This window comes from Corvus kubaryi, unplaced genomic scaffold (assembly GCF_017639235.1).
Source record: "Corvus kubaryi isolate FWS band 111438036 unplaced genomic scaffold, C.kubaryi_AGA036_p1.0 split1-131, whole genome shotgun sequence".
In the NCBI taxonomy this organism is placed as follows: domain Eukaryota; kingdom Metazoa; phylum Chordata; class Aves; order Passeriformes; family Corvidae; genus Corvus; species Corvus kubaryi.
Genome location: NW_024582073.1, coordinates 13,387,933 through 13,458,345, shown reverse-complemented (window position 1 = coordinate 13,458,345; position 70,413 = coordinate 13,387,933). Strand labels below are relative to the sequence as shown.

The 70,413-nt window shown below is 37.0% G+C and overlaps 2 protein-coding genes and 1 long non-coding RNA gene across 7 annotated transcripts in view; 1 reads left to right on the top strand and 2 right to left on the bottom strand.

Moving 5' to 3' along the window:
* The window catches only part of CCKAR (cholecystokinin A receptor), a 10,357-nt gene extending 3,018 nt beyond the window's left edge, over nt 1–7,339 (bottom strand). Inside the window, exons 1-3 of one of the 2 annotated variants that reach the window (XM_042053646.1) lie at nt 3,494–7,339; nt 2,502–2,753; nt 189–450 (exon numbers count right to left, since the gene is read on the bottom strand). In XM_042053646.1, coding sequence (XP_041909580.1) covers nt 189–450; nt 2,502–2,753; nt 3,494–3,617 — 638 coding nt within the window. In that variant the 5' untranslated portion in view covers nt 3,618–7,339. The remainder of the gene's footprint in view (nt 1–188; nt 451–2,501; nt 2,754–3,493) is intronic. The other variant, XM_042053647.1, reaches the window with a different exon arrangement.
* A 14,802-nt stretch (nt 7,340–22,141) lies between these two features.
* TBC1D19 (TBC1 domain family member 19) lies at nt 22,142–68,893 on the top strand. 4 transcript variants are annotated; one of them, XM_042053598.1, is made up of 21 exons: nt 22,143–22,300; nt 31,722–31,794; nt 32,561–32,606; nt 34,364–34,439; nt 41,259–41,333; nt 42,269–42,332; nt 43,260–43,306; nt 44,866–44,976; nt 45,806–45,878; nt 46,722–46,760; nt 49,175–49,287; nt 53,255–53,329; nt 53,798–53,860; nt 58,201–58,285; nt 60,560–60,604; nt 61,821–61,853; nt 64,154–64,263; nt 65,533–65,624; nt 66,367–66,482; nt 67,309–67,379; nt 68,373–68,893. In XM_042053598.1, exons 1-21 carry the CDS (start codon nt 22,202–22,204, stop codon nt 68,445–68,447), a joined length of 1,581 nt encoding a protein of 526 aa, XP_041909532.1. In that variant the 5' UTR covers nt 22,143–22,201; the 3' UTR covers nt 68,448–68,893. The 4 variants fall into 4 exon arrangements, with proteins under 4 accessions (XP_041909535.1, XP_041909534.1, XP_041909532.1 ...); XM_042053601.1 differs by lacking the exon at nt 44,866–44,976 and having other exon boundaries at nt 22,142–22,300; XM_042053602.1 differs by lacking the exon at nt 22,143–22,300 and having other exon boundaries at nt 34,390–34,439.
* On the bottom strand, nt 25,474–30,529 carry LOC121676722. The gene is made up of 3 exons (XR_006020565.1): nt 30,405–30,529; nt 25,949–26,037; nt 25,474–25,813 (listed from the first exon to the last, which is right to left on the bottom strand). It is a non-coding gene; the product is annotated as an uncharacterized LOC121676722 (long non-coding RNA).
* Nucleotides 68,894–70,413: the final 1,520 nt, after the last annotated feature.

The following is a 70,413-nucleotide window of genomic DNA, read 5'->3' as shown; positions in this document are numbered from 1 at the left end:
GTCATGCAAATGTCGAAATGTAAGCGGCTCAAAACCATGTTGGTGTTTTTTTACATCTTAAATAAGCATGATGGAGTGTAAACATTTGCTGAAGGTTAACACTTCATTTTCCATAGGCTTATTGCTACCACGAAATCCCATTTTCCAGCAGATAATTATGCACTGGCTAACAGCCACTTATGTCTTACCAAGACTGTTGAATGACGTCGCTTGGCCAAAGGAGCCGGCACATATTTGCTGTGGTGTTGTTATACTTGGTGAAAGGTACCAGTTTGCTGTAGATTGGATATGGTGACATGATAGTAAAGGAGACACACCAGGTTGCAGCAATCACTCTCAAGGCGTGAGATTTTGTCTGCCAGACCCTGGACTGCAGAGGTTTGCAGATGGCACTGTACCTCTCCAAAGATATGGCAACCAAGTTGAATGTAGAGACACTTACAGACACACCTATATATATAAAATTAAGGAAAAGGTTATTCTCTTGTTTTAAAGGTTATGTTATGTTCAAATGGTCTTGCTAGCCTTCTGTATGCATACAAAAATTTGAAAAAATAGCAAACTATTTATAAGCAAAAATATTTATAAACACCATACTGTTTAAGCCAGTGAAGAATATGTGGGCAGTGGGTCTGGGTCTCCAGACTTCTCCAGACTGATATTCCTGCTCTGTGCTTCTCTTACTCCAAAAGTCCAAGAAAAATACACACTTTGTCAAACCATACAATTCTGGTAACAGGGAAAGAAGACAATTTTACTCCTAACTATTCTCTTTGCTACTGTGGTTTATTCACTCCACTATTCCACTGAAATTCAAACAAAGCATTTGAAATCAGTTAATTACTCTCTTAAAACAGATGTTCACAGTTCCTTTTCTACTGTTTTAATTTTTTTGAGTGTACTGCTTGACTCGTGATCTGATTTTCTCATTCAAGCGAATTAAATCTATTACAACTTTTTAATTAGATGTTAATGGAGATACAAACAAGGAGAAATTAAGTCATGATGCAGAATCTTTGTCCTTCAAGTATCCTTAATTTCTTCTGTTCGTATTTTATAAAATACAATGCGGTGGTCTGTGCTTCTGTCATTGAGGTGCCCCAGTTCATCACTGTAAAATTATAGCTATTTCTTCTTAACTTTGCCACAAATTTTTCTTTCAGTGAATGATTATTTGTCTTTGTGAATGTGGGTCAAACTATCAAATGCCAATATTGTTACAGTTTGCTTTACAGAAATCATCTGTAATTTAAAATTTGTCTTTCTACATCTTAAAATGAAAAATTGAGCATAGTTGATGCAATGGTTGTCAGTGTCTGTCAGATGAAGCCTCTGTTACCTGAACCTTTAATGAGAAATCTCTACATTCTGACTCTTAAAATAAAACAGCTTCATAATGAGGAACTTTACGTTTGGTCTATTTCACTGGATTTTTTAATAAAGTAATTTACACTGTGTGCAATAAGAGGAAGATGACAATGCTTCAGTAATACTTTATGGTATTTTTGCCAGCAATTCATTATAATTGTTTAAACATGGCCTTTAGTTTTATTGGTTTTATCTACAAAAAGGTGTTGATTTCCCATTCGCACACTTTAGGTGTGTACTTTCACATTACATCAAAGTTCTCAAGGGCATGGGTTGAAAGGGGACCTGAATTTTCTGTAACTAACTAAGGGTCTCCTAAAGAGGCAAAAACTTTACATAATGTTTTCATTTCTTCTTTTCCTTTTTCTCTTCTCTTTTTCTCTTTTTCTTTCTCTTTTTCTCTTTTTTTGTTTGGTTTGTTTGGTTTTGTTTGGCTGGGTTTTTTTTTTTTGTTGTTAAGAAACAAGCAAATGCAGAGGAAATATTCAAAGTGAGACAAAAATACACATCCACAACCTGGGCATTTTGAAACTCCTAGCTCCTGGCTCCACAACCAAAAAGAGTATGGCAAGGCATACAAAAGTGATGCTTCTTAAAGTCAGGCTCTAAAACCTGTATCTGTGTTTTATGGTCTCCTGGTGAGCTCTGATCACACCTGGTCTGTCCGCAGAGAATACTTGCTCCAACTTCCTAGCTCTGCAAATTACACCTACTTTGGCCTATTTCTTTTTTATGTATCACTGCTGCCAAAAATCTGTGGGCAAAACCTGCCCTTAGTGAGGGTGTACAAGCCCATCAGTTCTGGTGGGCGATCTGAACGCTGATAACCATCTTGTCAGTGATGGGTAAGCAAGTGCCTGTGCTGGGTTCCTCCTTAAAGTCTGATCGTGCAACATCTTCGCATCCAGCAAAACACTTTTGTGTGTCATTAAAGTTAAGCGTGCGCCTCTGTGTTTGCTGGATCAGACCAAGGACACCAGAACCATGACAATTTGCACTACAAAGCTGTTTCTTCATAGTATTGGTAACTTCAATGGTGGATGGAAACAACCAGCTTTTTATAGGTCTTTAAAAACCTTCTCACCTGTCTTATTAGTCAGTCTTCAAAATAGGTATAAACTTCCCAGACTTACCCATGAAATAAGTGGCAGTTTTGCAAACAGCACTTCCAAAAATAAAATCTTTTAGCAGGTTGGGAATGAGGGTGAAGGGCATGCAGAAAAGGCAGAGCATCAGGTCGCTGACTGCCAGTGACAGCAGAAATGTGTTGGTGACTGTTCTCATCCGCTTGTTTCTTATCAGCACCGTAATCACCAGAATGTTCCCCAAAATGCTGAGCAGAAATATCAAACAATACAGCAGAATCCGAATTATCTGATGCAAATCTGAAAATTGTCACAAGAAAAGATCAGTTACATAGTATTCAACTCAGATTAATTATTATATATTTCAACCTTTAATCAAAATGTAAAAGCCTTTCTGTATTCAATTTTATGAAGGTTATGTCTTTACACCAATGCAAAATAAGTGGAAGTGCTGCAATTCTTAAACATATTCTGATCTACCTAAATTGCATAGCATTAAACTACAATACAAGCAATACCATGTACATTTGGAGAGTCAAATACAACTTCTTAAAGCATGTGCTTCTCATGCTACTTACTGTGCACCACTTATTCACCATGGGACATCCTATTTTATGCAAAAGTAAGAGAAGATTAAGCAATCGGAAAATATTTTAATGCATGGATTTTTTTCTCGGCTTCAGAGTGCTGTAATTTCCTATTAAATCACTTTCATACATGGTATCAGATCTGATCACTCCATTGTTATTGAATTGAGTAAAAATCATGTTTCTCCAAGTCCTTAGCAGAGATGTTTACATTTTGTGCCCCAAAGTTTTAGTTTTCCACTGTATCCAAATTTTGTCCTAGTTGAATTTTGAACTTGGAAAACCAGCACATACTAATTTTTTTGCTGCCTGTTTCTCATACTAACTTAAAAGCAAGCAGTTGATTTTGCACTCTCTCAGAGAAAATGTTTTGCATAGCTCTTTCTTTCTATAGTATCTCTACATCCACCTAGAACTAAAACTGCCTGAAAAAAATCAATTTTCCATACATACCTTTAGAAGGATAAGGTGCATCATCCACACAGAAAAAAGTGTCATTTTCCAAGATGATATCGCAGAGGAAATCAGTAATATTGGTACCATTCCCAAGGAAGCTACTAGCATCAACTATTTCCATTCTTCAGTACCCACAGGTTAGCTTTGACGAAGAAGAAGGTGGGTTTGTAACTATCTGCCCATGCTTTCAGTAAACAAATGAACGTTTCTGAATGAAGTCTGCAGAAGAAATACAAGAGAGGCAGCTGTGCAAGGAAGCTGTTCTGACTCTCCCACAGGAGTACCCAGCACACAGAGTCCTGTTCTGGCTGCACAAGATTTTTTCCAGGGGCACACACAGCAATTCAGAAAAGCAAAGCATGTGTGCACATACACACTCACAAGTATGTGCACACACACACGCACACACATATCCCCTCCGGTACTTTTGAGATCCACCCTCCTCTGCTACAGCACTACTGTTGGGATTATAAACAGGCTTGGAAAAGATTACAGCATTAACCCCTTGTGAGATTGCTTCTACTCATGTCTCTGCAACATTTCTCAGAGTCAGCCCGTTATGTCACAGCCTGTAAATGAGACCCAGCGAGTGATGAGAGTGATAAATCTGTCTCTCAACTAACAACATTTAAAATGGTAAGAGTCACTTAATAAAAGGGCAGAGAAGAGAAAAACATAGTGAAGATTTTGCATTCCTTACATGGAAATGATTCTTGTCTTCGTATTTTTCAGAGTAAACTGAAGATAAGGTAGACTCAGAAAAATAAAAGCAGCTACATTTATCTCATTTGGTGGAGTGTTAGTTTCATAGGAAAGTGCTGTACATGCCTGATCCAAACTCCAGCAAGTTAACAGAAAAACTCACTGATTTCACATAGTGGATCAAACCTTATGAAAGTAAATTGGAATTGTCAGTTAATACAAGCAGAAGCTTATACATTTGCTCTGTGCAAGAATTTTTATATGACTTGAATACAAACTTGATAAAACTGATAAACTGTGGCATATTAGTTACACGCCAGTGGAAAACACAAAGATCTCAATGGTTTAAAAGTCCTGCTTTTTTAATACATAAACATCATCCTCACTGGAGTTTTCACAAAGTCATGGGCTTTTACTTCCCAGTATATAGCTTGTTTATAGCCAGAAATGCAAATTAATATTAGAAATTAATTTCTACTATAACTGAATGAAAAATTAATTTCACATTTAAAATCCCTTTTACTTAAAAGCAGAGCAGTAACAGGTTCTTTATAAGAGGTCCTGACCCCCAAAGCTGATATACACAGACTGGAAAGCCTGGGTTTCTTTTCCAGTCTTGCCAGCTTTGCTTTATAGTATGAGTAACGGGAATAGGTAGATAGGCATGTAGATCGAAAAGTTACATTGGAAGTTCTGATTTCTCAATTATCCTTTGTACCTCTGGGAGTCCTGGATGCAGCTAGCCATCAGTGGTCCACACCACTGCACAGTCCCACTGACCACCTTGCTGTCAGGGTGTGAGAGGCTGGCCAGGGCTGCAGGACAGTATGACTAACACTGTAAAGCCAGTGCAGGTCTCGTATCGGTTTCAAACATATGCGGGACAGGGTGAAGGACCAGCTTCCCCAGGACAGCAGGAGCTCCTCACTGAGCCCCAGCCCAAGGGATGGGCCCACTTCAGTGTCAAGAAATGCCTGCTAAGCACATGCAAGATGGATGAAGCCAACGAGGCCAGCAGCCATGGCCAGAGGCTCCATGGAGTTGGCAAAAAGGCAAACTGAACCAAGCTGCACTGGACACAGCTCTCTTTTGTGCTCTCTGCAGACAGCAAAGGAGCTGAGAACACAGTGGTAGGAGGCAGCACATGCAGCACAGGCTTGAGGAGTTGAGGGGTAAGTAACTAACTCCAGAAGGTACTAATTTCCACCAAAAGCAAGCGCAGAATGCATGAGGGAATGATATCCCGTGCAAATCCCAACAACTGTGGAGCTACTGTTTAAAACAAACAAGATCACCGTGTGCGCATGCTCAGGACTCTGAATTTGTAAGGCGCAAATTTTCTTTTTGCAAATTCCTCTACAAATTTGTCCAGACCATGCAACCAAAGATTTTTATCTGTTATTAGAGTCCTCACCAGTTTCCTTCTCTGAATGCCAGGCTTACAGACTGGCTTACCGAGGGTTTAGTCCCCCTGGAGTCCTTTTTAAACACTGGCATCACATTTACACAATTTTTTTTCCCTGGCAACAGCATAGTTCTAAACAATAGATTGCACATCATGGTTAATAATTTTACTATTTCCTTTAGAAGTTCTGGATTAATACCATCTGGTCCTGGGCTGAGCTCGATTCAGCATCTGCTGGTTAAATTGCCAGAGTAAATGAGGAAGAATTTGCTATGAACTCTTGACTCCCCTTTTGGAGTGGATTTCTGTATGAAACATATCAAGATCAAAGAGTTTTATTTTCCAGGCTTTTATTTTGCATAGATTTACTCAAATGTACAGCCAATAGTCCTCATGTTTGGACACTTCTGAGTTGCCTTTATAATATCATTTCTCTACACTACATTTAGCTAACTGCATGACAGATCACTCTCCATACAGATCAGTATCACCTCATCGTCTCCCTGCAAGTTTCAGGAGAGGAAAAAAAGGAGGTTTTAATGAAATGCTTGCTCATTGCAGACTTAATTTTATAATTTAGGAGAAACAAAAACCTGGGTGTCTGTCCCATTTGAACTTAATCATGCATTATTTGGGATGTTGAAAGTTTTAGGCAAGAACTTCCCTTGAGCTGGCAGCTTTATTAGCAACAGTGATTTATTAATAAAATTATTTTTTAATTAAGAAATACCTTAGGTACCTTAATATGACTGTGTAGGTAGTTTGGACAAAAGTGTACAAAAATACTTTTCCCTATATTTGAAGGAGGCTTGCTAATCCATGATAACAAAAGAATCTGCCTTTTTTTTTCCTTTTAATTCTAGTCTTTATCTTATTCTCCCCTGTAATGTCATATACCAAACTCACTGCCTTTGCAGCCAAAACAGTTGCTGTGCTCTGTAATTTCCTGCCATGTGTATCTTTTCTCATCCAAAACTAAACCACGTCAATTTAGTTACCTCATTCTTTTTTCCTGAAGAATAATGTGCTCCGTTTTTTCATTAATTTGACAAAGATCTTTACTTAATTTAAATAGAAAGTCCACTTGTAAAATGATGAATTTGGAAAAACATATCTTTATCTGGTGTCAAACTTACTAACAGTTTTAGATTTGCTCCCATATATTTTTTGTCCTGAAAAATGAAATAAAATAAACTAGTTAGAAAAAACATATATGGAAAGTCACGGTCTACTTCTGTTCTCACTTGCCAGGTTTATGCTGGCATTAGGTCTCCGATTCAGTGGAGTTACTCTCACAGGCACAAACTACAGGGAGATCAGGACCAGGCCACACTTTTGGAGAACACACAGAATTCTCAGGAACACATTTATCATAAACTTTTCAAGGTGATCTGAGCCTGAGTCCTATCAGTGTCTCACAGTATCTGCATTTAAACAATTTATTTCATACTGATCTGAACTCAATAACATAATAATGAAATTTACTTCAGCACACCTTGTTGTACCATCAGTAATTTCTGAAATACCATTCACCAACCATGGATGGGATCAAAGGCAAACAATTTGCTGCTCCTGCTGCCCCTGCAGTGCTTCTGCAAAGGTCATGTATTATGTGACAAGTTGCTTAATAAATCTCTGGAAGACTCCACAGGTCTTCAATGATGAAAGTCTATGTATTTAGGTCATGTTATTATTGAAACACATCTCAAGGTACCTTTAAAATTGTTTGGGCGTGACCACTTTTCATTCTTTTGATGTGCCAACTTATTACCGCAGGCCTGGTTCCTACGGTATATCACCGTGTCCCGCAGCTATAGGGAGGAGGAGGAGAAGAAGATCCAGCAGGCAGGAACTGTGCAGCAAGATTGATTGATTTAATTATTTTACAAACTCTTTTATAGACTTTTTTCTTCATAGTCTAATTGGACAAAGGACCAGCCACCCCTTGGGGGTGATTGGCCAAAATCCTAAAACATCCATTATCAGAATATTTTCTACTATACCATAAACAAGACTTTCCAAGGTTGCAGGTGGCTTGGTTGTTTACATTCCCTGCTACCTCTTCTGTGAGAGAGAAAAGTCTCTCACGGACTTAGAAAAATAACAAGAAGATTCTCACTAACAGCATTTTTGTACCTACACCAACTCATAGTGTTTCAACTTGCATGTTTGCAGTACCATCTACCTGACCTCCCTGTGAGATGCAATACAGCTGGTCCTTACGCCTTCAAGGGCATCCAGGCAGCCTGTCCTACCACCTTCCTCAGAAGAGAGGAAATGAGACCTCCCAGGTGATGGCTGTGAGTTCTGTACAGAGTTCAAGGCTCTCTGATGAACAGGATGAATAAAGCATATTGTCTCTGTAAATTCTCAGGTCCAATTTCATACTCACGGTAAAGTTTCTGTGGGCTTCCAGCGTGAAAGGGATTTCTGCTCCAGAGATTTCTATGCAAATTTGTATACAATTTAGGGAAACTGCTTCAAAGAAATATGTGTAAATCGTTTGTCCAGTGTAACATAAGATCTCATAAAAATCCTTCTGACACCCTGTGACATTACTGAAGTCTGGGATGATTCACTATCTACTCATTCCTCCCAAATGGTTTAGCATGTTGCTACTCATGTCAGCCCTTCTCAGCCTGTCACTGAGCTCAGATGCATCTCCTCGCCCAACACATCTGGTGCTCTAACTATTAAAAATTGAGGGGAGAAGTTACATTAATGCTCTCTGAACAACTGAGGGTGATCCTTTTTCTTTTTGTGTCTTATCAAATGGAGACATAAGTGCTATAAGGAATGAATACATACCCAATGAAAGAGGAACATAGATATTTTTAAAAGATGCTCATTTCTTTTGCAGACTATACATGATGTTGTACAACCCTGTTTTTTTCCTTCACCCTGTGAATATTAATTTGCTAGGAAAAAAACAGTTCAAGATTTAAGCTAGAGATGCAAGAAAATAGCTCTGCATACCCTTATCCTGCAGGTATATTATGTGCTAGAACCCCATGCCAAGTAACCTGCATCAACACATGGCCCAAGAGGTCACTTTTTTTGGATTATATTAACACCATCAAGTGCTGGTACCATTAATGTTCTCCTTTGAGCATATCTTTGCATACTAGACCAGCATCAGTCAAAGTCAAAATCCATCCCATGTTCTAAGGTACCGGTTGTCTGAGACTTTTCTGAGGTACAGTAGCGGCTGTAACAAAGATAAAAGATCAGGGGTTGTCACCAAAAACAACCCCAATAGGTTATAATGTCAGCAACACAATGGTATAACTCTTCTTAACAGTACTCAACTCCTTAACGAAGTTCAAAACTTCAACAGGCTGCTAAATAAACCCCCACCTGTAACATCTGAGAACCATAGTGTTTTATTTTAGGATTCCAGTTGGCCACATAACAAAGTCACAGCTATTTTACCACAAGAGATTTTCATTAGTATGTCTCACAGAGATTTATTAAAGAAGTTAGTTATGTTAACTGCAGCTGCTATGAGTTTCAAGTTAAAGATGGAAAAAACAAAGCGAAGTATTTGGCACAGGCCACTCAGTGGGAAAGTGGAAAAGTTGGGAAAAGCAAGGCAGTCTTTTCAGACTGCTGCCTGATACTCTGCTCTCAAAAGAAGCCATGCTGTCCTCATGACATTAAGATCAAATGGATTTCCATATTTCCACAGAATTAGATAAAGAGATGTTAATTTCGCAAGACCAACTAAGCAATTTAGAGACTGGCTGTGCAATTAGCAGGGAGGAAATAGAGAAGGTCAGCTAATGTATTATTGGATGAATTGGTACCAGCATGTCTGAAGCCAGGGCTTTAATTTAAGATCCCAAAGTCTGTGTGTCTTACTATGTACAGAGAGAAATTACTTTGTGTTCCATGACATCTCATCTAACATCAACATTTTTATAGGGCTATCAGTTTCTGTTGATGATAAAGTCCCATAAGGTAACATTACTGAAATCTGTTCACTGACATCTGAGTTCCCAAGAGTTATCTAATCCTTGTTTTAAGGGAACCCAAGACATGGGAAGCAAGAGAGGCATCATCTCTATTAGACAAATACTGGAAATTACACTTACATAAAAATAATAAATTTAATTATCAACAGTCATTCTTTAAAAGTTTCCATTTTTTATACGAAACATAAGCTTCCTATGACCAGTCATCTGATTTGACATAAATTTGCACAAGTCTGCACAAAAAATGGAATATACCACTTTATTCTATTTTGATGGATTCTCTGTTATTCTGTAACTGAAGAGAGCACATAGACTCATTTTAAAGGGTAGCTGGCTAAACTTCCCAACAACTGAATTCTAAGTATGAATTTTAGTCATTTGAAACAATTCAAGCCATGAAGTGAGGGTAAAGAACAAAAATTTTAGAAGGCATTGAAAAATGTCTCTCCATTAGAAGACCAATCTACCATTACTACTGGTATAACACAGACAGCTACTGCACTCTATAAACCCCTACCAGCAAAGCCCACAATGAAACAACACTCCTTGAAAGTACATAACCAAAGTAAGATTTTGATCTAACAAAAAGAAAAGCAAAAGATGATGTGATGTCCAGAATTTTGCTGGTTTCCCATTGTCGTGATTTTGCATGGAAGGGTACTCAGACAGAGAAACGACAGGTTGTCCCCTTCAAATTGTGGGCTTATATAATGAAAGTAAGATTTTAAATTAGGCTCATGGCCTGCGTTTTGTTGTACACAAGTATTTTGTTGTTTGACGCTTGTTCTTCTACTGTGACAATCTCCAGACCAGTTTTTTCAGTTAAATGGAACTCTGTCAGCTGGCAGTTTGGACTAATCATTGAACCCAGTAAGATGAGATACAGGGAGACCTTCAGGAGCAAAGACAATTTACCCCAGCTGAAGTTCTCCTCTAGATCTTAATTTCTGGAATGTTTAGCTTTATTTGTAAATTAGCTAAATGCTCTTCACATTTTGGACTTCTTTGATAGGTATAATGCCGTATGTAGAACGTTGTCAGTTATAATTTTCTGAGAAACCGAGGGAGGCAGGTCAAGTCCATAATGACAAAAAATACTCAATTTCTTTTAATTATTGTGCTAAGCTGTCCTGGAAGTATTTGATAGTGATTTCAAAACATTATTAAAATACTGAAACACTGAAAATAATACTTTCCAGAGTTTCAGCACAGATGGGCCGTTAAACGATAGTACTGTTGGCCTTACTTGCCACGCTTTTGTCTATATAATCCTTAAGAAAACATATGCTGAGGAACAATTGCCATAGTCAATTTGGGCAATTTGCTCATGTTTATACAATATTACATTGTGCAGGAAGTTAACGTGACTGAAAGTATCTAAGTTTAAATTAATTTTCATTGTTTAATCTTTGCTTACATTACAAAACTGTTTTGAATCTGCCAAGAAGTCTCAACTCTCGAAAGAAGGGAGAAACAAAAGTCCAAGGACAAACTCTGCTGTGAATTCTCTACACTCACTTTTTGACAGTCAGATTCAGTCAGGCTACTGTGGTGTGCCCAAATATCCAGGGTATATAAATAAAGCATATAAGTCGGATCTCTGGGATGTAATCCTTGTATATAGAAAAGGTACGTGCTATGCTCTTGATTTCACTTTAACAAACATTTGAAAATTTGCAGTAGACTGACTGCAATTAACTGGATATTTTTTTCTAACACTTTTGTGTGTGTGCCTGAAGTCATTATCTCATTATATTTGCCATTATATATTGCATTATATTATATTTTTTATATTATATAGTCATTATATTTGCAATTTCATGCATTCTGGTTTGGCCCTTTCCAGCACCACCTGCACTGGTGCCAAGTGTGCTTTGTACAGAAAAAGCAGTGCAGAACACAGAGTCACAGATCATACACGAATTGTGGCTACTGTGTCCCTTCTTGGATACCTCATCTCTTCACAATGTTCTTCTTTTATTCTAACACATTCATTTTGCAATCCTACAATGTGGGGAAAGGGAATGAATTGAAGTAGGAAAGGTATTTCTGATGAGATAATTACAAAAGAGCAGTAACAGTTAGAGTTTTGTTTTTACAAGCTTTGCTGACTGAAGTTCCTGAAGCAAGTAAAGGGTTTTTAAAATATTCTAAGCAATATGCTAGTGAAATGCTCCCAGATTCTACTGTAACCCACTCTGGTTTTAAACCCAGTGGTATTGGAAGTATAATCCTGCTCAAGCCCTAATCTAACAGTGATCTTATCTCTTTAATTCCAATTTATATTTCATTTAGAAAGTCAGAATTATCAGCTGCAATTTTATTCTTTGTAAGACAGACCTCCCCAAAATCTTCACTTAATCCTCAATGAATGCTAATGAAAGCTATCAGGAGCCAAAAAGGAATGTTCTGGTAAAAAAAAAAAAAAGGTAACACGCTATTTCATTAGCTGTTAAACTGAGCCATTTCATACCAGAATATCTTTTTCACAAGACCTTATAAGGAGAAAGCTGGAAATTTAAAATTGGATCATGTCGGAAATATTCAAATAAATTCTAAAAAATGAGATCATGATACAAATTGGTAAATAAATTTTCATTTTCTGTTTCTAGAGGAGTAGATGGCAGGTGTAAGGAGCCAATTTAGTTTGAATTCAGACATTTTAGTTTGCCTAAGCTCTGGTTGTCAGGGCTGTCAGAGGCACGTGGGGGAGGGAGCGTACGCCTGCCGCTGACAGGGGCAGCCAGGAGCGGGGGAAGCCTCGTCTCTGCGGAGCCCTCGCCTGGCAACACCCCCAGGAGGCAGCGGGAGACACTGCGGAGGGGCTGCTCCGATCAGGGCGCGAAGAGGCCTCCACCAATGGACGGCACAGCAAAGTTGGACGGGGACAATGGTTCCCTGTCCTCGGGCAGACTTTGGGAGGGGCCAGGGGCCTCTAAAACCCAACTGCAGCACGGCTCGCTGCTGCTCGCTGGGGCTCGCTCCCTCCTTTGCCCTGGCCCCAGCCTGCCTTCTGGCTCTCCTGCCCTCGCTGGTTCGCCCTCACACCTGTCCAGCCTTCCTGTGCCCCTGACCACTTTGCCCCGCGTCCTTGCCTGGGCTGCCTGCTTCCTTCCCTGCCGCCCCGATCCAGGCGGTCGCCGCGACCCTGTCCAGGGTCCTGCTCCTCCCGTCCGAGCGCCCTCTCAGCGCGTGTCCGCTGCCGTCGCCGCGGGAGCCGCGCCCGCCGGGAGCCGCGCAGGCTCGGTCAGAGCCACGGGCGGCCACAGGCAGGCAGCGAGCTCACCTGCGTGTCCAGGGGGGCCGCCTGGACACCGACAGCACTGCCCTGCCTTGCTGCTGGTAACGCCCTCTTTTTCTCTCTGTCCGCTCTCTCTCATCTCCCCCACTCCTTTTCCATTTTCATTTCTTGCCTGTCTCTTCTAGCCCTCTTTCGTTCGGGCAACTCCTTTTCCTTCTCCTTTTTGTTGCCAATAAACGGTTTTTCAGATACAACGTTTTACTCGTTTGGCTTAATTTCGTTCCCAACCATCCATTTTTAAAGTAACTCTACGCAGTTCCCCACGGTGGAACATGACTGTAGGTCATATACAATATTATCCAACCTAAAATAATAGGAAACTTTTATCCTTGTGTTCTGACATGTTACTAAATATCCAAGGCCTTACAGATTTAATGCTGTTTGAGAAGAAACTGGCAGTACAAATTGATAGTTTTTGATGAAATCCAGCTTACTTATCAAGAAGGCAGTAAGTTTCATTTCCCTTAAAAGTACAGGGGAATGAGAAAAAACCCCAGGATTTTTCCTTGCTTGCACTTTTTCCATCATCCTGACATGGTGGCTCATTTAGTTAGTGGCATGGTAACAACTTCTGTTCCTTCTTCAGTGCATCCTCATGAGTGCTTCTTTACTTATTGCCCATCCTATTTGTGTGTAGATTTCTCCTCCTTTAGGCCAACTTAACCAAAACTGTGAATTTGAAAAAGGCACCTTAGGTCTGGAGTGTCCATCTCTTAGGCAACCCAACTGAGCTGGATTCAGTATTCCCAACAGTGGTGTTATTTCCAGCTTTAAGGAGGAAATAAATGGTTAAGTCTCAAAGATTTGTGCCTCTTGGATAAAGTTATGAAAGCTAGTAGTATCTTGCTACACAAGGATATTTTAAAAAAATATTTTAAAGAAAAAAGGATATTAACTCATGTCACAGTTACATTTCACTAGAAGTTAAAACCATTGCATGGCTATAGATACTTGGGGGGTTTTGGTGTCCTAAACCACTGAATAATGATGCCAAAGTAAAGTGTTTTTCTATCTGAATATTTGATCATAAAACCAACATCCATATATACATTTTCTCCGACAAATCCCCTACCAAGCCTGTTCTACAAGCTTTTTAAAGTTTTGTCCCATCCATATTATTGCTGCAAACCTCATAGATATATCTGGAAAAAAAAAACCCCAACCCTACATTTTAAAAGTAGCTTCCTTCAAAGAGTCCATGTCATGAAGTTGTGTCAGGGGAGGTTTAGGTTGGATATCAGGAAGAGGTTCTTCACTCAGAGGGAGGCTGGGCACTGGAACAGGCTCCCCAGGGAAGTGGTCACAGCACCAAGTCTGACCGAGCTCAAGAAATATTTGGACAATACTCCCGGGCACATGGTGTGACTCTTGGGGATGGTGCTGTGCAGGGTCTGGAGCTGGAGTCGATGATCCTGATGGGTCCCTTCCAACTCAGGATATTCTGTGATTCTGTGATGATCTCATGCTGTTATTTCCCTGTATGCCAATACATATGTGGGGAGACAAGCTTATGTATCACACCTTTGATCTAAACCTTTATTATGCTGCTTTTTTTATTAGCCTAATTTTGCCAAAATGAAAAGCCCTTCTGCTGTTGAACAACACCAATGAGGTATTTTAATTCTATATTTTAGGTTGTTGCTATATACTGTCCAGCAGAAATTCACCCTGCTCTACTCTCTATGAGTGCAAGCCTCGACGCAGTTTCAGACAAAGACCAGGAAATTTTATCCACACTAGCTACTAGAGTGTATACATGTATTTATTTAAGCTCAGAGCACATTTATCCCATCTGCTCTGGAAAATGTGTTCTTCGCTAAACAGTGGATAGGAATGCTGGCCACAGGGGTCCTTCCTATGAAGAACGAAAGTGATCAATGATAAATTGCATTGCTATATGACTGCTTACTCATATTAATGACTGATAGTCTCAGCTAGGCTGTACAGTTTTTGGTTTATCAGTTTCATACCTTGTCTCTTCACTTTCTTTTTTGCAATAAATACAATTTATTTCAACCCTTCCTGAGCCCTTTAGCACATTCACCTTTGTGAATGTTTTCTAATTTTTCTTCCTCGTCTTTCTGGGGACATGTTGCAATATAGATTGTAAGATTCAAGCCTGTATCCTGTAATTAACAAAATAATACAATTTTTTAGGTACTACCTCTGTCCTTTTTTTAATTTAGCAAATTTGTTGTGCATTTCAAAGATTTCTTCACAGACCTCTAAACAGTGATGCAAACCAGAAAACCTAACTGCATTTTTATATTTAAAATTTTTGGTTTCCATGTGCAGAGCTTCATCTGAAATCAAATCATTTGGGTTTGTCTGTCCTCCCTAGAGCTGTGTATAATATTTTGGTGTAATTTTTCCTTTAAGCAGATCCGTATATTAATTTATATGCTTTGGCTTAGTGAAAGCAGGGTAGTCTGCTACTCAATGGCTCTGAATCCAGCTTTCAGAGCTGTGCTTCACATATGTGTGCTCTTCTATCTCACTGTTCCACTCTTTTTTGGGCGAATTCTTGAGCATGTTATTATAGTGAACTTATTTCCACAGAAAAAGCTTGATCATTTAGTTGTGTTTCATATATGCACAACAATTCCTGTAACAGGCAGTATTAGTAACCAGTGTTTCAGATAATTTTCTGCAATAATGTATTCCTTCATATAAACAGAGAAACGGTAGAAATTTAGAAATTAGGGCTCAGTTTTACATTTTGACAATCTCTTTTGAATTAATATAGGACAACTGCAAGTATTTCAACATAGGATTCTTTAGGCCCCCACCATGGCCTGAGATGTGTCAGAGAAGATTCTAGTCCATAGCTGGTGATGATATTAATCAGTGCCTGGTGCTCCCTTTCAATGATATACGGCATTTGTCGGTACAGGGAAAGGAAAGCACCATCACGGGAGACAAAACGGAGAAATTTATGAAGGTTCTGCTTGCTATGTTCTGCTCGTTCAGCATTTCCTTTTTGTGGCACTTCCAGCTGTCTTTCCAACAGAGCAGACATCAAGTTAAGGAAGCAGAAATTAAGGTAAAAGATATCTGAAAAATCCTTTTAATGGAAGTAAAAATCTTTATGACTTAAACTAGATTGTTCCTTTGAACAGTTACAGTAGCTGGTTAACCATAGCCATTACAAAAACCCTTCAAGAGTTTCTAGTTCCTCTAGGTTTATTCTTCACTTTTGAATCATCTATTTGAAAATTTATCAAACAAGAAAATGAAACAATGGAATAATCCTTCACATGGAACAAAAAAAAAAAAAAAAAAAAAAAGAAGAGAAAGGATTAATCAACTTTGTCATCAAATCTTAATCAGAAGAATAAAAAGTATCCAAGAAGAGATCCTTGTTCTGCCACTGAAGTTTATAGTTCTACCTCTTAATGATTAAGGAGAAGGCAGCTATGATCTAGACACTAAATAATGTATCCAAGGTGGTCTGCTGGTTGTTGAAGACTTGCAACACACACTGATATGACTGAGTAGTAAATTGTATATATTTCAGGCAGTGAACAAAAGTATAACAGACTACCTTAAAACATTTATTATGTTTTCCACAGAAGACAAATTCCCCTACTGCAATAATATAGGATATAGCATTGAGAAGCTATTTCAGTAGAGTAATGCTCAATATTGTGTAACAAATAAACAGAGAATGAGAAGGTTTGATATTTTTCAAAAGTAGATATAAAACATTACCACACATATGTTTTTAGACATTTTCATAGCATCATAGAAAGGCTTGGGTTGGAAGGAACCCTAAAGATCATCTAGTTCCAATCCCCCCCTCCAAGGGAAGGGATGCCACCCACTAGATCAGATTGTTTCTGTTTTTAAAAAGAGCATACTTCTTGTGACAGACAAGAACCAAATTCTACTTACATTTTGATCACATAGACCCACTGGCGTCCATAGGTTTGAAAAGAACACAGAATCTCACCCTAGCACACCCACACACCTGTAAGCTCTGACATGGAGATGTTAACTAAGGATGTACTGAGACAGTTCTTTTTACTGCATTTCTTCCTTACAGACCAATTGGCTAAAGTTTGTAAAAACCTTAAAAGAAATAGCTAAAGTAAGCTGCTGTGTGTGAATTGAGAAAATGCTTGTTCAGGAATGCTGAATCATGTCTTTTAAAAGGTTTGGCTAAGTGCAATAGTTGTGTAAATTTCCCGACAGACTTGCTCTCAGCTGAATATACAATTTAAAGATACAAAATATATATGCCATGCACGAATTGCATAAACTACTCAGTGTATAAACTGTACTAGTGATTCAGCATGTGCTTCTCTTCAGTGTGTATCTAGATCAAAAGACTCCATTTCTGCTTTAAGTCCAAGAAATCCTACGTTGGCGTAATTATATCTTAATGCACGGTGCACATGTGGGATTTTACCAACCAGAAGAAACAGAATATTACTGCTAAACCCCGTGTTACTTGACTAATAAGAGAACACATGAAAAATTGACTAAATCTAATAACACTAGAAAAACTAGGGACTTTGTGCATGTTAGTTTTGTTACATATTCGATAACTCACAGTTCCTGCTATGACTCAGAAATGCTACAAAAAAGTACCAGTAATAGATATTATGACCTGAGGTACATGGTCCACTCGAGGGAGGCTTACACCTATCTAAAGCCAAGGTTTGGTAGGAAATTACCTAAAATAAAGAATTGAAGCAATGAGAAACTCGTAAAACTAGACTGATAATCCTTGATATCACTGGTAGTCAAAGACTAACTCTCAAGTTCAGCAACATATTAGAGACAATACATTATGTCTCATGAACAACAGTCTGCAGTAAGAGATGTTTTCTGCTCTGATAAGTGAAGATACATTATCTAAACTTCCTCAGTTCTTCAGATTGCATCAGTGGTATTCGGGGGGGAAAAAATCTCATTACTCCACAGGAACTGATTATTTTAAAGAAAGTATTGAAACTTGTCAAAATACACAGTCACTTTTTGGTAATTTGAATAAAGTTTGAAAGTCAGGAGGGTGAGTCACTGGCAGAACTTTCTTCTTTTGTCATTCCTCTGTTATCAGTTCCAAACAATATATCATGATTCTGACTGCACAAGGGAACCAGTGGATATTATAAAGGGGATCTTGCAGGATTGGCCCATAACAGAGATTAAAGTTTAATATACATTTGTCTAATATAAAGGGTGAGCACACCCAATAAAAGACTGAATATGATATTCTCGGAAAGTACCTGCTCGGATGAGAAATCTATTGGAACCTGACACTTTAGTTCACAAGTGAAGTTCTGATAATGGCTTGAAATGGAGGACTGAGGTTATGGATTTTAAGCCCTCATGAATTAAAATAGTTCCAAGTGGAGAAAGAAGACGTGAAGTTTTGGCCAGGAGTAGCTTTTAGATGAAAAGAACACTAACCAACTACACAAAAAATCCAGTTTATCTGAACGGGGATAAAAGTACCCTGTCTGAAGAAAGGTGGATTTGGAGGGTTTGGGGAGTAAGGGAGGATGTGTGTAGCTTTTGTTTGAGTTTGTTGAGGTTTTTTCCTCTAATGTCTTATCCTTCTGTTTTGGCAGAAAATAGAAAGTTGTTGGGTTGTTGTTGTTCTTTGGTTTTGATTTGGTTTTGGTTTGTTTGGGGGTTTTCTGTTTGTTTTTTGTTTGTTTGATTGTTTTCCCTAAACCTAGGTTTCTGTGGCACTTGGCTGATCTGGGACACAGCCATCCTTACATTTGACCCAGACTGCCACTAGGGTTTGCCCACACTATCATCCTCCTGGCAGCGTCTCATGCAACACAAAAAAAACTTAGAGAGCTACACAATATTTATGATACATTTTCAGGCTGAATGCAATATGCAGCTCTCCCCAGACAGCATTAACCCCCTTGGCACTCAGGCTGCAAAGGAAAGGGAAGTGGCTCACCTACAGTAATAAGTCCCAATGATTGCATGCTTAGTCCTAATCTGCACTGTACCTTGTTCCCTTTTACTGCCAGCACTAAGTGCATGAAGGCATCCACCCTCAGAACAGGTGAGGGGGCAGTGTTCCCCCTACAGCCCCTCCGCACCCCTGTTCCCCCAGCAGAGAAAGGAGCCCCAAGAGGAGACTTCATGACTTGGCATTTCTCACAGCAACAGAATGAAAGGTGAAGATGGGATCAGGGCAGCATGGGTGTTGTGAATTCCTTAGGGGAAGAGAGTCTTGTGAGCAGCTGACTGGAAGTGCTAGGATTTTGTTGGCTGCTGGGATTTTGTGATTGGGACTGTTGGGATTTTATTGACCTTGCTGGGATTTTGTTGTCTTCCCTCACCCATTATCTGTCATACAACACCACTGCCTCCTTTAGTGATAGCTGCAGACAGCCCTGTTTGATATTAGGTCAACTAACATATTACATGGAAAAAGCCAAGCTGATTGACTATGTAATTTTTACTTTCCATTGCCAAATTCTCGATGCCTTCCAGACCCGTCAAGGCAGATTAATAAAAGACACTTGGGATACCAGTATCAAGAACAGTTAAGTGAAGTAACTTGGCACAAAACACAGTAAACAAAGGTATAACACTGTAGAGCACTGCAGCTGCAAATGGAGGAGAAATACAAAGGGAAGAAAATTGGTGGTCAAAGGTGTAAGACTGAGACACTGAGAGGGAAAGACCAACAACCCAAAACAGAAAAACTATGACATCTACACCAGACCTCCAGATAAAACCAACAAGCTACCTCTGGTATGTGGTACTGGACATCATAAAACCACTCTATGCTGACTGTACTGCAGTTGCTTACTTGCAGTTTAAAAGTAAATCATGATGAAAAAGCCGTAATTGTCAAAAACTTATCACATGAACCAAGTTAAACCAGTCATGTGATACCAGGGGGATAGGCTAAAGCATTAGTTGGGATTTCTGCCAATGCCTGTTATTTAAGTGATATTTTTTAACAACGACCCTGTATTTCTCAAGCTGCTATGCAGTACACTCCTTGTAAGGAAACAAGAAAGGAGCACACACTTAAGCATGAGATTTCTTAACTAGATATGGTAGGGATACACAAGAAGCTGTTAACAGCACTTGGTAAGATTCTGTAGATTCTCTCTTTATATTGCCTTACTTTTTAGCTTGGATTGGCATTTACAGAAAGTAAGTTTTCCAACCCATACTGGAAATGTAATTGACCAAAGGGAAACCCAGTGGAAGGAAACCAGACTGGAAATAGCCTAAGAAAACAGGGAATGAAGAGTGACAGATGTATACACGCAGAGGGTTACAAAGGCAAACTTGGAGCAGAGGTAGTCAGTTTCAGGAAATTACTCATCTGCTGCTAACATTAGTTTTTTGTCCTGTTTTCTTGACCTATAGACATCAGGATGGCTTTTGCAGACCTTCAAAGTCTTATGCATTCCACATGAAACTCACCTGATGTATCATTTCCCCATATTCCCCTGTAGCAGGGAAACACACATTTCTAATCAGCAAGGTGTTGTGGCTTCTGTCCCACTCCACGACCTGCCATGTGGCCGAACACGGTGCCTGCAGATCACATGGAAAGCATCCAGAGACTGCGTTGTGCTACCAGTAGGAATGTACCCAACTCTGAGTCCTCACATGTCAAGCAGCCCTGTGTCAAACACGCTCACCAAACACAATGTAAGACTGCCATCCCTGTAGCAGTTCACAGGTTCACTCACAAACTGGAAAGGAAAATGCTGCTGAAGACTGTGCCAGGCAAGGAGGGAGGGCTTTCTCTCACACTTGCAGCTGAAATGTAAAATTCTGGATTTCAGCTACTGACCTTCAGAGCTTATGCTCCAGTTTTCTGCATGTGCTTTTCTTAGCAGGTGAAGTTCCTACACAAACAAATGATCTTTGTCAATTAAAAAAAAAAAAAACAAACCAACAAAAAACCCAAAACAAAATAAGGAGAGGTACTCTGTGTATGGGAACATTTTGCAGACTTTTTAAGAACTAGCACAGAAAGCTATTACACTTTGTATGCTTGTTCAGTTGGGACTGTAGACAAAAATTTCATTAACTCTCTCTATACACAGAAAAAAACCCCCGTGCTCACTGTTGCCCCTAAATTCATACATGCATGTAAGAAAAGAATTGACAGAAAACCTGAAGTAAATCAGAATAGACATTCAACGTACTGATAGACAACTGGGCACTTGATTTCCCCATGCTCTCCAGGAACTGAGAAGCAACATCTCCTCAGTATTTTGATTAGCATAAGTGACTTTTTCAGGTTTCTCTACAGTTCATTAAAGAACCTTATCTCTGATCTTCTATTACTGTTCTTTAAACTTCATTTTATCCAGAAATGCTCACAGATAAGTCAAAACTGGTTGCAGACAAATGAGTTCAGGTGCATTTTTATACCCATTATATGTAGTTGTTTTTTTTTTTTTTACTGACACAACTGATGACAGCTATCATTTCCTCATATCTGTCACTCCCAACAGTGAAAAAGTTACTCCTGATGTTTCAGAATCTTGAAACATTCTTTGTTTTACAGAGGTCATCCTCAGAGCTGAAAATGGGTCCTAATGCTTTGGAGGTCAATGATCGGCTTTTCCATGTTATCTCCTCTCTTAGCTTATTTATTAATCATTCTAGGACTTTAAAAGTCGGTATTCTGACTCAGTAAATTAGTTTATTAAGTAAAAATTTGATTACATGGTTCTGCTACTGATGCACATAGGAACAGATTTTGCCAGAAGAGCTAAATAGATTAAAGTTCCATGCAGGTATATCATGCAGGGAGGTGCACATAGCGCCACACACCTGCTCGGCTTAGATGGGGACTGTGTCGGCTCCCGGTACCGAGCCCGAGCTAACACCTCACCATGCTGAGCAGACAAGGGTAAAATACCCAAAAGTGCAATAAAACTCCGCATCAGTACAGGCCGACTTGTATCCCTCAAGAAGCACACAGAAACATGTCTTCGGGTTGGAGAAACCTGTCCATAAAAAGGTATCCGCCCAGGACTCAGGACTCGTCCTGCCTTCCTGCCTTCCTGCCTCCCTGCCTGCTGTTCGTTCTGTCCTTACATAGTAGGTCAGGGCATAACGCTTTCCAGTAGTTTGCTACTAAAACTTTCTGATTGTTTGCGGACCCTCTGACTTAGGTCGTTCCTTTCGACCACGAGCATCTACGACTCTTGGCGGCTTCCTCCCCCTTCAGCGCGGGGCGGCGGGGAACCTTCCAGTGCGGCGCCGCTTCCCGCCCGGACGCAGCCGCAGAGGGGCGCCCGCTGCCGCCGTTGCCGGGTAACGCGGCGGTGCGGCGGCGAAGGCGGCCCGGCCGGGCGGGGGCCGCGATGCTTGACCCGGACCGCGGGCTGTCCCTCACCATCGCGAGGGTCGTGCAGCGGCTGCAGGGCTCCAGCCTCCACTCACAGCTGGAGCGACAGGCCCGGGTGAGCCCTGACCTGCCGCTGTGCCCCCACGCACGCCTCCCTTCCGCGCTGCCCCTCCCCGGCGCTTTGTTCCCGGCCGTCGCTCCCGGCCCGTGTGGCCTCCGCGTGGGCAGGGGGTCCGGGGCTTCCCGGTGCCACTCGTCCCTTCCCTCTTTTCCTCCTCCCGCTCCTGTTCCTCCTCGGCGGGGCCGGAGAGCCGTGTGTTTGGTTTCTAGAGCCGTGTTTATTGTGTCTTCCCTTGGGACCCAAGGATTTCGCAGTGAATATGAAGACTATACGTCTGAAATCTCACTTCCTCAAATAGAGGTCCTGAAACGAATTGGTTTTTTAATCTTTAATTTGGAGAGCTTTAAATTCCACCCACCCTTCCCCGCTCCTCTAGTGCCCCTGAGAAAATGAGGATTTGGTGAAAAGAAGGGAAAATAAATGAAAAAAACCACGCATGGAAGTACATTTTAGTAGCTGGGAAAACAGTTGCTTTATTTAATATTTAATAACTTATCCGTACTTGAAGCCAGATTTTCATATTTCAGCTGAATTTAATTTAGTATGTTTCAGATTAAAATTGCGTCAGTTTTCGTCATCATAATAATCTAGTCATGGTGCTGTAACAAATATTGTGCCTTACTGAAATATTTTGGGTTGGGTTTTATAAAATCTTGTGCTTTTCCTGTTGTTCCGGGGGCCGGCCCCCCCCAACATTGCTTAAAATTATATGGGGCTTTTTTGTTGGTGTTTTTATTTTTTTTTTTAGGATGCCATGTCCATTATCTGTCCATTAGTTTTGTTGCATTTTTAAATGAAACATGATTTTCCTCTTTGAATGTCCCTAAAGCTTTCTATAGCAAGTGACATCACTGCCTGTCTTTTGTTTGTTTTGTATTTAAATTTGATGATTTGGTCTCTAAATACTTTTATCAATGTGTGTCTGCCTTGCTTCTGTTGACAGGGCTTTCTAAGTATTTGAGTAAGCAAATGTGCATGACTTGAAGGGGGCTGGAATTATGGGAGAGGTTAGAGGCTGGGTTCTGCTAAATGTTGGGAAGTTGAGTATCCTAAATAGCCTGACATGAGGAGTGGAGAGCAGACCTTGTCCTCAAAACAGTGAACTCTCCTTTAATAACTCCGTTACTGCTTACAACAAACTCGTAGGCGCTCCCTTCCGCGTGCATTCTTTCATCCCTGTCTCTGGCAGGGCCTGATTTCACAGTCATTTTACACTTTGCATGGGTTTTTTGAGACAGGAGGAAGCATGGAGAAGAAAAAAAAAGTGTTTATATAGGTCAAATGACCATTCTAGTCATATGGAGTGCTAAGGGGAAAGAAAAGAAACAGGGCAACAAATATTCAAGTTTATTCTTAGGAGTTGTGTTTGAAAGGTTTATAATAGAATATGGAATCAGAGCTATGGATTAGTGTAGTGATCAGAAAGTTTATAGATACATCAATGATGGGATTTCTCAATCAAATGAATTCTCTCTTGGAGATTGTAGTTTAAATTAGTAGGGCCAAATGTACACCGTGTTTGTCAGGAATCTGTGTGTTCATGATAGAAAGGGTTTTCTTATTGACCTTGCATGCATGTATGTTCTTTCCTGTATGGGAGACTTGTATTTTTAGACATGTTAGTGCTATACCATGCATTGGAGTGGCCTGTCTCATGTCCATCCTTTAGCAGCTCTGCAGAATTCTGAAAGTTTCTGAGTTTTGCTTCACTCTGTATTAAATTAGTGCGTGATATTCCTCACATTACATAGGGTATTGCTGGAGTTGCACTGTCAAATATGAAATCTTAGCTGTTGCTGTGCATCACACCTGAACTCCAGTTTACTGGTAGGATGTGATGGGGCTTTTTGTCTGCTGGTTAACAATGCTCGGTCTGCACCATTTGTGATTTTGAAGGGTGGTCCCATTTTAGGGGATTTCAAACGATTTTGGGAGATGCACACTGTATTTTGAGAACTCTTTGGTATCACTTCAGTGCTAGAGAGTGAAACTTACTTTTGTTTTGGGTATTTATACTGCAGTTATACTTCACAAATATTCTTCATCTCTTAGCGTAGGAAATGATGTTGCTGATATTTGTTCCTCAAAAATATTTACTGTCTCAGAAAACATTAGAGTCAAAATGGATCTTAAGGTCCATTAAAATATTGCCTGAAATTTTGAGAACATATAGTCTTACAAACAGTATTTTACTTATTAACAAAAACTATGTTTTGTAAATTCATCTCTTCTTTTATTGTCTAGGAAGGAGAGCTCAGAATGAACAGTTTCATTGATGAGTTAATAGAATTTTGGGGAAAACACAGTATCCTGACATTATTTGTGAGAGGTGATAGAGTAGCCCTGTGGTTATGAACTGATCAAACCAGTGCTTTGCTTGGCTGTCACTGGGAGCCTGAGCTAGTGTCAAGGGCTGTGATACACAATCTCTTTGAAATAACTTTGGCATGGGCATCAAATGATTTGCTGTCACAGCTTGACCTCTGGGGATACCAAGATAATCACATTTTTATCCCAAGGATTGAAGTAGAGGGAGTGTCATATGCTTGTAAGTGATGAATGAATAAATAAATAAATGTTAGGTTAATTTCTGTAGGTTGAGTTTTGATATATTGATAATATTACTGCAGTTAATAAGAGAGATTAATGCGGGAAAGAGTGCTAATGTGCCTATCATTTGCTTTGGAATTTCTTCTGAACATATTTTGTAAGGTATTTGAAAGGAAAGAGTAACAGTCACAAAGAACCAAAATATTAGGTAGTAACTTTTCGACAGGTAGAATTGCTGCTGGGGTTAGTGGGGTAGCAGAGGAGATATCTCATTTTCTGAGCACAACTTCACTGTGCAAGTTTGTAATTAAATTTGTTTGTTTTTATCTTAATTTTTCTCTTCTCTGTCTGAATTGCAAATGTTTTTAAGGTAGAGATTTAGAGGTGTCTAGAAAAACTAAGACATGGACATCTTCAAGGACAAAATGCAGTTTTAAAACAAATTATTTTGTGAAATCTTGCTTAAATTCTGTTTTAGGGAAAATCTGTGTCAGTGAACTGACAATAAAAATGAACAGTTCAGAGAAATGAAAAATGTGCTACCACTTTAGCACATTTTCATTTTGCAGCCAATTCAGAAACTTTGTTCTTCATAGTGTTTGAAGGAATTTGAGCTTTATTAATCAGTATTAATTTTTGTCCCATGCAAGCTTCTAATAGAAATCAATCTAACTCAGAGATGCCCAGGACCTCTAGTGACCAGGGGCAAATAACAAGTAAAGTTAAAAAAAATCCCAACAAACCCAGACAACAAACAAAAGCTTCAGTAGTTTATTCCTGGAGAACTTCTCAAAAACAGGATGAGACAATAAAATGAAAGATAAATGTTCTAAATTATGTTTCAAATGGAACGAGGAAGACTCACAGTGCAAGGAGTCCCCCTGGGCATTGTCTATGTAAATGTTCTCAAATCTGTTTCTTGTGGGTATGTCTGGAGTTGGACAACCTGAAAGGGCACTTAAAGAAAAGCACGATAAGGGGTGTTAAAGTAGGTAAAGAGGGGTAATGTAAGTGCAGAAATCAGGCCTGATACCCCATCCCACCCCACTGTAGCAATTAAGTTTGAGAGTGAGAATAGATTGTAGGAGGTACCTGAAGGTACGAAGAATGGTGGAGAGGAGATGTCATGATCAGAAATACTGTCTGGAGGAGGGGAATGTGCCATCATTCTTTGAGCAGACCTGTGATAGAACCAGAAGGGTTTAAGGACAATACTGATCAAAGGGAGAGGTAAGGGTCTTTACAAGACTTCAGATGGGGCAAAGGAGGAGAGGACTTGCTTTGGGAGCACTAGGAACATTGGAGCTGGAGTAGTGCCTGACTGTGCTTCTAAAGAGAGTGTAGGTAAATAAGCTTAGAATAATTTAGGTGGAGTGAATGGTTTGCAAGATATCTTAGCATATTGTTTTCATGACATTTTTTGCTGTGAAAAAAAAAATTGATACCAATCTCAATTGAAATAAAAGATCAAATTAAGGAGGAGAATGTTTCTGTGCAATGTAGCATTTATTTAATAAAAATTAGCAAACAAATGTAGGCTCATGAGTCATCATGGATAATTAATGGTTCATTTTCATGCATTGTATTTGGCAAAGGATTTACTATACCTGCTGATAGAGCTTGTACCTTTAAGTGTTTCAGCTGTAATATTTGTATTACAGTGAATTTTAAATTGAATGCAGTTGAGTATGTGTTGATCAGATGATGGAGTTCAGAACCAATGCAAGCTTGATTGGTAGAGTAGTACTTTTTTAGTAATGTGGAATACTAAAGTTTTTTGCCTTGTGTATTTTATTTTCAGCAGTAGTTTTATATACAGATGAAACCTAGAAAATTTATTAAACGCTAAAATTACATTATTAAAATATATCCTCATATCTTTTAGCGCAGCATAGCATTTGAAGCTGTTTACTCCTGTATGAGGCTGATTGTAGCTCTCTATATCTAATAGGTTGTTTTTACTTGTAAAATAAGTACTTTATAAGAAAGTTCACAGTACTTTTTCCCTTAGTGTAGTTCATGTAGAAATGTAGAAGGGTTGGAAAATGACAGTGTAATCAGGGTTTCACACTTATTGAAATATGTTTAGTTAGGCTCAGAATGATTCCTCTTTCTGTTACAGCAATGTATAACCAAAACTAAAATCTCTCCCTTGAAGTTGCAGGGTTTTAAGTTTTTAGCAAGTGTTTATGTTAAAGTTGTTGTGGTTGTGCTTGAAGTTGTTTTTATCAAATCAGCTTGATCCTGATAAAGTCCAGTTATGGTAGAATGGAGTATATAAGGAAAGGTGAATATTTATTAGCTTTCATTGAATTTACTTCTTCTAAAGATGGATTATATTTGGGGATTGTGCTTTATTGTAATTTGGGAAATAATAGCAATAAAACTGAAAAGCATTGTGCACTTGTGTAAAATCATAATGAACAGTAATAAATGGTTTGAGAGGGTACATGTTTCTCTAAACAAAAAAGGCATAATTTTATGGTGGATGTAAAAATATTTAGATTGTGTAAAGTTATTTGCAGAACTGTTTGTGGCAGGATAAAAATACATGTTCACTTGATGCAGTTCCACATTTCAGTATAGTTGGATCACTTCTCTGCAGTGTTTATTCTTGTTGAGAAAAGAAGTAGTTTAACACAGGAGTTACGCTGGAACACTTTGTTCTGTCAAGCCTCCTCTTTGTAGTATGTTGCTGGTCCTCTAGCTATTTTCCTATACTTCTTTGAGTGCTGTGGTTGATTGATCATCTCTTGCATCATCAATGCTGCTCCAGTCATGATGACTGAATGCCACTTTCAAATTCAGATGCTAATTTGCCAATAGGTTGATCTCCGTGTTGAGTTCCGCTGTGAATCAATTTACTATTTCCACCAGCCTGTTAATCTTACTGTTGTGCTATCCTTTTGCTTGCTTTAAGCTACATCAGTGTTGAGTGTTTGGATTTTCTTCCATCTTGGCATCCAGATGGAGAGTACAGAGAGTACATTTAGAGTATCACTTAGGTGGTGACTGCCCAGATCTCAGGATACCTTTCCAAAATCAAAGATGTACACACAAGATTGCTAGAGGTACCTTAGCCACCAGCAAATTTGGCAAAATTTTGGAAGTCCCCAAACTGTCCTACTGTGCTGTACAGCTGAAGAGTTGGGGGTGCCAAGAAATGCTGTCATGATATCTTGTTTTATGAAGGAATGTGGAAGAGACAGATGCTTCTTGATTTGCAAGAAGCTGACCAGCACTGTAGAGGAACACAGACATCCAACACCTGGACCTTGGTGCCCTATCTATAAGATTATGCACAATGCTAGTTTTACAGGGAAAAATTGTTAGGCATTAACATTTATTAAAAATAATTGTTATTTCTTGCTGAAATGTGCTACTTTCATTCCTGTTTCCTTTCAGGGCTCTGTATTGGCCTGACTCATCCTCTGAAATCTTGACTTATTCCCTGTTCTAGCTTTCACCCTTTGCCTTCATGGATTGTTCCTCTATATTGCTCACTCTCTATTGCCCTGCTTGCGATAATCTCCTTATAGTAACAGATACTATTTTTCTTATAGAAGTAAGATACTCTTTCATCAAGATGTGTGTATTGAAATTGGTAGTTCTACCTGGGTGTTTGCTGCATTTTGATCATGCAGGAAATTAATTCCGTTCATGAGTATAAATCAGTGTGGGGTTTTTTCCCAATGACTATTAGCCAGGCATTTTTATCTGCATAAAGTTGTAGTAATGCTTTTTTATATAAATAAAATTCTGTCAACATATTTTTCATTCTACCAAAAAATTGCAAGGGATAGCAATGCAAATAAGACTTAGTCAGTATGTTGTACCACACAGTTTAAAACAAACCAACCCTACCTGAAATATAAACACCTAAATGTGTTTTCCAGCACAGTACAACACAGAAATAAGTTAGATCAGTTAATCCGAAGGAAAAGCAAGATTATGTGGGAGACCTGGACTAATAATTTTGGAACATCAGCTCTGCTAAGTTCCCTTGATTCCTCAGTTTAGTTCCCATAAACACCCATATAAATTCCAATGAGGTACCATACTGTTAAGTTACAGCAAAACAGTTCTGAAGAGAGTTCCTTTCACTTACCAAAGTGAGTATTTTCCCTTGTTGTGTTACACAGAGCTAGAGTATGGTCTGTGTTAAAGCTGGGTGCAGCTGCCGGCTGGACTGTTTGCCACATTCTCAGGTATCTAATTTCTGATTTGAAAAGTGATCAGCAATCCAGTGGGCAATGAGTCCCAACAGTTTCTGTGGCTCTCTTGTTTGGCTTAGCACTTAGGAATGTATTGATCATAGTACGGAAGTAAACAAAAGGGAGAGTGTAAATGGGAGGAGGCTTTTGCAATTGAGCCCTGAACTGGTGAAAGTGGAGACAAAAGTGGCTCCATAATCTGGGGGGGGAATTTTCACATTTCATATGTGAAAATTTGTCTCAGTAGAGCTTTTTTCAGCCAAGAGAAGGGAAAGGACATGCTAAAGATGCTAAAGATAGATGTTTTGATAAATTAAAAATTAGCCCAAGAATATTGGCTGCAGCTGCAGCAGGGCTAGGAATAATGACGTAGAACTTGACTGAATACATGAGCATGAAGAGGCAAAGGTGGAGGTTGATGCACTAACGTAATCCTTGGAGAAAACTTTCCCTGTGCTCTCCTGTTTCCATTTTGACTGCCTTTCTGCTGCATACAGGAGAGTCGCTGGATTTTATGTTCTGCAGCTGGGGAACAGGCTCTGTTGGGAACAATGGTTTACAAGAAAGACCCCTGTTGTTCTTTTGGCTTGACAGGGAAAATGGGAAGTAGTCTGTGGACTGAACTCGTTAATGCCTTTTAATGCAGTATGCTGTATCAATTTCCAGAATTGCCAGGAATCTCCAAAAATTCCCCTGTTCTTGTAGATTGTACTGGAGCTTTCTTTTCTTGCGTGATTCAATGAGTTGTATTTGTGAGGGGTTTTTTTTGCATATCTAAAAAGTGTACCGGGCCTGACAGATAAACACCCCATGGACCTTGAGATTAGAATTAGCCATATATAACTCAAAGACAAAGCTAACATTTACAAAAAGATGCACAAAATCTTCTGAGGAACAGTATGGCAAAATCTGCCCTGCTTGATGTGTGTTACTTTATTTAAAATTCCTATAGGAGACGTACAAAACCACTGCCTTGCAGCAGAAAAAACCCTCAGCCTGACAAACGTTGTCCAAAAAGGATGTAGGGCTTTCCATCGAAGTAGCTTCAGAAGGAATCCTTCATAAAATACTCCTTGAGGTTTTTGCTTAAAAGGGTGTTTTGTGAGCTGCCCTAGAACTCCCATAAAAGTCTTTGTTTCCCTGACATTAGCAATGATCCTTAGCCAGCTTTTACCATAGTGCTGAATGGAATATGTGTCTATCATCTGACATGAGAGTTATGCAACTCACCACACCTTATAGTCTGTGCTTATGATGACCTTTCTTTCTCAGAAGCATGCTTACAGTCTCTTTGCTATTGCAATCAATAAACCAAACAGAAATGCCTTCCTTACCTGTAGTGGCAAGGGGACTTGAAAGAGGAGCAGAAATGCTGATGCTGTCATTCTCTGCATTGGTGTCCATTCCTCTTTTCATCTGGGGAAAATGGAAAGGTTTCCTTAAAATTCTGCATTGTGAATTCACCTAGACCAACTTTTTCAGTGTAGAAACACCCTTTCCTATGTATAAACTGTAAGGCAATTTATAGGATTTTGGAGTTGTGTGTGAAGGACTTAAAGCACACCATGCTGTCAGCAGTGCTGTTAGGGCTGACAAATTGCACAAGTTGGTGAAAGATTATTTTTAATTGCAGGATAACTTACTGCAATAGAATCAGTATCTGATATGCCTATGGTGTATTGTTGAGTAGCTTTTGGTAAGAGATGTCTCACATTTCTATGTAGATGATAGGGCCATATGCTTGTAACATATGCCTGGAGCTGTCATGGCTGTGGAGTAAGTTGCACACAGATCTTCCGGTGTTATTTTCAAGTTAGCAGCCAGGGTTGCTATTTGTTTTCTAAACCTTTAGCTTTATTATCTGATGTTAATCAGCTATTGCCATGTACTGTGCTTAGGAGAATATATATTAGAAGGCACTTCACAGAAACTTCTGAGTTTCTTCTTGTCATTCTGGACCTTTGTGATGTATTTTCTCCTCTTGGTCTAGCTGTAGAACAAGGAGATGCTATAGCAGCTGGTCCTGCTGTTGCTGAAGGATCTGCAGCACCATCTGTGTGGTAGTGTCATGGTATGGTTGTAAAGCTGGTTAGTGCCTAATCATCTCTGTTGAGTGCATTTCATTACAAGAGGTTATATATACCCAGTAGTCACAGCTGCAGTAGGGAATGATTGGTGCACAGTCAGGTTTTTTTGGTTTGAAAATGGCATTTCTTATCTGAAAGAGGTGAACTGTGGGAGGTTATGTGAGAAATTATGGAATGTTTTCAGTTTTATTCTTTCAGGTGAAATACAGTGGCTGGCTTCTAGTTTTTTCCGTGGATACCTTATGACCAATTCCTTAATGTGTCCAGCATTTGTGCTAAGAATGTGGGTTATTTGCTCAGATTATTAAACATATGTGTTTATATGCACTCATTGCATATTCTACTCCCTTCTCTCTCCTTCCCCACATACACCTTTCAGCATTGATGTAAAAGGCAAAGACACTGAGTGAGAAAATGTTAACTGATATTTTTGAGTGCAATATCCATTTGCTCAAAGAAGGAGTTTGCTTTGTGTGTAACCTTAAGCATGTTTATTACTTACTGTGTAACTTAATGTAATTTCTCTTTTGTGCTTGATGCTTATTTATTTATTTTTCATATTAGGTTAGCTTACACAAACCAGAAATTAAGCTGGAATCACTAAAAGAGGACATTAAGGATTTTCTGAAGACATCAGGTTTGTAATACTTCATTGATACATTTGTGAATAGTATAGATTTATGTAAGAACATATGTGGTATAAGTGATGAAAATAGTAGTTCGTGCAGCTGGGTGTCTTGTCACCGACAGTAGCCACAAGCAGACATTCAGTGCTTCCAGATCATTAAGCCAGATAGAGAAAATTAAAAGGGAAAATGGTGGATTCCATCTGCATTTTGAAAAACATACTATACAAAGAAGTGCTTTTATCATTTTATAAGGTATTGGTGATTTTTTTTGAAAATTCTGAGTAAAATGAGAGTTCAGCCACTTCTGAAAATGGAAATTAACTTTCATGGAGATACTCTTGAAAGTTTTACCTTTGGCTAAATTTCCAATTTGCATTGGAAGTTGTAGGCTATGTAACTATAATGTGAGGATCTTATGATAAGTGATCTAAGATTTATAATCATCAGGAACACTGTGTCTATTAATATTAATTGTTGGTTTAATAAAATGATGACTTTGAAAAAATAGAATGTACATTTTTTAACCAAAACTGTGTTGTAATTATTTGAACAGCAGATGGAAATAGAGGATATTCGGTCTTCATAGAGGTTTCAACTTGCAGTTTTCCTATCTTAGTTAGGTTAAGGTTTCCTTGTCTTTTCCTGTCTGTCTGGTAGGTAGACATGAACTGAGACCAGACATAAAACTCCAGTGACTGCAAAGCAGCCTCTGATTGATGTTCCGTTAGTATTAATTCCTAAAGTTGTCTTCTGGTTGTTCTTTTATTTTAACAGGTTGGGAAAAGAAGCTTCAGAATGCTGTTTATAGTGAACTCAATATGTGAGTTTAGTATTTTTACTTCATGAGTTCTACTCACATGATTTGCTTTTGATCCACTTGTATATAGAGGTGTATGGTGTTACTAGACTCTGAAAGATCTGTCATAGCAAGGGTAGCTGCTTAATTTCTGTTTTTAGAGTGCCATTATTTCTTTTTCATCCTAGTGAAAATACTGGACTCAAGTGCAGTTTAAAGAATGAGTGAAATAAATATCACCACATTTTGTAGTTACTTTAGTTTTTCTTTTCTGCTTTGCTTCCAGAGGTACCAAGGGTCATAATGTAAGTCTTGTGCAAATAGGTAGTTGCTGCAAATGAGTTTTAATTGAGGTGTTTGTTTATCACAGCATTGCACATATTTGTTGTATTAATTATTTTTGAAAATCTTTAAGAGATTGGATCTCTAGGCTTGCCAGGTCAGTGCTTATCATGCTTGGGATATGGTTATAAACATGGTAAAATTTGTCAAGTTTCCTTTTTTATTATTGTTCAGCGAACTTTGGATTAGACTTCTGGGAAGCATAGTTTTTCTTTACATTCTAGCACAGTGGAAAGGTGAATTTCATAACAGATATAGCCATAAATGTAACTATAAAATAAGAAATGTGTATGCAAACATATTTATGCTAATTTAAATAAGCTTGTTAGAGTTACCAGTTTAGATAAATGTATCTTTAGTAGTATGAGGGACTTAATTCAGAAAAATGCTTCTATCTGTTAGTAAGGATTCATCTTCATCATAACTTTCCAGGGGAAAACATTTACCTGTCTCTAGGGCTAATACACGGAAATAAGCAGCAAAATAATGACATTAGCCCTGGGAAATTGAAATTAACTATGAACACCGTGATTTCATGAGCACTGTGGAAAAACCAAGAAATGGCATTGCTCAAATCTGTTGGTATTGATTCCATTTTACACACTGGGACAGAATAGTCCAGAACAAATTTGCAGCAAGTACAAGAATGACCTTATCAGTTAAAAATGGGAAGAAATTTGGGGAGGGTTTCCCAAAAACATGTGATAGGAACTGATTGAATACATTCAAACAAAAGAAAATTCAGGCTAACTATTAGAGAAGCTATGTGTAACTTTTGTTTCCTGAAAGACATTTGAGAGATTTTAAATTAAGCTGGATAAAATCTTTGGCAAAAACTCGTTGGAAATAATCTGCACTACTGAAAGATAAATTATTGTTTTGGTTTTTAATTTTTGTTTCAGCTTTTATATTTAGGCATAATGCAATTTATGAGTGGATATTCAACTTTGCTTTTGTCAACACTTCAAAGTTCTAATTACTTTGGACATATATATGTTCACTATTGATTTTTAAAAGAAGATCCCCAAAAACGTTTATGGTCTCTTGAAAAAATGTGATGACTTGGAGACTGAAACTTCCAGGGAATTGTAAAGATGACATGATGTGAAGAAAATACACTTTTAAAATACATGATTTGTTAATGTAATGATTTGATTTTATTTTACAAATATGTGAAATTATAAGGGAGCATTATTTTTAGTACAAGAAGAACTCACGTTGAAATGTTATTAATTCTTATATATTGTTATCTTGTTTGTATCCATATAATGGATGAGGAAAAAATACTTCTAAAAGTAATACTTAGTTTTGATCAACATATACTTGTGTTTTTACTAGTGCTCTCATGAAAGAAGTTACATTTAGATTTACAAATACAGGATTAATTAAGCTAAATAAAAAATCAGAATATTTAAAGTTTCCTGTATTTTCTTCTTAAGGTTTCCTTTTCCCTGTCATCCTGCAGCACCGCCTGAGCATATTAAAGAACCTTTAGCCTATATGAGGAAAGCACAGGTTGGTGGTTATCAATTTTCCATTCATATCTGATCTTTAATTAGACTGTTTGAAATTTACTCTGTCAAATATTACTGTATTTCTAGGTTTTATGCCTTAGGAAAAGCACAGATTTGTAACTGCATCAAAGTTAATAGTAATAGTATATATGGGGCATTTTACATAAATACAGAAAATGCTCAAGTAATCCTCCAGCCATGAAAGAAGTAGGATATAGTGGCAGGTAGGTGAAAAATGTAAAATAGAGATAATGTGATGTACTAGTTTGAAAACAAACCAGTGGGAGGCACCAAGTCAGAATAACAATTTAATGGGGAAATTAAAGAAAAGGAAAAAATAAAAGAAAACACTGGTTCAAACTGATAGAGTCAAGGTACAACCTGACACCCTGTTAGTCAGGGAGGCGGTAGCAGTCTGGTAGAATAGTGGCTGCAGTCCTCTGAAGCAGTGATCCTGTAGGAAAGGGTCTGCTCTTCCTCAGAAGGTCCAGTGGTGGCTGTGTAGCTCCTGTCCTCTGGAAATCCAGTGGAAGGGTGTTTCTAGTGTTCAGAGTCTCGGATTATATCCACGATGGGATGCTTGGTTCCTCCCTCTGGGTGGAGCATCTCACAATGGGGTAATGAGTCATGAGGCAAAGTGTTGATTAGGCTCATTAACAGGAGATAGTCCGGAGGGAGTTATCTCTGAGTCAGGCGGCAGGACAATGATGGGCCGTTAACAGCAAGATAGTCTGGGGGGAGGAGGCAAGGAAACACTGCCCCACCTAATTTCAACACCTCATGAGGATGGTAATAGAATACACTGCAACCCAGGACATGTGAATATGTCAAAGAAGATAATATGGTTTTGTTGAGAAGAAGAAAAGGGGTAGCTGTAGGTCATTTCACTTAGGATTACAAAAACATTTTTTCGAAGAGACATGAGCAGTTTCATAATGAAAAATAACAGGCTGAAGAGATGGCGAGATCTTCGGAAAGAAGAGATATATTTAGCACTTAGAAAAGTGAAAGGAAGATGAAAAATATAGAGCTAAGGAGCTTATGGCATATTGAAGGAGAATAAGAGAAACTGGACTATAAGGATTAAACGAGGATTTTTGGTGTCAGGAAAAAAAACTTTTGCTTTGTTGGTTTTATTTTTTCACCAATATGTGCCATTTGAAATAAACAAAAAAAAATTCCACATTAAAATGTAAAGGAAAATTAGCAAGCTTCAAGAATATGATTAACCAAAACATCTGAGGTAGGGATAAAAGTGTATTTAACTACACTGTGCCTAGAAATACATTGCAGTATTCTTTTACAAGATACTCAACAAATTGTGTTACTTTTACAATCATATTGTTGTTTATTCCACTAAGTCTTATCTCTCTGTCCTGGGTTTCAGTCTTTAGGATTTGGGGATAAATATTCCTTTAATCAATTTTTCTTGTGTGGTGTGAAATGTAATGCCACAATTTGCTGCCTGAAAAGAATCACTCTTTCTAGTTTATTAATGAAAAAAGCACAAAGATATATCTATATGCATATTTGTCTAAACCAGTTTCATGGGTTATTATTTAACAAAAGTGTATGTAATACTTGCAGTATTTTTAGCTGTATGTAGAAAGGCCTGTTATTCCAGTAGTTTAAAAATGAGCAGGAGAAGTCCTGTCTTTGCTAGTTTCAAAATTTAGTAGCTCTATTTCAAAGATTATTAGTCATCCATGTCCTCTGGGTGGGTTAGCCCTGGTAGGCAGCTCAGCTGCTCACTTTCCCCCAGCAAAACAGGAGAGAATCAAAAGGGCAAAAGTGAGAAATTGTGTTACAAAGACAATTTAATTGGCAAAGCAAAAGCTACACATGTCAACAAAACAAAATAGGAATACATTCATTACTTTCCGTCATCAGGCAACTTTTGTCCCAGCTTCTTTATTTGGAACATGATGTATGGTCTGGAATATCCCATTGCTCACTAGCGGTCAGCTGTTCTAGCTCTGTCTCCTCCCAGTTTCTTGTGCACTCCCAGCCTCCTTGCCATTGGGGAAGCATTAGAAACAGAGAAGACCTTGAAGCTATGTATGCACTTCTCAGCAACAGCTAAAACACTGGTGTGTTATCAACACCCTTTTGGTCACAAATCCAAAAGACAGCACCATGCCAACTACTATGAAGAAAATTATCCCAGCCAAAACCAGTTGATGCTCTTTCAAACCCTTTCTTGAAGTACAGCTCTTTGATAGAGACTTGTGAATCCTTTCCACAGAGAAATACTTGTAAATGATGACAATTGTGAAATAGTTGTGAAATAAATGCACAGTTAGGGAACTAACACTATCTTTTCTAAAACCACTGAAATACATGCAAATGTTTGATTTTCAAGATGACACACATTTATCACTGTAGATAGTGGGCTTGTAAGAAAACAAGCATCATCAGATCAATTGAATCACAACTAGGTTTTGTTTTGTTACTCTTTTTGATTAAAGAGCAATAAACAGTGTAAAAAGCTTACAAACTCAATGTTTCAATGATTTTGTTTGTTTAAAATATTTGGAAATAGCTAAAATGCAAGTATACAGGTTACTACTACCTTTTGGGAGAGAGGTAAAAGTGAAAACTTAAAAATTTACTTCCATAGGTATTGAAAATCTAATTAATGTTTTGCAAGTAGAAGACTGTTTCTGTTTTATTTGTAGGTAGATTTTTTTTTTGTATTTTATTTTCATTTAGCAGTTGGAAATAAGTATTTTGGTCCTATCATCAAAATTTGTCCCCATAGAAAAATGTTGTCCATATAAGTCATATTTGTCATATTCTATTTTTATTAGGTACAGTCACCATTTAAGATGCTGTTTCCATTGCTATAAGTTAGTTGACAATTTCTTTATCCTTATCTCCTTTTATCCTATCTCGATTAATTTTGCTCTGTTACAGAATTGTGGAAATAAGGGTACTATTCCCTGAAAACCATCTTTGATAGCTATTGGAATGACTTTGAATCAGTGATTAAAGCTAGATTAATATTTTTTCTAGAGTAGGTATTAAAATGTTCATAATTAACATTTTTCTCCTCACATTGGTTTGTTTTCTCATAGGTGTCAGACTGAAGTTTTTATATTAATTTCTTTTCCTACCTTGAAAGAAAACCAGGTTTCTAGTAAAGGATAGAGCATTAATGGCAATGAGTAGTAATGCTGAAAGTCATATAATGATAGAATGGTTGGAGTTCGAAGGGACCTTAAAGATCATCTAGTTTCAATCTTCCCTTGCCTCCCATTAGATCAGGTTGCTCATAGCCCCATCCAACCTGTCCTTGAACACTTTCAGTCCTGGGGCATCCACAACTTCTCTGGGCAACCTATTCAGTGTCTCACCACCCTCACAGTAAAGAATTTCTTCCTCATATCTCATCTAAACCTACTCTTTCCATTTAAATCCATTCCCCCTTGTCCTATCACTACATGCCCTTGTTAAAAATCCTTCTCCCCCACCCTTCAGGGACGGCCTTTGGGTGTTGGAAACCATTCTGTGATTCTATGAAATTGTTTTCAAATTGCAGTACTTCGTCAGTTTTGGCTGTTTTACTGAATGTTGTGATTGTAACTATAGCAATCCTAATAGTGTGTTTTCTTAGTGTTAAATTTCTTCGTAAGACTAGAGGAATCATCTTGCTTAATGTATTGTTCCCATCAATAAAATGACTTTATGAGCTCTGCCTCTGTCTTCTATTTCAGTCAAGAGCAGTGCATTCTGTTTCTGCTCACTTCAGGTAACTGCTGTCCTGGAGAGAGGGCACGATATCTTGCTTGGAAAGACTGTGTAACCCTTACTTCTGTTTTGACTTTTTTGCATTTATTTGAGTATCTTTTACTGGGCAGAGTCTTGAAAGCTGAATTATGTCACAGTTTATGACTGTGTATAAGTGGTTTATTACCAACATGTTGCATCCCCAAAGCAGTAAGTGGATTAATGTCTGGTGTGGCAGGTGTAAGTCACACCAAGAGTGTTGACCTCTATTGCTCCTTGGAATTAGATGGTTCTTGCTCTTGCAAAGCTGCCATCTGCCTCTTCTATGCTTCTTTTGTAGCTTTCATATCTTCAAGCATATCTGTACTATTCCCCTCCCTATTGCCGCCTACCTGTCCTCCCTTAATTTTGATGGTACCGTGAAGTGATGGTGCCAATGGTATCAAACTGAGTGGAGGAGGCCGCTTCAGAAGGGAGAGTCACTGTGGAGAAAAACTTGGGTATGCTGGAAGAGGGGGCTAACAAGAGCCTTATGATGTGTAAGCACATATGTAAGGTCTGGAATGTGGGCAAACATAATCCAGGAGTACAGCACAGGCCAGGATCTAGCTGGCTGGGAAGCAGCCTGAAGGACGTGAACCTGAAGGACCTGGTGCACAGCAAGCTCCATATGAGTGGACAGTGTGCTGCTGCAGCAAAGAAAGGCAGCAGGATGCTGGGTTGCATCAATGTGGGCATCACCAGCAGAGATAACGAAGTTGTTATCCCACTCTGCTTAGCACTCGTCAGGTCACATCTGGAGTACTGTGTTTGGTCCCCACTGTACAAAAAAGGATATGGACAGACTGGAGAGGGTCCAGAGAAGGGCCACAGAGATGTTCAAAGAACCGGGAAGCCTGACAGGTGAGGAAAGGCTGAGAAAGCTGGGTTTGTTCAGCCTTGAGAAAAGGAGAGGCTTAGGGGAGACCTCATCCCCGTGTTCCAGTATTTAAAGGGTGGCTACAGAGAAAATGGAGACTCCTTTTTACGAAGAGTCACATGGCAAAGGAGAAGTAATGGGTACAAGTTAGTCCTGGGGAGATTCCAATTGGACAGAAGAGGAAAATTTTTCACATTGGGATCAATGAACCATTGGAATAATCTCCTTAGGGAGACAACACAGGACACTTAGAATTTGGCTGGACAGAAGGCTGGGCCATGTGATCTAGACCATGCTTTTACCGAAAAAGACTGTACCTTTAACTTTGGTTTTGCTACTGCTACCCGTGTATTCTCCATCCACTTTCTTATCCTTTATGGCCTAGTAGTCTTCATGCTCTCTCACTTCTTTGTTGCGTTGCTTGGTTTGGTTTAGCAAGCCGCAGCCTTCCCAGAGAGCACAGCAGGGCTGGTTCGGGAAGAGTGGCTGTCCTGCTCTCCTGTAGTCCTTCTGGACGGCCCTGCGCCCCTGCTCTGGCTAGCTGGGCTCTGCAACGTGGTGATAGTAAAGGAGGCAGAAGAAGGGTCCCTCGTGGCAACCTCAGAGGAACTTTTATTGTTACATGTTGACTGGCCGGTTCCCATAGGCAGAGAGACACCTGGTCCGGGAGCCGGGGGGGTTTTCTCAGGGCGCAGGGGCGGTGCATGGGCAGAGTTGGGGTACTAGAACCAATAGGGAGGACCAGAGGAAGTGGCCAGGGCTAGGGGCAGGGGAAAAGGGGGGAACAATGTGGAAGGCATACATTTAGTAAGAAAGGCAGTGGGTAAATACAGCACCACAGTTCTTATTTCTCTGGCAACAAAACCTCACTTCTTAGCAACATAGTAAATACCCTTTAAAAAAGATGAACCAGTTGTGGTTTGCTGTTGTGTAACTGCAGCATTTGAAAGGAATTTAAATATGATGATACAGTTGAAGAAGAATACGATACAGAGTTTGATAAAAAATGTGCAATTTGGAAAACATTCCTTACAGTCAAAATTCAGATCTGTTTTGTTTATGTGAAAGAAAGTGAAGGGATGACTTGATTGTGAGGAAAAAATTCTGGTGAAAGATAGCTTTTTTTTTTGATGGAAAAAGGTATGAGAGGATCTTGTAAATGATCTTGTAAATGGAAGCTAAAATGAAACAATTATAGACAAGATTTTAGTTTGTTTTTTTAACAGAACAATTGAACATCTGCCCTTCACTTGATTTGCTTCCTGTCTAATAAACTGCAGCCTCTTTTGGACAGAACTTTGAGGAGCATGGTTAAACAGTAACTAACTGTTGTAGAATTTGTGTCTAGGGCAAATTACAAGTAATAAATAGAACTAAATGAATTTAAGAGGAGTCTTTGCATTCATGTGATTGAGGTCTGGCTTGTCATCCACAGAAAACTAAATTAAGTATAAAACCCACCAGTGGTGCTGTAATCACGGAAGCGAAGTACTAAGTCTGTTGACAAGGAGGTCAATACTAATTGGCATTAACTTCAGAGGAATTAGCCGTGCATTAGGCACTACTGAAGCCTAATGCAATGTTCAGAAGAATCTGTTTGCTTTTTAAGCTGTCCACTGGCCACTGAGGTATTGTCTACTTCTGGTTTTCTCTGATTAGAGAACTATTTCCTGAGCATTGTGTTAGAAGAACTACTTTTTTAATCATTACAGAATACCAAATTTTTAACTTTCCTTAGTTTCTGACATCTAAGTTACCTTTTGTGGAGAAAGACAGCCAGTCTTTTCAGGTCACAAAGTGGAGAAGGCATTTGCTATGCACAGTTGATTGACCTCTTAAAATTGTTAAATGTTGATCTATAAAGAAGCTTGATCATTAGGCATATATAAAAATCAGTAATTGTGAAATACATGCTTTTTTTGAGATCTGAAGTATGAACAACTAAATTTTCTGGTTCTTTATTGTGTTGTAAAGAATGAAATCTGTTTGATCTATTGTTACCATATAAAGAAGCATGTAAATATTCCCTTCATATTTTTGCAGATGTCAATCAGTCACTCTTGTTATCCTTTCATATATATCTGACTTCAAAAAACTGCTTGTTATTACATGGTAAATTTAATTGTCAGGAAAAAGAAATTCCATATTATTTATCTTTTGTGTGTGTTTTAGGGAAGCTGGGAGAAGCGAATTCTGAAAAGTCTGAACAGCATGTGCACAGAACTCAATATCCCACTAGCACAGAAGGTAATGTATTGTTAATTTTCTGTTGTCAAGCTGACATTTTCTCTGAAATTAAGCCTTGTCTTGGATACTTGTAATGTATTCTTCATTTTACACATGGCTATCAAGAGCTGTAGGTCCAGTATCTAAATAATTTTAATGCAGAATAATTTTCAGAGATGGTGGCAATGAATGCATCAGCTTAACTTGAGAGAAGATGAAGGTTCTAGGTAGCTGTTGCAGTAATTATCTTCTTGAGGGAGAAGCATGTTGGAAACCTAATTACTGTGTTCACTGCTCTTAACAGAGTATTTTGTGTGCAGACTCAGCTGTAGAACTTGAGCAGCCTGTGTGCGATACAGATGTACTTTGTGTGCAGAGAAGGCTGTAGTTGAACTGGTACATGAGGAGAGAGAGATACTGGTACATTGCTGATTTTGTTTGTCATTCATTCTGGTCTGTTCTTTTTGGTTTTTTTTTATTAATATAGAGGCTTTAATTTTAAAGATCATGGAATTAGGAAGTAATGTTAGAATGTTTTGTTCATTCTCCTGTTATACCCCTGTGATAGGTAGCAGAACCTCTATGGTTCATCATGAGATAAAGGATGCAGCTGTATCTGTTTTTCATAACTGCCAGGGATAGGAATTTGATAAAGTCCAACAGCTCCATGGAATGGGCAGTAAATCTTCAGTAACATGAAATTGAGTACTAAATATCCTAAATTCATTACTAAACACCTGAAACTCTTTAATGGGCTCCTTTTCTTCCTGGAACTGGAACTTGGGCTTTCTACAGTGTAATGTACCTTCAGGCTAGGGATAATTTGTAAGCAAATAAGTTTGTATTGCTATTTCATAAAACGTTGCATTAATGTATAGTTGAATACATATTTGAAATAGGCATGTTTTTATTCATTCTGTTAAAAAAAAGAAGATATGCTTTTTTGTTCCTTTCAGAGGCCTGTAAATGAACAAAAAGAACTGCTTAATAAATGGAATGAAATGGGAACTGATGAGCCAGGTAAGATCAACTAAATTTACATGCATTAGATTTTTTGTACATAGATAGGCAGCATGCACATCTTACTTACCAGTCAAAGGCTAATCTAATCTCTCCAAGGCAAATTGATTTCCATCTTCCTTTCATTGGTAATGTGTCATTATGCATAAATAAATACTTAATTTCATTGTTACTTTGTTTCAAGTTGTTGTACTAATATTGAATCATTACTGAGAGGTTATTGTATAATACTCCATATTCCAGTGCTTTAGAGATTTATTCAACTAGGACACACCTCCTCTTATTGTAAACTCAGGCTAACAGAAAATGTGCAGAACTATGGATAATTAAGCTCAGATGTTTTCTTGACAAAAGATAAAAATAACTTTCGCACAGAATAATCAGTGATACTATACTTCGGGAGAGCAAGGCTAACTCTCATGTTAGCTCATAGCCAAGTTCCTTAAAAGGGATTTTGCAGAGGTGCTGGTTTGTATCACAATACCACCTCTCTGATGGCAAACACTTTTCATGGATGGTCTAGTACTACTCCCCAGTTTTCATTTGACAGCAGTATGTGTAGTTCAACAATCTAAGCTGTTAGAAAATACCCTGCTTTTGAATATCGTATCTCTCCCAAGTCTGAGAATGGTTCAGTTTAAACACGAGGATTAAGTAAAAGCTTCCTGTGACTGCTGTTCACAGAATCATGGAATGGTTTGGTCTGGAAGGGAAACACTCCTCTTCATTTATTTGGGGTTTACAAAAATAAGGCATTATCCATAGCATAATCATGACAGAATATGTGGTGGTTGTTGCCATGATATTTGTGATGATGTTATTTTGACCTTTAATCTGTTATTTAAATTGCTGGATCATGTTATAGATATGGTGCATGTTTTTTTCATCTTTTGGTTTTAACATAGTGTCATTGAAATCTTACTTCAGATCTAAGTCTTTTCCGGCCTGTTTATGCACCTAAAGATTTTCTTGAGGTAAGCAGCTATGAAACAATACTCAGCCATTGGCTTGTATCCATTATAGTCTTTTATGTGAAGTGGGAAAAAAATTTGTTAAGTGTATTTCATACTAGTTGTCATTTATAGCAAGTGAAATTTGGCATGGTTTTTATGAGTCCATGTTTGGTTTACAAAGCCAAATGCTGTTGTCCCTTTTTTTTTTTAACTGCAGTTTTAAATTGTACCTGTGATGAACTTCTCCAAAGCATAGTCCAGTTTTTTCCTCTGAGAGTGATTCTCAGCTGATTTTGTAAACCATTTTACATTTCAAATTCCAGTATGATAGGCTCATAAAACACAATATGTGAGTCTGAAAGACTGATAGTAGATTGCAGACTTGTATGCAGTTGAAATTGTAGATTGTCTAGGAAGGTTGTAAAAAATCAAACGTGAAACGTAACTGTGTGGAATTTCAAGGCTTTTGTATGTAATCAAACCGAACCATTAAAAAATTGGCAACTGTGGAATCTTTAAAGTCTGAAATGTCAGTATTATTCACCATTTTCTATGACTCAAGCACAGATCATCATAGTAAAACAGAACTTATTACACATTACTCCTTTTGTTCTGTTAATCAAAATACTGTTGAAAATGTCTTATTTTGTTTTCCATCATTGTACTAACAGCCGTGGTGTGTTTTTAATCTTGGATCTGTAAATAAATCCATCTGGTTTTTTGGCTTTATTCAGTGACCCTCATGATCACTCTCTTTTTCTTTTATACTGTTTTATCTCCAGAGTTTGCAGTTTCTTTAAATTTACAAGTCTGACAGTGAGATTATACGGTGTTAGAATACTTACAAGAGTGAGAATTGTAGAGGTACAATGTTACGAAAGAATTTCATAAGAGCTGGAAATTTGTGTTAGAAAGAATCTTTGTGGTTCAACATCATATCAAAATCTATACCTTGCAATAACAGTATGTAAGAGACTATAAATTCCTTTATAGGTCACAGTTACTTAGCTTGACATGATTCCTTGTCCTTTAAATTTTATATTTGCTTTAGGTTTTCAATTCTGTAATTTTTTTTCTACTATGAAAGAAGATATTTTGATACATTGTTATTTAGTAAGGAATTATTTTAGTAGCAAACTATGTAGCAGTTTTATTGGAAGCTCTCTAAGATTGCCAGTATAAGAAGATGGATAAAAATTCTTTCAGAAAAAAGTAATGCTAAAGAATATCCTAGATACTGTAGCCATCAGAAGTATACTGTTGGCATTGGAATAGCTTCAACAAGGAAGTAAATTTTAGTCAAGACATTACTATGTAGCCAGTACTTAATCGCATATATCAAAAATCATTTCTGCTTTTTTATTTCATAATTTGAACTGACTTTTCAAAGTAGAATATGTTCACTTCCTTAAAATTTTAAATCCTTTTTGATTTTGAAAATGTTGAGATATAATTTGATAATTTGGGTCTATATATTTAAGTTGTGGGAAATGCTTTTATGCTGAATGTACTGTTTTTAATACTGATGATGTGAAGAGCTCTGAATGTAAGCAAGAAATGACAGAGCTACAATTTTTAAGGTACTGATGAATCTTCGAAACCCAAATTATGAAAATGGAGAGCAGCCTAGTTTCAGAAATCATCTGGGGCTAATTCAGGTTCCTTTAAAAGTTAAAGATATCCCAGAATTGGTAAGTATATTATTTTCTTATAAGAGGTTTCTGTAAGAGTTATTTTTTCTTATTGATGAAAATTATTCTAAAGAATAAAAAAGAATATTAGTATCATCATAATTTTATCCTTTTGAATGTGAAAATTAATCTAAATATGTAGTTAAAATGCAGAGCATAAAGAAGTTCTATGAATAAACATTTTTAATGAAAAAGAAAACATAAACAGTAAATTTTCTGCCATTAGGGAAGTTTTAATTTTATGTCACACAGGTTTAATTTGTGCCAGAAATATACTTTTGTACATGTTATTCACTTAATCATTGTTTTTCTGTACAAGAAACTTAAAATTTATAGCACATCTTAATCTACAGATGCTGTACAAGATCAGTAGCCTGACAATGATTTAACTTCTGACTTTCTTCTCAGTATAATTTTAAATCCCTTTATTTCCAGGTTGTAAATGAAAAGAAATGTTTGAGTACTAGTGTATTATAATTAGAAATAGGAGAGTTTTTCTAAATGCTTCACTGATGAGGCTCTTGGAGATTTTATGCTGGCAGAAAAACTTTCGCCTGGGTTGGAAAAGAGAGTGGGATTAGAGATTCTTAACCTGATCTTTCATTCACCACTGTGCTACATCCAGGTGTAGCTCATACTTGACATGCAAACTGGGGCTTATAACTAAAACTAGAGTAAGAATTGATGTGAGATTCTATTTCAAATGTTTGCATTTAGAAGAACTTAATTTGGTTTAGAAAATATTCACATTAAGCCTTTCAGAAGAAATCTCAAGTGATTTAGAGAATTAAAATATTAATTACTTTTTAATGGTTCTGTTTCTTTTCAGAAAGAAGACTTTAGTGAACTAGGTTTAAATATAGGACAGCTAGGTATTGATGATTCAGCACAAGTGCCTCCTGGTAAGCTAATGCCATGCTTCAGTCATTCAAACAGAGCACCAATGAGTAGAATACTTTGAAATTACCAAAAAATTTGTGTATTTGTCCCATAGTAAAGCATAAATATTTGTTCTGTAACTATCATTGTAGTGATTTTCATAGTAAAATGTATCTAATAATAGAAAACATTGCATATATGTAGAGTCAGATTTGGGGAAGATTTAAAATTGTCACCTTGAGAACACATTAATTTCAGTGTGTTTGAGCACTTCAGGATCTAGAGAACCACGTGGCCTGTTTCCAAAAATACAGAAATTATCAACAAATATTAATCCAGCTAACAGATAGGCCTATATAGATATATATTTTTATATATATATATATCTATACACATACAAATATACATACAAACATACATACACACATATTTAAAATAACAGTTGTCAAGAAAATATTACGGGACATATACATATGTTAATATTCAGTGACTTAAATAGTGCATAATCTCTGTTGGTTTTCCATGTATGCATCTGTTGCTGTAGAAGGAGGTTTTAAAATGATCTTTCCACATAAAACTGGAAATCACTATAGTATCACATGATTTTTCTTTTTAAATGGAAACTTACCTAATTGAAAATCTAGGTTCATGTAATATAGCGCTGCTTGGATGTTTGTGTTTTTGAAACACAAAATTAGTTTTTGAAAAAGAACTTTGACTCTGATGCAGGTTAACTTTTAGTGATGTTAGCAGTAAATAGCAACTGAACGTAATAGTGTGTGGTAAAAATACAAAATACATAATCAGCTGGAGAGTCTTTTTTTCATTTATTTTTTGCCATTCTTTTCTGTGTCTTTATTCTCTAGAGTTATTTGAAAATGAACATGTACGTGTTGGGCAGAAAGGTATGGATCTGTTTTTATCTATAATAAACTGTGAGTAGTTAGGAATGCATTTAGTAAATTTGTATATTAATTTGCATGTACCTCTTAGAATTTTAAGAACTTAGACTAGCACAAAGCATTAGCGGTAATACCATTGTAATTTTGGTAGACGATCACTAATACTGTTGTCATTTAGACAGAGACAGAAAAGCAAACATTTGCAGTCTATCAGTAGCTATCAGATAAAAAGCTCCACCGATCTTCCAATAAAAACAAAATAGGAAGCACATAGACATATCTTCTTGGTGACAAATTAACTTATCTCACTACTGAATTTCAGTTTAAAATTAAAATTCTGTGGACTCCCTTCTCTGCACGCGAAGTTCTCATCACTGTAATGGGATTTATGCCTTTGTGTCAGAAGAGTCTTTTTAATGATCAGTTGCAATTGCAGAATATTGCAGTACTTAGCCACTATAGAAAATTCACTTACTTGTCTCTCTATACTGCTTTTTCTGAAAAAGTTCCAGGATTGTTTTTTTTAGGTTAAGAAATAACCTACAAAAGAAAGGGAAAGTTAAAAGAAATAATAATTTAATAGTTTAAGTTTGCTTATAAAAGAAACATACAAGGAATGGTTGAAGTCCACTAGTATTTACTCATTACTGTCTCTTCTGATTCCTGCTGAACATTAGCACCATCAAAAGAAAAAATAGGAAGGGTACTGTCCCAAAAGTGCTCCATCCTAACTTTTTTCTTGCAGTAACAAACCAGTGATCTTTCTTTCTTACTTACTTCTTTTGTTGTCATCTTTCTGTCCTGCACTGTCAATTTTCTAATCCAAGAGCAACTCATTAGGTACTGTCCACCTCTCTGTTCTTTTCCCATTCTTCCAAATAAATTCTCTTTTCTGGACTTCTACAACCATTCATTCAACTCCACATTGTTTTTCTTATTCGTCATCTCTTGTCTGTGCAGAGCAGCTCTATTCTAGAGAATGCCTTAGCTTTTCCTAAGTGTCTTTACCATAAACTGAAATCCCATTTAATTCAGTGGGAGTCCTGTTGCATGCTCTAATGGGTGTTAGTTATGATTTTGTTTGCCACTGAGGTATTCATTTTGCTTTTATATTAGATGTATTGGCAAGTCTGAGGATTTTATTTTGTTGTGTTTAGCAAAACCCATCTTGTATACCAAAACTACTTCTTCATATTTTGTATGTCAGTAAGAAAAAGTAAGGTAAACACTCATGGACAGCAAGATGAATCACAGTGTTTCTGAAGTTTTGTGGAGGATGTAGGAAGAGGGGGAGGGTTTGCCCTCTTTGTGCAGAAGAAAGGATTATAGAATGTCTGTGTTAGAGCTCTGCAGGTTAAACAGTAATTTGGCAAACTGCTCTACTCATTATTTAAGTGAAGAGGGAAGGAAAGAAAAATCAGTTAGATAAATATTTAATTCCAAACCTCATCCTGCTAAGTCATAACAGGGCAGATATTGTGAATATCAAATTCAGTGAGATATAGAAAATCAAGCTGTTTCAGAGACACGTCAGAAAAATTAGAGGATATGGATTTGGAAACTTCTGAGTAGCAGTCCAACACCTATCTAATGTCTAGATAATAACACAAATTAATCCCAACTCTCTCTTTCGTGAAAGACATTTGAGCTATGAGGGTACAGTTAATCACATAACCTTGGTGAGGAACACTTTTACCAGATTACAATAGCTAAAGATGTATGTCTTTCAAGTTTGTAGATTTAAGTAGGCAACGAGATAATCTGTTCTGTGGTGTGTACAGTAGTGTATTCAGCACGAGGCCCTTGTGATAGAGTAGCCTAAAGCTTCACAACAATGACCCATATAAGCAAACCTGTCAACAGTAAAGTATTTGTTTTATGTCAATATGAAGGCAAACTAACATCTTCTGAGAAAGTCTTTATCCTCCAGAATAAATATACCAATAATGAGAGAACAGGACAGTACCCTCTGGAATGGAAAACTCTGGCCCCACAGTTACCTGTGAAGATACATAGTTAACGTGAAAAGAAGGGAGACACAAATAAGCCAGAATGAGTGAAAATCTCCTATTTGAACTGAGATACCACTCATAGCTAAACAGGAATATTTTGTGGCTGTGAATGGATGTTTGTTCTGCATGGTGCCATCTTAGTAGCTGCAACTAGCCTTGATACAGTCATGTGTACTACTAAGTGCTATTTTATGACAGAAGGTAGTACAGCCTTGTTGATTAATACCACTTGCCTTGTTTCCCAAGGAATTACTTAAAAATTGCACTGTGGAAACCAAATCTTTTCAGTATTTTCCTATTTGCTAATGCTTACAGCATGGGAAGCCAGTTTTTAAAGTTAAAAATTAAGGTATTTGATAGAAGTCTTACAGTACATCAACTCTCTACCTGCTTTGTTTCTTACAGTTTTAGCAGAGCAAGATAGTGCTGCAGCTCAGCAATATGTTCGTCAGGGATGTCCAACAGCACTCCGAGCTGATCTGTGGGCCCTCATTCTTAACATTTCTAATCAGCCAGAGGTAAGGAGCAAAGGGAGAGTAAAATGTCAAGACCAGGTGAGAACATAAAAGTGCAAGCACATATCTTCTAGAGATTTTTTTCCAAAATAGAAATGCTCTACTGAGTTGTCACAGAAACTGATAAAAAAATTATGATTTAAAAAGCTCTGTGCTGTGGTGAAGTCTTTGCTGCTCTTCCTAGTTTTTTAATAGATATGTGAGCAAAATACTGTAGAGCAAATTATTCAGTTGATCTGACTGTCTCCTGAGATTTTCTTACATGATGCTGACTTTTTTAGAAGGGGGCAAGAAAAAAGATCTGGGAAAAAGACTGAACCTCTCTTATCTTTGCTAAGTTTTATATAAAGAAGTTGCATTATATATTTTTCCTGTTTGTTTGACCCTGTCATCATATGCATGTACATATCTTATAAATTGCTTTATATATATATATATATATATATATATATATATATATATATATATACACTCTGCATATATACAATCAAAAAGACTTAGAGAGGAGCTGGTAAGATGTGGGTTGTTTCCATGTTCCCTTGTACACCAACATTTTTTTATTGTACCTTATAGTTGATGCAAGTCCTCAACAATGAAATCTTCTGCAGTATCTGAAGCCATGCCATAGTTATTATATTTAATATACCTTAAAAAGTTAAATCCCTCTTTAAAATCTTTGCATAAATTGGGAAGACTTTGATGTGAGGCTTTTATATGTACATAGTTACCTTGTGATAATTTTTTATGCAGCAAATATTTGTCAGCTGTAGATGAAAAAGAAAAATAAACTGTGTACACATACCTTATTCTGAGACTGAGTGCAGTAGACGTTTTTCTTTAGGAGACATTCTGCAGGATTCAGAGCCTTGAGACTCAACTGGGTGGACTGTGTGTAGGGAATTAGTGGTGAGACAATACTTTGTGATGATGCTGAAAGAATTCTAGAAAGATGAGGACAAGTGGCTTCAAAATGGTAATGATAACGTTGAGACAAAGTGATAAGGGTAGATAAAGTGATGCAGACTGGGAAATTTGTCTGCTACTTTGAGATTGTTGAAATAAAGGATTGAAATAACAGTGAAATACAAAACACACCCTCACCCCCCATAAAAACCAGAAATCATCAAGTCAGGAAAAGATACACTATCTTGGAGAGAATAATTTAAGATCTGAGGTAAGTGCATGCAGATGCTTTTCTGTCATGCAAAACAAAACTGTTCTTCTAATGTAGCAGCTGTCAGAATCTTGTGTCTTCTTTTCCAAGACTATTTTTGGATAGCATTTGTTATCCTGGGTTCTAAATTCAAATTGTTTTATGGACTTTGAGTACTAAAAGTATAAATGCATTTGAAAAATAGATTTTCTGAGTGAGACCTAGCAAACTCCCCATGGATCAGGTAGGATAGCGTGTGGGTTACCACAGCTATGTTGTAAGCTGAATTGCCATGGTCCAGTTTAAGCATTGCATTTACTAGTGTTTCACAGCAGTAAGCTGTGACTACTGCCAGAATGCTAACACCCTGAGATGCTCTTCTTGCATAGACTGAATGCATGGCTTTATTTTTTGTAAAGTATAGTAAACAGTTTCCATATACATGTAGCTGTTTCATGATCTGCTGAATTTCATATAGACCATATGGATTTATCTAACACTTATTTTCTCTATCTCTTGTGAATGGTTTCTTTGCTGGAGTTGAGTAGTCTGTTTGCAGGCATTCCTTGCTGTAATATTTCTGATTTGCAGCTTAGGCTCTATTACATTTATAGCTGTATGAATCTCTAAATCACATGAACCGTGAATTTCCTTTCTTTAATGTAAAACGTTATGAAGGTTTGGTGTGGGCAACATTGTGTGTGCTAGCATCCAATATCGTTGTTTGGAAAATTTTATCCAGTAAAGCTCAGCCTCTGTACAAAGCTAATATACAGCCAAGCAAGGGATGATACTAACAATCTAGCACTGTAATCATAAAAATGATAAACTGTGAGCTCGGTATGCAGGATTATTTAGAAATGTATAAACACATTGCCTGACAATGAATTGTTTCTTAGTTTTCATTTGTAATGGTACACTTTAGAGGAACTGTGTTAAAAGAGCCTTTTTAAGGTTGCAAAGACAAACATTTGAAGGTGAACAGTGTCACAGTTATTATTGTCTGTGTAAACAGTCCAATTTACTGTATATATTTTTTAATCATATGATCCTGAATCACAGAATCACAGTTATTTCCTGTGGGATGTCTGTCTCATTGCATGAAATGGATAGTGCACAGTTACTGAGAATCTGTTTAATTTTTTTCCCTTCTGTTCGTAGTGTTACACAGTTGTTTAGTCTCTCTGCATGCTACTGAAACAGTGCTTAGGAAAGAAATTTGTTCATTGTCTGATGGGCTTTTTCTTCCGCTCTAATTTTTTTGAGTTAATAGGTGGAAAATCTTAATTCTAAAAATTCCAGCATGCAAAATTCTATTTCAAGTTATATTTCAAGTGAACAGCTTTCCTTCCGGTCTTCTTAGAATCATAGAATGGTTTGAGTTGGAAGGGACCTTAAAGATCATTTAGTTCCAACCCCCTGGCCGTGGGTTTTATTTTTGTTTTGTGGTTTCTTTGGTTTTGGTTGGCTTTTTTTTAATATTAGCTTCTTGTGTTTTAATATAGACAGTCACTGGAGATGGCAAAAAAACCATTATTCATTTGGCAGTGTTACACTTGATTAGACTACAGTATTGATGCTTTAAAATTATGACCTGAGTATTCAAGTAGTTCTTTGTAGCTTTGAAAAACAGAATGTTATGTTCATACTGCAGATAATTTGCATTTAGTAAATATTTATGTCTGATCCTTCCAAAAGAAATAGTGTAATATTTATACCTCCCCTTTTTATTTCTCAAAAGGAAAATTTAAATATTTTCCCTGTGGGAGGCATCAGTACTTAATAAATACAGCTTTTGTCCTCATTTCAACTTAACAGTTTAGTAATATATTAATTCTGATAGCTTCTAAGTCTGTACTATTCACCATTCTCTCCCTCTCAAAATTTCATCTTACTTCCCATTTGTTCTTTAAATCTTTACTCTGGACTTGTCATTTATCAAAAAAATCAGCAGTAAATCTGTAAAGCTTAGAATATACAAATATTTGTGGGGTGTCCATACAGACACCTCGAAATCAATGTAGTTTTATAAAGTGGGAAGGATCCTTGGGACGGCTGATTGAGTTTATCAATTAGTTCAAATCAATCAGAAACTGTTATTCAGCTGTAGGTGTAACGGCAGAGAGGAATTTAGGGATTTGGGAGTTGTATGATGACAGTGCAGTATTTAGTTCTATTTTTACTTTGCAAGCTCTTTCTAAGAAAGAAGGGATAGAATAAGTAAACACAGAGAAGTTTGTTCTGATTCTTCCCCATCATTTCACCTGTATGTATGTTCTGTAGACATTCAGGAAATAATTGGAGTTTAAAAACAGGTCCTAGTTCTTTGTACTCTTCACCAGTTTTTTATATGTATTTATCATTTCATCTTTGCACAAATTTAAATTGTTTACAGGTTCATACTAGTTTAATGTCAAATACTTGGAGCAACTCACTAATGCTATTTTTTGCACCAGTTAGAGCCTATTGGTGGAGAGGTGCATGAAAATAGAGGGCAATAAATGATTATGAGCATTGCAGAGGTTTTAGGTGTAGAGAGAACCAAAGGTTGGAAGATACGGGTCTTTGGTTTGAACTGGTCCCTTCACTGTCATTTTATTAATTATCTGAAGGGGAGGTCATTTTATAATGTCTCAAATCTCAATTCTTAGGGCTTAAACTAGAACAAACCATGATAGATGCTTCATAAATATGCAGTGCTTTTTTTCAGTTGAATAAGTGCTTTTTTTTTTCTCAATTGCTGAAAATTAATTTTTTAGTTTAAATATAAGTTCTGGTCATGTCTCAGACTGATCATGATAATATTTTTAATTTTAGGACATCTTGTATTATGAACAGCTTAAGTCAAATGTGATTCAGCATGACCTTTTAGTGGACAGCCTGATTTACAAAGTAAGTAATTAACTAAACAGTGAGTGATTTATGTGCTCATCACACTGGTATCTTGTTGTTGGGTTTTTTTGAACAAGGAAATTACTAGATGGTTTGGTTTTGAGGAGTGTAAAAATAATTACTGCGAACTTATTATTGTGAACTCACTCCTTGTGCCTGTGTTGTCTCTCATGTAAGACATTTGAGTTGAACCATTAAGTCATACAGGAATGATATCTTCATCTGAAGGAATAACTTTGTGAGAAAGAACCAACAGGGTATAACTGCTTCCATTTCAAGTTTCAACTCTGAATACTTAATCATCAAGTTAATATGGCATTTTTTAATTGTAAAATATGGAGTCTAAGGTTAACTATGGTTCTTTGAATGAAAATGTAACAGTGTCTTCTATCACTGTGTTAAGTTTAGCCTCCATGGGAGTCTGAAGAGAGGTCTTTTGGCTTCAAACTCTTGTATTTTTTATTACAGGATGTAAAGCTGACAGCAAGCAATGATGACTACTATTTTGTGTTTGAGGATTATTTATATCAGGTATGTAACTGTTTTTTGGTTAGAAAACGTAGGAGGTGCACTCCTGTGGGATTGTATCGTCTTTGGAGAGAGAACTGCCTTTGTAAGGAGAGTACAGTGGGACAGATACATCTATTTGCTGCATTGCATATACTTTCTGTTCTGAGTAGCAAACTTGTACACTTAAACAGATTAAGCAGGGCAAGCTTCTAAAACTCGTGCTGTGAAGGACGATGTCTTTCCAGTGCACTAAGCTGGAAAATATGAAGTCAGCCATATTTTTCCCCTTTCCAGCTTTGCAGTAAATAACCCCGAACAATTAAAAGCTGTAGTGTACAGAGAAATTAAGACTTGACAAATATATTCAGGGTTCCATTTAAAAAACCCCCTTGCTTTACAGTGACCTACTGAAGTAAGCATAAAAGATATTGTGTTGACATATTTTTAAATTAAAGACGTTGATTCTGAATAAGGTAGTGATAGGTATGGTTACTTGTCGGATTGCTCCCATTGCAAAGGTGTTTATAGCAGTCAGGAATTCAGATAATTTATAAAGAGTTAACTTTGTTGCTGCCTATCAAATGCCCATAAATAGAAGGAGGTTACATCTATGAATTTCCTAATGTGTAGTTGATTGCACTGTCAACATAACTGTCATGCAGCAAACTTAACATTTCCACAGTGCTTTTGATTTCATTTGTCACATCTGTTATGTTAGACTTGCTTAATTTTTTCATTTAGAGCTATGTGAAATGAAATAATTTCTTCTTTGATGGGAATATGTAAAACTGATAGTAATTTAACTAGGCAAGAAGCTGTGCTTAATGCTGTTTAGACCATATAGATATAAAAATATGCAGTACTATTTAAGCATGTCTACATATAGTTTAGCAAACAAGCAGTTGAACATTAATAGTTAAGACTATAACCTCATGAAATTATGACCTTTTTTATTTAAAAATAGGTACAATGTTAAGATCTGTATCTGAATTTGTTTCAGAAATAAAATTTGCAAACTTAATAATGAACTCAAACATTGATATTTGTTCACAAAAATATGTACATGTAAGAGTTTTTCTTGGTTTAATGGTCAAAGATGATCTTCATTATTGTAACACCGTGTCTTCATCTCGGGATATGAAAATCTCATTCCTGTTTCGTTTTCATTCATTGTGTAGACTACTATGGCATTAATTAGTCATTAACTGACAGTTGCAGTGGACACAGAGTTATAAACTGTGAAGAAGTATGAACTAGTATATCATACAATCTTTTGTTTTAAAACTAACAGAAATAGATTTTGTTCATCATTCTCAGTATATAACCTGGTTGAACATTTTCCATATTTTTATATCTCTATTGACTAAAAGAATAGCTACAGAATGAAAATCATAGAAGAGACTAACCTGTCTTCAGTAATTTGAGGGAGACTCTCCAAAAATCTTTGAAAAATTATGTGGCTAGTTTTACTGCAAGGCTTTGAGGAAGAGAATATCTCAAACTTCTAATTATTTGTTGCTCTAGTTTCGATTGCAATTTTGTGGTATTCTTCAGACTCTACTTTAGAAGAAAGTTATCCATTTTCCTTGATAATTTCCTCTTTGAACCTAATTTGCAAATGGTTTACTGCCAAATTATTTTGTTCTATAGCCCCTTGAAAAATTCTTCAGTATGAGTCACTGTGATATGGGATATTATTTATTGATTTAGTATGATAAGTGGAATTAAATATTGGCTAAATAAGATAGATAATGAAAATGTTAGTTTAAACCAGATACATTATTTCTGGGTTTGCACAGGGTTTATGGCTTTTTTTCATGACTAGTTACTGCCTCTTAAGTTTTCCAAGTAATTGAGCAGAGTGTGTCCTTTGTCTGTGTGTTGTGGAATAGATGAAATGTCCATCAAAAAAAGAAAATTCGGGCTTAAAATAATGATGAGGATATTTTGTTGGATTATTGGTACCTCTTTAGTAGCATACAATCCTTTTCAGGAAAAACAATCTGAAATGATATCATTTATTTCCTTTAATATCTTTGCTTTCTTTATCCCTAAGTTTACATATCTTTATTACTTCTTCATAATTATTGAAATAAACTACAGGTACTTTTAATAAAGTAATTTCTTTTTGATAAAAGCTTTGACTTTGGGTTTTTTTCTTTCCCTCAGTGATTTGAATTCAGTGGTTTTCTTTTCAGTTGGATTATAAATATCCAGTAATTTGCTGAATATTTCTGTACTTGAAAAGGTGCTTATGCCATTGTTTTCTGTAGCACTATCATTTTGTTAGTGAGAAAAATAACACATGGATTAGTAAACTTGTAAATTCATTATTTCAGGCCAGAAGTTCAATTTGAATACTTTAGTCTTACATCCTGCATACTGAATACATGCAAAGAACCTCACCCGGAGCTTTTTAGATATAGTCATAACTTAGGTTTGAGTTAGAGTCTATCTCCTATAAAGATGCAGAGTGTTCATTTAAAGACTTCCAGATACTGGTACTGGACACTGTATTCCTAAAAAAGAGGGCCTCAAATGAGGGTTACATTCTTTCTCCTATGAGAGAACATAGTTTATGTTCTTTTCAGATTAGTTTCTCTTTCTTTCACCTCAGTTAACATACACATAGAATTACATTTGCTGGTGTATTGTTATTGTCAGTGATATTTTGGCAGCTATGAACATTATTGTGTATTGCACAAAAATAATATTTAGCTTAAACTGTTTGAGATAAAGAAACCATTCGTTTTTAAAAGACGTTTGTATTATAGAAATAGCTTTGAGATTCAAAAAAGGAAAAAGTCTCAAAATATGACCTGCTTTCCATAAAAAAGAAAACATTTAAAGCAGTAATATTTGGATGTGTCATTTTGTGCGTTTCCTTTTGACAAATGCTGATATGTGGAAGATGTTTGCACCAATTAGTGGGAAGGAAAAATCCATTCATTTTTATTCACAATAAATTATGTTGTGAAACACCATCTAAAACATTTCCACCTTTTACACCTTGACTACTAAAACAAACTCTTAAAATCTTCAAGGGCAGAGTGTTCTGGGTTCAGCTAGGGTAGAGTTAATTTCTTCTCAGTGGCTGTTACAGTGCTGTGCTTTTGATTGGGAATGAGAATGGTGTTGATAACACACTGGTATTTTGGAGTTTTGCTAAGTTGTGTTTATCCTAAGGACTTTTTCCTTATCTCATGCTCTGCCAGTGAGGAAGCACACAAAAGAAACTGGGAGGGAGCAGAGCCAGGACTGATCAAAGGGATGTTCCACACCACAGAACATCATGCCCAGTATATAAACTGGGGGGAATTACCTGGAATCAGACAGCCAACCTGGGTTTGGCAAGGGTTTGGCCTTAGTCTTTTTATTATCATTACTACTATCATTTGCCATTATTCACTTACTAAACTTATCTTATCTCAACCTACAAGTTTTACTTTGATTCTCCTCCCCATTCCACCGGGGTGGAGAAGGAGGGGGTTGAGCGAGCAGCTGAGTGATGCTTAGTTTCGGCTGGGCTTAAACCCCAAAACAGAGGGATTCAGGCGTGCAAAAGTCATCGGTGAGTTGAAGTCTGCCTTACGTCTGCCCTCTCATGTTCATTCTTCATAGTGCAGGCTTTTGGTGCGTGAAAACGTGAAGATTTTGAAGTACAATACTAATTACCACATATTTTACAAGTCCAAATAGGATGAGATTTTATTGTTATTTTTTTCTGTGAATGCTTTTACTTTTAATTTTATACTCAGTTGTTGTGAATACGTTTTTTTTTTTTTTCATTTATGTTAACAATAAACCCCAAATATACTTTACAGTAAACAATGTGCATTTCTGAACTTTAGGATACAAGGTGAACATTATAATCTGTTTTTTGAAAGAGCTGAATTTCATGCAAACATTTTATAAAGATCCTGGGAATGAAAGCAAATGTAAGTTCTTCCAGAACTGCACACATCCGAGAATGTAAATATTTCATTTGCTTATTCACTTACTAGGACATCCCCAGGTCATAGTAACTGAGTAGAAAAACAGTCTAAAAGATGTAAAAGCAGCCAGGTGCATGCACAGTCACTAATGTTGTGACAGAAAGGGATAAACGCCTGCTGAGAGGGAAGGAGGAGGGTTGAAGAATGTGAATGTATAACTGATAACAAATGAAGGTGAATGTAAAATCATAGGAAGTTCAAAGTGAGCCTGGAAATATGAACAGGAAAATAAACTTAAGTTGGTGAAGAGCTTTCAACCTTACTGGCTCTCTTAAATAGCTTCTAATAGGTGCTAATTAAGGCAGTTCCTTAAATTTGTTTGACATTACTTTGATCCAGTTAGTCAGCTGACTTTCTTTTCTGCAGGTGTTACTCTGTTTTTCCCGAGATACATCTGTATTGGAGCACTTTACTTACAGTAGTGCCACCCCGCCCAAATCATACATACGAGGTAAAAAGAGTTGTTTGTAAAAAGATCGTGTTGATTTTTGTTGACTGCTGCGGTAATACAGTATGTGAAGTTACTCTGTGTTCATTATACCTAGTAGACTACACGTAAAAGAATGTTAATAAAAACAACATGTATCCAGCTGACTTCTGCACAGATTCTATTACAACAATTTAGAAGCTGATCACATAAAGGCCAGATTGCAGTGTTGTTCTTTTACTTCAGTTTTCTGTGTATAATTCTGCAGTGTTCTACCAGAGGAAATGAAACACAGCCATGACAATACAGTAAAATTGTGACAATGTCTGTCTTCATCAGAGCAAGAAATTTAAATAGACAATATTGTCCTCTGCAACTCCAATAAATTCAGCAACTGGAAGTCGTTACAGAACATTGTCTTTCCAAAGCAGTGAGTTTTGCAAATATTTGTAGACAGAAGCAGAACATGTTGCTGAAGAATTGTGGGCTCTGTTCAATGGTGTGGGAGAGTAGAGCTTTACCAAGCATACTTAATACTGATTTTTTTAAAAAGCATGGCATCTTCCAGAGTATTAGCTTATTTTTGGATTTTCTTTGACTTGAGGTCTCATTATGTTTCTTGACAATTTTTAAATTTCATGTTTCAGTCCACTTGCCTTCTCTGCCAACTTCTGATACCATTTCTCTGGATGTTTCCATGTTTCTTAGAACCTCACCTGCCTTGATTTTACCTAGAGGTTCCTAATTTTGCCTTCCTTCTTGTGTCATTCGGTAATCCAGTCACTTTTTTTTCCCCATGTACCTTCACCTTCTATATTCCCGTTTACTTCCTTGGTCCCTGGTGCCTGTCTATTTAGCCAAATATGATCCCTTAGTATTTTTTTTGCACAGGACCTCTGCTGACAGTTTTCTTCTTGCTGCTTCTTACGTTGCTATGAGTAATGTTTGTTTTCTAATTTTTTAGTTCCTTTTTTGTTGTTTTTTTTTTACTCTCTTCCACTGAATTATGGAGTTTTCTTTACCTATTCCTTGAAATGAGCAAAGGGCCCATTTGCTCACCTGAGAGCAGAACAGCAGTGGAATCCCAGGTTTCACTTCAGACACAGCCATGGCAGCCCAGAAACACAGCTATGCAGAACATCCTGCATATTCCTAGACAAATCTGGGGAATGATGTTGCTGATACCTAAATCTGTGCTGTGTAAATCCGAAAGGCTTGTATGTCCTATTTTTAGCCAATTTTCCAAGAGATGTGCTTTGTGCCAAAAATACTCATCCTCCCAGATTATAATTCCTGGCTGCGCAACAAACAAACTATTGAAAGGAAAAGGAGAAAATATTTTTTAGTTTAATGAAACAACTCATTTGTGTAATTGGAAAGTACTGGATTTTGTTTTCATGGGCTAGTAGGCAGGAGTTTTGCAGGTTAATTTTTATTTAATTTTAGTCAGTTCATGCTGTAGGAAAATATCAAGGTCCAGATTCCATTGAACCTGACCAAAGTTTCATGTGCTGCTCTTCTACTGTGAAGACTAAACAGAATGCACAGAATATTCTATAAATTCTCATGTAATTAATTAAATTTTTTGTTGAATGTTCTCATTTTAGAACTAAAAGAATTGCAGGTTTTAATTAGCTATAATTATGTTAATAACACCTCTATATTTCTAAATAAATTGTTTTTATTAAAGGATTTTGGATTATTAGGTTCTATAGTTAAAATATGGTTTAGTAATATAATGTGTTCATTTTGCAGGGAAGATAAAATGTTATATGGTCAGTCTATATGATCAGTGATTTTCTTGACTTAATTCTTTTGCATGCAGCAGATTACTTAAATATTTGTTTGTTATCTTCCCCTCTGTTGCAGACCTAATGAAGCCTTGAATCTTTTTTATCTGTGGTTGTATCTGTTTAAATGCCTTTCGTGTCCCTAGGTCAGTCTGCCCTTACTCCCTCCTAGCTTCACAGTCTTCAAGGTCTGCAGCAAACACCTTTAGAGCTCTTAAGACATACCCAAATGGAAATCTCAATGGAACAGCATTGCTGAAATTTTCCTCCTCTCTTCTGTTGTTTGTCATCCTTCTTTGCTGGTGCTGCATTTCAGTTTTATATCTGACATTGTACCTGTCCCATTGCATTGCTTGCTTGTTTTAGACAATATCAGGTGGTCAGTAATGTAATTAGTTACAATTTTTGTAACTGTAAGTTAAAATCTACTTTTTAAATTTAAATGATTTAAATCTTTTTACCTTTTTACGGCTTAATGACAATTTCTTTGTGGTTTGATGGTTCACAGGAAAACTTGGAATGGAAGAATATGCTGTTTTCTATCCTCCAAATGGTATGAATTATACTGTTGCCTCCTCTAGTGGTAGATTGGCAAGATACAGGATTTTTTTTCTCAAATACATGATAATTCCTTTTTCTATTACAAGTTATGTTTTGCTGTCACTCTGAAATTCATTAATTTAAAAGAGTAAGCTGGAAGAAAGCTACTCCAAACCCACATTCAGCCTGGTGTTAGTAGTCATAAGCAGAGTTTGTCTAAGTGTGTGGTAAGGAGAAGGAAAACAGCTTGTGGTGCAGCAGCTTGTATTCAGTCTTGTATTGGCACTTGGAAGATTTAAATGATACATGCTGAAACTGGCTGACCTCCCAGATTTTCAGTACTCAACAAACCGCACCATAAAGTCTTTTCCTTTCAAAATTTGTGTTCATATTAAAACTTCAGACGCAGCAGATCTATGTAATTTTAAGTTAATATCATTGCTGTTGTTATAACTTCAGTTATTAAAATTGTTTTTTCAGCTCTTACCTTGACCGTTTCAATCCCTATTGAATCCTTTCCCTGCATTTGTATTTTAAGTTCAAGCTCTTTGCTCTTGCTTTCAAGGCCTTACATCACCAGTCTTAAATCTGTATCTCTGGCCTTGTCTTTTATGTCTTCTGTATTTCAGTGGAGTCATTTGCAGTACAAACTTTTGTTTCTCTTTTCTCCATGTTTGTCTCCACAATTCCTTGCAGCTTTGTAGCCATGAAGCATTGTTCTTTTGATTTTTTGCCAAAGCAGCTCCCTCTTACCAGTCATATATAAAATCTAGTGAATGGGAGCTGGAAAGGAGGAGAGACCTGTCATGCTACAACTGTCAAGTACTGTGAATGTTCTGTCTGAGTACTCCATGAATTACTAGAGGTCTTGGCCTTCTTTTTTTCCTACTCTGTTTTTGTCAGTGCATGGCATTTATGGGTTGTCATGTACCTGAAATTAGGTTCTGATATCAGCAAAGCTTCTATGTAGCAACTTCATGGAAACTGAGCTTTACTTGGCTTTCTAGGAGCTATAGCTTGTGTTTAAGCATGTAATTGGTCATACTGACGCAGGTGATACTGTACTTAAGTATTTACAAGATGGAAATCTGTGCAGGTGCAATAACAAGGAAATACTTTATTCCTGACGTAGGCAGAATACAATTTGATAACGTGGGGGGGAATAATGTTTTTTGCATGGATAAAGAGGACTATAAAAGGACAAAAGAATAAATATTTTTGTTTCATAGGTGTAATTCCTTTTCATGGCTTTTCTATGTATGGTAAGTGTGACTCTCATACACTAAAACCTCAGGATTGCTTTTTGTCGTATTGCAGTTTAAAGCAGTATGTGCTCTCCTGCAACTTTTAAACTTGTGTGTGTGCTTTTATGTTTCTTTTTATATGAAGATTGTTGAATATAATTTTAAAAATTTCTGGCTGTTTTATTTACTTATAGTATAGCTCGCTGCCACGTAGGAATTTCTTGTTTGAGAGCTAATAGCTGAGCTAAGCTATGCATCTTAATGTGTATGAATAGAGGGATGAAGTTTACCAACAAAGTCGCTTTCCTTGTGCTTCGCTTCTGGGTAGACCAAGTTATGTATGAAAAGAGTTTTTAAAAACAAGAATAATGTGAAAGGCCTGTTGCTCTATCCATTTTCCTACAAGAGGTGTTAAAAGAGCATTACATAATAGAATGGTTGCTAATTTACTGCACAAAGGAAAGCACAAATATCAACAAGATTTTTAGGAAAGAAGCAGAAAAATCTCCTTGGGTTACAGATGTATTGCAGCTATTGTAGATGTGAGATTAGATGTTTTGGCTTTTCAGTTTTTTGTTTTGGTTTATGAAAGGTATTTGTAGCATCACAGGGCAAGCAGATTGTAAGATTATACTTAAAATGCTATGTTTTGCTAATAATAAAGTTTAATGATCTCACAATCATTAAAATCATGCAATTTAAATATGAAATGCAGATTTGAACCTGAGTAGGGAATCTAAAGTCTTTGAAGTAATGAGCACTTAAGTTACAAACTCTTCCTTAGGGACCCACTAGATGGTGTTCACTTGTTCCATGTGAACTGCTTTTCAAAATGTTTGGATACGACTCTGCACTTGAGAACAGTGTCTCCCAAACTGGGGTGGGAGTTCCTCCCTCCCTCCTGTCCTTGCTCTTTGCACAGGCTCAGAATACACTGGCTCTGAGAAGGAGAAAGGGTGAAAAGCAAGGCAGCAGAAATATGGTAATGTAGCTCAAGGCTGTGGGCACAGTGGCTGGGACCAAGCAGAGCATCTTCTGTATTCCATGCTGTGCTGCTATATGAGGAAGTGTCTGGGTCCTTAGGAAAATCCTATACCCTTTTTCCTGTTTGCATGCATACGCTGTCAGGGTGCCAGCTGTCAGAGGCTGTTCTGTTACCCTGTTGGCCTTTATGTACATGTGCACGCTGACAATTCCACCTCCATCTTCAAGTATTAAAAACATGAACACGGGTGACACCCTCTGCTTTTCTTACCCCTATAGAAATACACGTTTCTGTGAACATCTCACCCTACCTTAGCACCCCACCTCTCATACACAGACACTATGTTTTTTATTAAGCCACCTTCTCTGATATTTAGATATGAAAATAAATTCACACGTGCATGTATCTGTATTTATATATAAATGTACCTATATCTGTGTGTGTGTCCATACGTATGCAGATAAATGTATCCGTATCCAATATGTTAAAATGTGAGCTGTTAACTAAAATGAATGCACCTGTAAAATGAAGCAGTCAGTGTGATGAGTGGACAGATCAAAAGCCTATTCACAAAAAGGTATAAGGACAACTGTCTGTGAAAATGCATTGAGTGAATGGACTGTCCGTCTCAAGGAACTGGTTATGTTTGTGTGTATAACAGATTTATCTATATGCTAGACTTTTATGAAACAAGAAAAGTTTCAGAGTGCCTGTTTTACAAATGTAATCAATTCTTATTTTGAATCAAGTGTACTAGAAGACTTCTAAACAGTAAACTACCAAATGCCCATGATTTACAGATCTTGTAAGAAATAAGCTCGTCTTTATCAGTTTGTCATACTTAGTGATGTTATTGTGGCAACCAAAAGCTGTTCTTTTAATGTTTTCATTTTCACAATATCCATCTTCAAGCAGTCTTACAAATAGGGCATCAGTTTGGAGCTGGTCACTGGGCCCCATGGTGCATTGAAGGTTACAGACAGTTGAATCAAAAACTTGCACTGTTCACATCGCCTTACACCCCAGAGATGCTCTCCTTACAGCATATTTCTTACGGTTCCGAAGCCAGCACTGTAGTAAGCAGGTTCTAATCGGTTTAACTTGAAATATGTAGGAATAATATACAGAATGTATCATACTCTTTTTTTTGACTTTTTACATTAAATGATAGACTGTTATTGAATACTCCTTTCTCAATAATTGGTTTAGTATGTTTTTGTAAATTGTGGTACTATAAATTAATTGGCTTTTCCTCATACTTCATGCACTTAATCATTGAACTCTTTCAGCAGTTTACAGTGTTGAGTCAATTATAATTCTTTTATCCTTTCAGTTGCTCCACTTTGTTTTCTGTACCATGAACCTTCCAAATTGTATCAGATATTCCGTGAGATGTATGTGCGTTTTTTCTTCAGACTCCATTCCATCTCTTCTCATCCCTCTGTAAGTTCATTAGGAATTAAATCCACTCACTCGATACTCTGTTTGCTACAAAACAATAATATACAGTAGCATGGTTTTCTATGTGACTAAAATGTATCCTTTTAAATATAATAAAATATTTCAGGCAAGCTTGGGAAAATTGTTAGGTAATTCCAGTCCGGATATTGTTGTTTTCTATGTCAGTGTTAGTCTTTGCTATCATGTACCTTATTAAAATAGTAAGTTCTCATTTTATGAGGGTATGGGGTCTTTTATAAGAGTCACATTTTTTAATCTAATAGGTTTCTCAGTTCAAGGGGTCACGTAAATGCAAACTCACTTTCACTGAAGACATGTAAATGGACTCTGAACTATTGTCTGGGGTAAAGGGACTAAAATATATGTATAGGGATATTGTTTCAGTGATACCAATTTAGTGTCTGTTTCTTTAACTGAAGTATCTTGCTATGACAGCACATGCTTTTTAGTACTACTAGATGAGTTTAAATAATGTGGCTGTTTGTGACCAGGACCAGCTGTCTTGAATGTACAACAGTTGTAAAAATTGGCTTGTCTTCTATTTGTGAAGAATAAAACAGAGTAAATATTTCTTTTTTCCTTCAAAAAGTGCTGAAGAGTTACATTGCTTTTTGAAAATATTTCCTGGTTAAAAGAAAATCCTTTTCTTGGTATACCATTTAAAGGCTATGTATTGTGCTTTCCATCTTTAATAGCAGAGAAAGGGGTCAAACCAGAGTCTATTCATTTCCATGGTAATTTTTTAAACAATTTTTAACGTGTTTATGTTTAACTATTTTTGTAGTTATCCCTATTGCTGTTTGGTTTTACTTATCAAAGAGATACTTTTTCTTACATCCTTTATTTTTTAGTGCAACTGAAGTCTGTTTCATCAAAGTAGAAATATTTCAAGTAGATCATATTATAATAACCCATTAAGTACTTCAGCCTTGACATACAAACACCATAAGTAACTCAGAGCTGAAAGGGACTAACAGTACGTATTATGTTGCTAATACATACACAGATGTAGTGGTTTGGTCCAGAATACTCATTACTGTTTAACCCATGACAACAGAATTGCAGGAGCAAGGCTGTAGTGACTGAAGGTATTAGAATTGCTTGTGCCTTTCTCACCTGAGTTGAATATTATATCATTAATAGTGTTTTATTGCTTGAATTAAAAATTCCTGCACACTTACATGGTGATACTGTTTTCTCAGATTTGACAGGATGAGTGTTAGTATTCAGGATATGATCTTGTTTCCTTAGGGCATTGTATCATTGTGCTTGCTTTTTGAGACTCTTCTACAAACCCATCTGCCCCAGCTCTTCTATCACCTCCGAGAAATTGGAGCTCAGCCGTAAGTACTTCTTTCTGACTTGTTACAAGTATTGCACATTCATCATTCTGAAAATGCTGTTCTGCAGTATTTTAATTTAAGATCTGTGAGAAATTACACAAAAGTATAAACATCAGTGTGCCATTTTTCCTTGAGAGTCAGATGCAGTGCTTTGTCTAACCTGCGTATCTGTGCTTCATGCATTTCTTCTGTATGCTCTGTGAAAAAGAAATTTATTCTGTGAGAAATGCTCTATGCTGCATTATTCAGCTAAATTTCAGTAATTCATGTTGGATCTGATGGAACTAAGGTATTTCCTAGGGGACAGAATACACAGAGATGTGTTAGTTGCTGCAGAAGGTACTGGAAGGGGCGAGAGAGCAAGAGTCATTTGATAGGGAACTCATGGTGCCAGGCACAACAGAACCTGAAAACCTTTTTGTCTTAATTGGTATCCATCTTAATAGCATAATAGCAGAAAGGATGAAACATAGAGGGTGATAATAGCTGAGGATCACTCTAATGTGATTGTTTGATCAGAATGATAATGAGAATGATGTTAGTACTTTATCAAATGAGATGCTAAATAGTTTTATGATGGCTGTTGCAAATTAAAATATTGATTATTACTGCAGCAAGAGAAAATGCTTGTTCTTCCTGGAAGAGAAATGTGGAAGTACAATGAAATATTTTCAATTTATAGACAATCCAATCATTATGGGAGGCAGAAATATAATAACCATTGTTTGTCACTTGTTTGCAGGCTACGAATTTCATTTAAATGGATGGTACGAGCATTTTCTGGTTATTTAGCTACAGACCAGCTCTTGCTTCTGTGGGACAGAATCCTGGGATACAATTCTCTGGAAATTCTTGCTGGTAATAGAATTACTTTTACAAAACTTGTGAAGTCTGTGTTAATGTAAGGCAAATACACGTTAGCTTCAATGTATTTTGTGATGAGAAGAAAATGGTTGCTCTTTGAATGAAGACAGCAGGTTACATATGTGTCGAAGCATATATCATCTAGAAAAATGGGATTGCATGAGTACTGCATCTTTAATAAAAAATATGTCAGGTAATTTGTTTTTTTATGGAAATGCTCAAAAAATGCTAAGTGCTCTCTGAACAGAACATAAGATGTTCTCCCAGCTTCAGTGGTAGGGGCAAATGAATTCATCACCTTTCACAAAATACAAGATTCATGTTATTTATGGCAATTATTTCTACAGTCTTAAAGCAATTGAGAGTCCCCTGATTTTGCTGGATTTCTGCCTTTGAAGTGGCATCTTTTAAGACACTTTGAAAGTTTTGTAGTTAAATAATGTCCTCATATTTATGAAGGTTCAAGATGGAAGTTTTAAAGAAAACATGTATCTTCAGTTGTGTCAGTTTTTAAATACAAAGTAGGTGAGTAGAAGAGAAAAGGTTTTGGTTCCATTTGTACATACAAGACAGCTTGTCCCTTTTAATTAAAAGCTAATCATCTTAAACTCAGGCATTTTCACTCAGGCTTTTCTGAAAGAATGTTGTGTTTTTCCTGTCTGAAAGAGTGGTCAAAGAAACTCAAACCCAGCCACCTGTTGTATATTATTCTTCAGAATCAAGATAATTAAGCTAAGTGAAAATTGATATTTTATATCAAGATTAATTCTAACCACCACTTATCAGGTCAGAAATTTAAATATTGGACATTTTCTTTCAGTCCTGGCAGCTGCTGTGTTTGCTTTCCGAGCAGTCAACCTGATGGAGGTGACATCACTGGCTGCAGCTGAAGTAAGGATAAGTTTCACTTGGAGGAGATTGAAATAGTTTCTGATGCTTTGCCAATAAGAGTAACTTAAGCTTCACATGGCACATGGTGCATAGTGCAAATCTTTCTGTCTAAATTCTTACCTTAGGAAAAAAATCAGGAAATTGTGAGCATGCATTATGTGTACATAATGCTGTTTTTCTGGAGTAAAAGGAAATAAAGCATATTTGCAATAAAAATGCAGTGTTATACAATTATTTTGTACAAATAGGTTTTTTTTCTTTTTAATATATAATCACTGTTAGTGGGATATATTGTTTTTGCAATATTGCAGAGGTTTGTACCCTTTTCCTCTGTACATTTTAGTTGCTTCTGTTCTAAAAATTACAAAAATTTTACAAGATTAATTTGGCAACATGAATCTGAAATTTCACTGTGTGTACTGTCACAGGAAATGAAGAAAAGGAAGTCATTAGGATGAAGATTACTATTATTTATATCTAGTAACTTATTAATTTTTTTTTTCAGATATATGGGGATGGATTTTTTTTCCAGACTTTGAGAGTTTGTGATCAGTTTCTTTGGCTTTTTTAAAACATACTTTCAGGAGAAGACATTGATTATTTGAGGCATTACATTGGACTTACTTCACAAGTACTAGCCAAGCCACAGGATAAGGATTCTTAATTCCCAATTATTTTTAGAAGCAAGTTGAAATGTTAGACCCCTTATTCACCCATGATGCCGTGTATATTTGAAGTAAGGCTAAAGGCTAAAATTAAGTTACTTGGGTACTATACATTGGGTAAATATGTTTTTTCTTTGAAATGTTAGAATGAAAAATTATGCAATAAGGTACTAACATAAACCAGTATAATTTGTTTCTAGTCATGTCCAAATCTGATTATTGGCAGTATTGTAGTCAGTATTTGAATCTTTTCCTGACTTCTTAACTTGCTTTAAGGAAATTTGGTTCAAATGCCAAGTTTAACAAGCCTTTTTGATTTTCATCCTAGGCTGTACTTGCTGACCTTTCAACCCTGAAAGTTATGCCTCTTCTTCAAATCTTCTTGTTTGCTACAGTCACTTGATCTGCTTCAACAATACCACATTCCAGGTTTTCTGGAGGGAGAAGCTAAGCATCAACTATGCAATGTCTGCATAAAACCAAAATTAAACTCCATGTATAAAATCAACTTAGAAATAATTACCTTAATATTTTCTAACTGGAAAAAATAACTTTGCACATGATTGTGTGAAGTGCATGCTAATGAATTTCACTGTAAAAGCAATGGTTATTACTTGTACATTGAGAATGACTACTTGTACAAGTAAACAATATGAATCACTGTCTAAAATGCATGTAATACTAAAGTAAATGTAATTAGTGATCTGAGTTTTGTGATGTTATTGTCAGAGTTGTAAAAGCTCTTATTCTTTTAATATGAAATTACTTTTTCAGGCTTACAGCTTAGAGGATATCAGCTCCAGTACTGTCAAGTGAGAAAATAGAAAATAAAGATACTTTTACTTGCAAGATTATTTTTTTCTTGTTTTCTAAGGAAAAGATGGGGTCATCCATCAGTTTTGCTATCCTTATCTTATTTATTCTTTTCACAGAAATTTTCTCCATGTTCTTTCTCATGTTAACTGCTCCTGTTTATTCTTCTCATACACAGAGATGTGGTCACGCATTTCCTGTTCATCTTTGGTTAGGTATACAGCTGTCTCAGGTGTCTGCTGAACTTCTACCCAGAGTAGAAGTTCTTCTACCCAGAGTCCCATCAAAGGCATAAAATATGTTCCCCTGCGGAAAAGGCCTGAGCATAGCTTCCTTCAGAACCTGTGGAGCCAGTCCTTGCATGAGACAAAATATTCCCCTGAGAATGATGCCAAGAGTCCTTTCGCGGTGCCCCACACCCTCTCTGGGAGAGCAGTGCTACGCCTTTGACAGTGTTCCAGCCTCTGTTATTCAACAGCTCAGGCTTCAGTGCAAGAGCCCTGCTCGTATTGATGTGTGATGGGTTGTCACTACAGTCAGGCTGGCATCATCTGTTTGTGAGGTCTTCCTCACAGAGTTTGTTTGATTTGTTTAATACAAAGTTGGAATCAATAATCTGATTTGAGTAAGTATATCTTAACACCTGAAAAAGGCTCTAAGTCAGATAACCGTGGTGGGTTATATAGTGACTGCATTTGCAATAGGACTTCTGTCTTTGCGTGGTTTATGTACATGTACATGCTTATGTACATGTAGTTGTCATTATTTGTCATACTGAGTGTAAATCAGTGATACATGAACCCTTCATAGTTTGCTCAAAATTTGACAAGTGATCTAAGCTGTAGTCTCGGATAGGGTTATGAGCTTTATGTCTGTGAATCTTGTTGTCTCTGTCAGGGTAATGTAGTAGAAACTTACTGAGCTAGTAAATTTATAAGGCTAACTTAAAAAAGGTGAAGTTGTGGACTCGGTAGTATCACTTCCTATATAAAGAACGAAACTGCTTAGCAGATATATAGCAGTGTGAGAATATTTGGGGAAGTTTTGCTCTGGATAACAAAGAAAACGGATGTTTTCCTTAATATTTGCAAGAAGTAATTTTAACTGTTTAATGAGAGGCTTTTCTATGACATTTAGTTTTTAAAAAGACACGCGACAGCTTTTATCCTTTACAGCAAGTATTACCCTGTTTTATATATGGGAAATGAAGGCACAGAAAGATTAAATGATTTGCTAAAGATTACAGAGTAAATTCCTAAAGGAGGTGAGCAGTCTCTCCTCTCTTGAACTTCTGTTTACATTTCTGGTTACTCAGTTTGTGTATTAACCACAAGATCTTATTTCATCTTCAGAACAACACATAATATACATCTACCTCAAAAATGCAGCATTTTGCAGTTTTTAAAATCCATAAATTGGGTAGCAGTTTAGAAATTATAATGTTACAAAGCAGTCACAAGGATTGTGGCTCAATAAGGTCATTACAAGGTTACCATGGTGTTCTAAAGAATTAAAAGTATTTACTAAATAGCAAGGGAGATTCCCTACAGGCCTGC

What these genes read in the sequence shown, in the direction of transcription:
- TBC1D19 (XM_042053598.1), top strand. Translation starts at nt 22,202, where the DNA reads ATGCTTGACCCGGACCGCGGGCTGTCCCTCACCATCGCGAGGGTCGTG. An exon ending in TCATGGCTTTTCTATGTATG is followed by an intron (nt 61,854 to 64,153) that starts GTAAGTGTGACT and finishes TTATCCTTTCAG; the next exon opens with TTGCTCCACTTTGTTTTCTG. An exon ending in TTCTCTGGAAATTCTTGCTG is followed by an intron (nt 66,483 to 67,308) that starts GTAATAGAATTA and finishes ATTTTCTTTCAG; the next exon opens with TCCTGGCAGCTGCTGTGTTT.